General features: G+C 39.8%; 3 protein-coding genes across 4 annotated transcripts; 1 reads left to right on the top strand and 2 right to left on the bottom strand.

Annotated features, from left to right (window-relative positions):
• The first annotated feature begins 20,305 nt into the window (after nt 1–20,305).
• Nucleotides 20,306–23,638, top strand: LOC145136668 (calcium-dependent protein kinase 7-like). Of its 2 annotated transcripts, XM_079070782.1 has the most exons (9): nt 20,306–20,623; nt 20,739–21,258; nt 21,363–21,486; nt 21,615–21,758; nt 22,193–22,345; nt 22,432–22,547; nt 22,656–22,823; nt 22,914–23,144; nt 23,243–23,638. In XM_079070782.1, exons 2-9 carry the CDS (start codon nt 20,749–20,751, stop codon nt 23,396–23,398), a joined length of 1,602 nt encoding a protein of 533 aa, XP_078926908.1. In that variant the 5' UTR covers nt 20,306–20,623; nt 20,739–20,748; the 3' UTR covers nt 23,399–23,638. The 2 variants fall into 2 exon arrangements, with proteins under 2 accessions (XP_078926908.1, XP_078926907.1); XM_079070781.1 differs by having other exon boundaries at nt 20,306–21,258.
• Nucleotides 23,616–25,697, bottom strand: LOC145136666 (pentatricopeptide repeat-containing protein At1g59720, chloroplastic/mitochondrial-like). Its single transcript, XM_079070780.1, has 2 exons — nt 24,618–25,697; nt 23,616–24,544 (listed from the first exon to the last, which is right to left on the bottom strand). Exons 1-2 carry the CDS (start codon nt 25,485–25,487, stop codon nt 23,717–23,719), a joined length of 1,698 nt encoding a protein of 565 aa, XP_078926906.1. The 5' UTR covers nt 25,488–25,697; the 3' UTR covers nt 23,616–23,716.
• Nucleotides 25,698–68,263: 42,566 nt separating this feature from the next.
• LOC145140557 (uncharacterized) lies at nt 68,264–68,873 on the bottom strand. Its single transcript, XM_079074007.1, has one exon. It carries the CDS (start codon nt 68,794–68,796, stop codon nt 68,431–68,433), a length of 366 nt encoding a protein of 121 aa, XP_078930133.1. The 5' UTR covers nt 68,797–68,873; the 3' UTR covers nt 68,264–68,430.
• Between the last annotated feature and the right edge of the window lie 3,216 nt (nt 68,874–72,089).

The following is a 72,089-nucleotide window of genomic DNA, read 5'->3' as shown; positions in this document are numbered from 1 at the left end:
CTCTTCGAAATCAGCACCATTGTTCTTGAGTTTACGGTCCACCTTCAAAGACCGTAAACCCTGTTCTTGAGTTTACGGCCGTAAACTCACCAAGCCTTCAGAAACCGTAAACTGTCTTTCGACCGTAAACCCTTGTTCACGGCCGTAAACACCTTTCTAAGTGGTGCTTTTGGCTGAAAACCCACTTTCCTCGATTCGATCAAGTCCCGGTAACATTCCTCAACCGAACATAAGTGTTCTTCTAACACTTTATCTAACGAAATCGCTAATTTAGATACATATATGTATTTATTTGCTAATAGGATTCCGTTAAGTGTCACGTGCAACAACTCGAGGAATCTTCATTTCAGTCAGCGCTTTTACGCAACAACTGTGAGTTCATACCCCTACATTTTCCATATTTTTAATGTTTTCAGGGGGGGAATACAAGCTAAACTTAAATATTTTCAAAATTTATGCAAATCTCATACTTTAACCCTTTTGTACTGTGTTGAGCATAATGGGCGTTTTCACTAAAATTGCATAGTTTTCCCGACACGCTATTCACTATACATGCAAACTATAATCGGTATAGTTTGAGATTTTCTAAACACAACAAGTACAGAAACTTTCACTACTAAACATATGCACTAAGACAGAAACAGTTTACAGTTTACCTCACTACTTTATCATGATATTCATAACTGTAATTATCACTACGTACGGTATACATACGGATTTTCACTATGGTAGAACTATACTACACCACATGTAAACTAGATTTTACAATACTGTCAGGCGCTACTTCACTATTGTACCCTTAGGTGTACAAGGATAAATCCTATCATAGTATAACCAGAGTCTCCTGGAGGGAGAGCCTGAGATTTGTGAATAGATCTATTCGGGAATGACAATCCCACACCCGAACTGCTAGCTACAGTTGGGCAGGCATGCCTAGGGTGACAAATGTCATTTAACTCGACGCCTGAAGAACGTTGGAAAGGTCTCTAGTCATATCAAGCATGGTTATACGACTCACAATATGTATAAATCACCTTTAGTTTACAACTTGACACTCTTCAACAGTTTTATTTTACACTAAATAGAACTTGTACACACTACAACTGGAAAACTTTCAGAGTTTACAAACAGAACTGAATATACAATGGTTTCACGTACGAAATACTTATACTTTATGATTAGCATATTGCTAGTCACACGAAGTGTTACTTTCACGCATCACTACAGTTTTTAGTAATAAACATTCACGATTTCTTACAGAATCGAGAACACTACATTTTCACTAAAGAAAATATCGGATTTTCTTGAAATTATACAAGACACTTTTACGAACTCATCAACGATTTTCATTACCAACTACTGCTTATGAACTCACCAGCTTTGTGCTGATATTTTGAAACTGCTTGTATTCTCAGGAAATCAGTAGACAGGTACTTGCTGGATTTTTGAGGAAATTGGAGTAATAAGAGTTTTGGGTTTATACTATACAAAGCCATTGGATGTAATCCAAACAAAGTTTCAGACAAAGTTTCAAACTGATGTAAATATTTTTACTTAAGTATTCGCTGTAATGGTTGTGTTGATATGATTGCTATTATTCATTGGTTGTGATGCTACACATGACGTCCTCCACCCCAGAACGTTTCCGCCATTCTGGTTTTGGGGTGTGACATTCTAGATCTCATTTTGGTCGAGATCTGAGCTTTGGAGTTCCTGGAGTCGATGAAGGCAGCTTAATGTATTAAGTTGTTGGGTCTCGGGCGAACTCGGCGAGTTGGTTGGACAACTCGGCGAGTTGTTTTGGTTTTCCCCGTTTCTGAGTTGATATGGAACTCGGCGATTTGATTGGACAACTCGACGAGTTAGGTCAATATGGATTATGGATCTTGTCTTTCGGCTTATGCCTTTAACCAAGTTTGTCCCAAGGGGTGCTTGATGTAATCTGAATTGTATCTAAGGAAAATATGGGCTTAGGATAAGGCCCATATGGGATTGAGCCCAATTTGGAAAATTGGGCCATTAGTGGGCCTTTGTGGATCTTTTGGTTTTGGGCCTTTTTGGTTATTGGAATTGGGCACAGTTTTGGTTCATGTTGGGATCTGGGGTAAAATGGTCATTTTACCCCAAGTATGGTTGGTAGGCCTTGGAATGGAATCCAATTGCTAATTGGGTGTTATTTTGATCTGATAGTTCAGAGGTGTCGTCAGGGCAACAGCTAGGGAATTCTTTCAGTGGGTTTTTCAATTCGAGGTGAGTCTCCTCATTATTCCATGGGTCGAAGGCACCAATGTCAGCCTATTTGGTTTATGTATTGTAGGAAGACCTGGGGGTTAGCCCTTGGCATTATGTACGAAAGACAGGAGGCGACTCCTGGCACACTGTATGAAAGATCAGAGTCTGAACTCTGGCAGTTAATTAGTTAAGTAGTGTAGATTGTATGCTAGTTATCTTTGTGATGCTTGCATGGAAGACCCAGAGGTGGCTCCTGACACTTGTATGTAAGACCTAGGGTTGTGGCCCCCGGCCTGGCAAGGAAGACCACGAGACGGCTCGTGTCATAATGGCAAGACTATAGACGGCACATAGCACATTTATTGATTATGATATATGAATGATATGTATGGTTCGCGGTTATGTATGAAGTGTTTGGATAATTTGATATGTATGGTATGTGGTATTTGGGGAACTCACTAAGCTTTGTGCTTATGCTTTTCAGTGTATGTTTCAGGTACCCCAGTTTTCAAATGAAAGAGCTCGCGACGATCACAGCGAGTACACCCGTATTTTCCGCAATATGTGATCTTTAGGAATGAACTCTGATAATTGTTTGTATTTAAAATGCTTTTCAATGTTTGGAAAAAGTTACAATAGTGTTTTGATTATAATAAAAATGAAAATTTTACCCTGGATTTTTGGGATTTTACAACCCTTAATGTCAAACTTGGTCAAAGTCAAAGTCAACTGGTGAAACCAACTGAGTCAACCTAGCCAAGTCAACCCAACTGAGTCAACTCGATCGAGTCAACTCAGGGTGCGTACATGGGGTGTATTCCGGAGGTACGCTGGGCGTACACGCAGCCTCGTACGTTGACCACCATCGGGGTGGTTGACCTCGTACGTAGGGCGTACTCCGAGTACGTGGGGCGTACTCCTCGGAAGTCCAAAATCCATTAAGAGCTTAATGGCTTAAGCTCTTACGTCCATACTTCAGATCCATGGCTAAAATACTCTTAGGAGTCATAAAGTCTCCAACTTTATGACTTAGCATGACCAATAAGTGCTTAACTTAAGGTCTTATTCGATTAAGACCTTCTAAATGGTGTATGAAGCAAAACTAACCATTTGGAACCCATTTTTATGACTTAAGACCCCTCTTAGGGTCTGAAAGGACAACTTAAAGGTCAAGAACATGACATGTTCAAGATCTAACCTTTTGGGACCAAAAAGCTCCGTAAAGACATCTAAAACTAAATCTATATGCTAGAGGGATAAAGTTGCAAGCTTTATACCTTAGGAAGGTTGCAAATGATGTAGAAATCCCAGATCCAAGTGTTTCACTCCCAGATCCAAGTGTAGAGTACCCCATTGATTGTTCTGTGACTCTTTCATATGTAAGCTAGTTATTGAATGAATGTGTTAAGTCGCATATTGCATGGGTTAAATGGTCTTAGGGTAGGGGATTTGGTCCTGCTGCGCAACTCTTGTTTGAGTCCAACCGTTGTGGGATTGAGTCTTTTAGCCTAAGGTTGTTTAAGTCATGCAGTATGTGATAGTGTTCATGCAATAGCTATATGGAACCAATGGCAGTTGGTGGTAGGATGAGTTATGTGGGGTTAACCGGCCAGTTGAGATATGTCTAGCCTTCCTCTAGGAAGTGAGGATAGAGTCTATGAGTATGCTAGTATGTGGGTTTTGGTAGGGTTGTTGTGATGATCCTTTGGGATAAATACGGGTAGGTGTGGAAGGTAGTATGGACCCGTACTACTGAAAGCACAGGATCCATACGCGTAGCAAGGAAGTCACAACCCCTACGACTTGTTGGGATTTGGTTCCCCTGATATGTTATACGTATTATCTGATATCTCCCTGATGTATTTTCAGTATGGTGACTACGAGGCGAGTTGAGATCGGATCCGGGTCGGGATTAGGAGCCGGCAGGCAGATTGGGGCAGAGGAGTTGGATTTCTTTGATGACAGATACGCAGCTGTTTGGGTTTATTAAGACCGCGATGATGGAGTTCTTTGATGACAGATACGCAGCCATTGCCGAGACTGTTGTTATTGCAGCCTCCGCAGCCGTAGCCGCTGCAGGTGTTGGACCGGGTCGGGTTTTTCAGTATCAAGAATTCGATAATACGAAGCCCTCGACTTTTGATGAAGTTCAGGACCCGATCGTATCCATGAGGTGGTTATATGATGTTGAAGGATTCTTTTTCACTTGCTCTTGCCCTACTGACCAGAAGGTCAGGTGCGCTCTGAACCTTCTGAGGTCCGGAGTGAAGGATTGGTGGAGACTTGTTACAGGATCATATTCTGCTGAGCAGAGGGCTGCGGTATATTGGGATCAGTTCGTGGAGATGTTTCGTACTCGATATGTGTCACGGGTTGAGCGTGAGAGGTTGAACCAAGAGTTTTTGGACCTGAGGCAGGGATCGGAGTTGGTGACGGAGATCACCCGGATGTTTACTAAGAGGGATATGTTTTGACCTGAGTTTGCTTCAGAGCAGGCTCAGATGACCGTTTATCAGAGCATGATCAAGATGGATATCAGGAAGTTTGTCTCCACCCAACGGTTGATTCTTTGTTGGAGTTACAGGAGGCCGGCAGGCGGCATGAGCTTGAGATAAAGCTTCAGTTGAGGGAGCAGAGACCGACCCCGGCACAGTCGCAACCGGCGCCAAAGCGGCACAATGTCGTTGATTTTAGGTCTGGGGGTCAGCGAGGCCATACTTGTGGGAAGTGCGGAAAGGTTCATGACGCGACGTGTCGATCAGGAGGGGTATGCCACAAGTGTGGCAGGGAGGGGCACTATATAAGGGATTGCCGCCAGTTAGCCCCAGTTCAGAGTACGAGGATTTTCTATCATTGTGATCAGGTTGGCCATGTGAAGTTCTACTGTCCGTTGCTCGCTGCCAGGCTGGCGCAGGCCCCCACGCCAGCCGCATTAAGGATCACAAATAGGCGCCAGGGGAAGGCGGAGCCCCCGAGGGCTCGGGGTCGTGCTTTTCAGATCACTTCCGAGGAGGCTAGAGCGGCTCCAGATGTTGTGACTGGTATGTTTCTATCCCTTATCTTATTGATTATGTTGTATTATGCTTATATATGTGTACCTTTGGTAGGTACGTTCCTAGTGAACTCCTTACCTGCTTTAGTGTTGTATGACTCAGGTGCGATTTGGTCCTTTGTTTCTCGGTCCTTTAGTAGGGAGTTTGCTATGCCCTTAGGGGAGTTGGAGTGTCCGTTGCGAGTTTCTATCGCCAACGAACACAGGGTTTCTGCTTCTTCGATATATCAGGGTTGCGTTCTGGATATCTTTGGTGTATCCTTTCTGATTGATTTGATCCCTATCCCTATGGGGGATGCCTGCGTGATTGTGGGTATAGATTGGTTGAGTCGTTTCGGTGCTATGATTGATTGCGAGGTCAGCGCGTGGTAGTTCGAACCCCAAGTGGGGGAGAATTGGCTATTTATGGAGAGGGCACCAGGATGGGTTCAAGATTTTGTTCTGCAGCCAGGGCTCGACAGTATATTCAGCACGCGTGTACATGTTATTTGGCTTATGTAGTGGATACACGGGTTGGGGATTTGGCGTCGGTTGCTGATGTTCCGGTCGTCAGGGAGTTCGCTGATGTATTTCCGGAGGAGTTACCCGGTGTGCCTCATGAGAGGCAGGTCGAGTTCCGGATCAACCTTATGCCAGGTGCGGCCCTGATTGCCAAGGTGTCATAACGTTTGGCACCGTCTGAGATGCAGGAGTTGTCATCTCGGTTGCAGGAGCTGCTAGGCAAGCAGTTCATCATACCGAGTAGTTCTCCGTGGGGAGCGCCGATTTTATTCATCAAGAAGAAGGATGGTTCACACCGGATGTGTATTGATTATCGGTATTTGAACAAGTTAACAGTGAAGAACCGTTATCCCCTTCTGTGGATTGATGATCTCTTTGATCAGTTGCAGGGTGCATCTTGGTTCTCCAAGATAGATCTGAGGTCTGGGTACCATCAGGTCAGGGTGAGGGAGGATTACGTGGAGAAGACTGCATTCTGGACTCGTTATGGGCATTACGAGTTTGTGGTAATGCCATTTGGGCTCACCAATGCACCTGCATTGTTCATGGATTTTATTAATCGAGAATGCAGGTCGATGCTCGATCGTTCGGTGATTGTGTTTATTGATGATATCTTGGTATATTTCAAGACCAGAGAGTAGCATGAGGAGCATCTTCGCGAGCTCCTGGGGTTTTTGAGGCGAGAACGGCTTTATGCTAAGTTCTTGAAGTGCGAGTTTTGGTTACGAGAGGTTCAGTTCCTTGGACACCTCGTTAAACAGGATAGGATTTTGGTCGATCCGGCAAAGATCGAGGCGGTGATGCAGTGGGAGGTTCCAAAATCTCCCTCGGATATCAGGAATTTCTTGGGATTGGCAAGGTACTACCGGAGATTCATTCAGGATTTCTCCAAGATTGTAGTACCCCTCACTCATCTGACGAGGAACGGGGTGAATTTCCGGTGGGGCCTCGAGCAGCAGTTAGCATTTAAGATCCTTCGACAAAGACTATGCGAGGCCCCAATTTTGACCCTCCCGGAGGGAATTGAGGATTTTGTAGTTTTATGTGATGCATCCATCACCAGTTTGGGAGTAGTCCTAATGCAGAGAGGACGGGTGATAGCTCATGCTTTGTGGCAGCTAAAGTCGCATGAGACGAGGTATCCCACACTTGATCTAGAGTTGGGGGAGTGGTCTTTGCCCTCAAGAGTTGGAAGCATTATCTGTATGGGGTCTGTTGTACCATATACATGGATAACAAGAGTTTGAGGCACATTCTGGATCAGCCGATCATGAACATGAGGCAGCGCAGGTGGTTGGACGTGGTCAAGGATTATGACTGTGAGATCCTTTACCATCCGGGTAAAGTGAATGTGGTGGCAGATGTTTTAAGCCGCAAGTCGGCTGGACCTTCTGTTGAGGCATCATGTATGAGGATATTTGTGGATTCTCCGCTTATAGGAATGATCAGGGAGGCTCGGGCCGAGGGTGTTCGGGAAGGGAATTGGAAGATTGAGAGGATCAGGGGTGAGATCACAAGATTTTTCCCGGACAGTCGTGGTCTGTTGAACTGTTGTGGTCGGGTTTGGGTTCCTATGTCTGGTGGGGTCAGACAGATTGTGTTGGAGGAGGCTCACAAGTCTCGTTTTTCTATCCATCCGGGGGCCACCAAGATGTATCGGGATCTGATATTGAACTACTGGTGGTCGTGTATGAAGAGGGAGATCACTTGGTACGTAGAGAGGTGCTTGACTTGCAGGATGGTCAAGGCCAAGAATCAGAGGCCGCATGACAAGTTGCAGCCTCTGGAGGTTCCCATGTGGAAATTAGAACAAATTCCGATGGACTTCATCACCAAGTTGTCGAAGACGACAAAGGGTTTTGATGCAATTTGGGTCATCGTGGATCGATTGACCAAGAGTTCCCATTTTTTGGCAATTCAGGAGAGTTCTTCAGCCGAGAAGCTGGCCAATGTGTATATTCGCAAGATCGTTGCTCGCCATGGAGTTTCGGTCTCGATTGTTTCTGACCGTGATGTTCGGTTCACCTCCCGATTTTGGCAGAAGTTCCACGAGGAACTGGGAACGAGGTTGCATTTCAACACAACTTATCATCCGCAGACCGACGACCAGAGTGAACGGATGATACAGACTCTTGAGGATATGTTGTGAGCGTGTGTCATTGATTTTGGTGGGAGTTGGGACTCCTACCTACCTCTTGCAGAGTTCTCCCACAACAACAACTTCCACTCCAGCATTGGTGCTCCGCCTTTTGAGCTCTTGTATGGGTGGAGATGTCGTACCCCAGTCTGTTGGGGCGAGGTTGGTCACAGGGTTATGGGGCTGACCGAGGTGGTCCTTCAGACTACAAAGATGATCCAGCAGATCAGGCAGAGATTGCAGACTGCTCAGAATCGGCAAAAGAGTTATGCCGACTGACGCAGATTTGAGTTGGAATTCCAGGTCGGCGACATGGTGTTATTGAAAGTCTCACCTTGGAAAGGTGTGATTCGCTTCAGGAAGAGGGGGAAATTGGTTCCCCGGTATATTGGGTCATTCTGGGTCATTGCCAAGGTTGGCAAGGTTACGTATAGATTGGATCTTCCGGAGGAGCTCAACCAGATTCATAGCACTTTCCACATTTCGCAGCTGCGAAAGTGCGTGTTGGATGAGGATGCAGTGGTATCGTTGGATGATATTTAGGTTGTTGAGCGCCTGAACTATGTCGAGAGGCCGATAGCTATTTTGGAGAGGAAAGTAAATGTTTTGCGTAACAAGGAAGTACCTTTGGTAAAGGTACGGTGGCAGAACCGAAGGGCTCCAAGTGGACCTGGGAGCCGAAGGCTGAGATGCGGGAGCATTATCCAGATTTGTTTACCGCAGCAGGCTTCAAAGACGAAGCCTAGTCCAAGTGGGGGAGAGTTGTAACATCTCGATTTCCAAGTATGAGATTTATTCCTTAAAGAATGTTTTTCCTATGGAACTCGGCGTGTTGAAAGCCTCAACACGGTGTGTTGAGGGACTTTTGGGTCGCACATTTTTGATGGACCAACAGGGCGAGTTGGTGAGGGAAACTCGGCATGTTGGCGGCTGGATGAGAAACCCTAAATTTTAGGGTTTTGCACCCTATATAATCTCCTTAAGTCCCTAGGGCTGATCTTTTATCAGCCTCCAAACCCTCATATCGGCCCTTGTGAAGACTAATCATCCCTCCCTCTCATTTGTGTGTTAGTGTGGTATTTTTGGAACAAAAAGGAAGAAAGTTGGAAGAAGGAAGCAAGGATCTAGCAAGCAAAGCTCTCATCTTCACTTTGGCACTCTTCTGGACCTTTGTAAGTATCCAAGATTCGATTTTTATTCCTCTATGTAGCTAGATCTTGAGTTTTGTCCCTTTTTCTCCTTATTCTTGGATGATGCAATGGATGGATCTCATAAAGCTTGCAACTTTATGAATCCCCAGGTCAAGGTGACCTTGTAGTGGTTTGGATCTGGTCTTTAGCCAAGTTTTGATGCCATACTTGGAGTTTAGGTCATATTTCCCTATTTTGACCAATTTTAGGTTCAAGACATGCATTGGACATGGATGTCTATAAAGCACCAACCTTTGGGATGATTTTGAGGCTAGAATCTCTTCTGGGAAAGTTGGGTTTAAGATCTCAAGGATTTTGTGCTTAATGGTTAAGCCCTTGAGTCTTCAAACCTTATGGAGGGGTTTTTAAACGCTTGGAGTAGCCCCAAAGGATAAAGTTGGAAACTTTATCCCTTTAGACATCATTTGAGTGTACATCTGAGCCTTAGAGTCCGTGGAATCGAAGAAACAGTTGAATGTATTAAGCTAGGGAAAACTCGGTGAGTTTGCCAACCAACTCGGAGTGTTGGCTAGGGTTTTCCCGACCATCCGATTTCTATAGGAACTCGATATGTTCATTGGTGCACTCGACGAGTTGGGTCAACATGGACTATTGACCTTGACCGATGTAATGCCCACAGATCCGGGCTAGTCAATTTAGAGACGATGAGCATCAAAAATGAGTTTTTGATGGAAGGTCATTTAGAAGGATTAATCTTAACCAAGTCATAGTATATGTTACAGGGGTTCCGTACATATAAAGAACACCGAAATCCGAGTTATAACAAAGAAGTTATGGCTCGTCGAAGTTTTTTGGCAAAACCGGCACTGCATAAAAATAAATTTAAAAGAGATGTAGATCACTAGTGTAAATGAATGTAAGTTCTGTTTATGCTTATGTTTCTGTATTAACGATGACATCCCAAATGTCTTAAAATGAATAAAAATAAATTTCTTCAGAAATGCTTTGATAACGTATTTATCATGTTTTTCTGGGAACAAATTCCGCAAGATTTTTATTAGAAGAAGTACTCTGATTTTTATAAAGCATAAACAAAATCAGTCTTTTCTGGCCGTGAAAATGGGGATGTCACAGTTGGTATCAAAGCATTAGTTTAAGCGAACTAGGAATTTGTAGGATTTCTAGACTTAAACTTAGAATGCTAAGCAATGATTGTGAGATGTGAGCACTAGCTTATTTAGGAAAGTATGCCTAATATGCTTTATGTGCTAAATGATTTATGCCTCATATGTTGTTATTTGTTCGGATCTATGGTCTGTTGCCGACCGGATCTGGAAACCTTATGTGTTTAGGATTTTAAACGTACGACTACGATATTAGAACTAACATGTAAACGTTTCGGAGTGATAAGGACGATTTAAACGACTATCCTAAATAAAGATCTAGATTCACCTTATTCGGTGTATAGATCAAAATGGCAAGAACCCGCAGTGGAGCCGGGAATGCTAATGGGAACAGAAACCAACCCCCAGTGACTGAGCAAATACCAGTTGTGGTAGCCGCTGCTGAGCCAATAACCATGGCCGAAGTACAAGAGATGATCCAAATGATGTTGGATCGTCAAATGGAGGAAACAAGGCATTTACTTCAACAAAATCGAGAGGAACTTACGGTGCCTATTGAACAGCCCGAGCTCAGTGATGGGCAGTCAGAAGGAGGGAACTACAGTGGGACGGTTGGTCAAGCCGACCCACCGATAGTTAAACGAAACAATCAGGATGGAGGAAATGACGGACGTGGATGCAAGTACAAGGATTTCATGGCAACAAAACCCCCAAGTCTTTCTGGAAGCCCAACACCGGTGGAAGTTATGGACTGGATCTCCGAGATGGAGACAATGTTTGAGAGTTGCGAGTTTAGCAACAAACAGAAGACCGCTCTCGCGATCCCTCTGTTAAAGTCTGGAGTACTGAGCTGGTGGAAGCTACTAGCTAACACGATGCCCAAGGGAGAAGCAAGCAAGATGTCTTGGGAAGATTTCGTGGTGCAACTGAAAATGCAGTACTGCTTTGAGCAGGATCTCCTAGAGTTCAACAATGAGTTTCAAAATCTGAAGAAGGGAAGGATGAGTGTCACTGAGTATGCTGCAAGTTTTACGGAGAAGATGAAGCTTGTTCCTTACCTAGTTCCAACTGAGCTCTCCAAGGTCAACAAGTTTGCCCATGGATTACCAGCGGACTTTGGTCCAATGGTCAAGCAAGCAACCACTTTGAAAGCCGCCATCTGGGCAGCCAGGAATGTTGAGACTCAGATTAGGGAAAAGGGTCTGGAGAAAGCTGAAGTTGGCGAGAAGAGGAAGTTTGAAGGATCTTCAAGGTCCAACAAGGAGACCAAATTCCTGAAGTCTGGAGGAGGAAGAGGAAGCGAAGCAAGATGGTGCGAGAAGTGCAAAAAGAAACACTTTGGAAAATGCGGTGAGGAGGTGACTTGTTTCAAGTGTGGAAAGCATGGGCATTACGCCAACGAGTGTACATTCAACAAAAGGGTATGTTACGAATGTAACAAGGAAGGTCACTTCAAGCAAGACTGCCCAAAGAGAGAAGGGGCTACAAAGCCAAATGTGCCACCAAAGCCAAAGGCGAGAGCATTTCAAATGATCCTTGACGAAGCAGATAACAATGCAAGGATTCAGGAGTGAAGGCTTAATATCCAAAGATCGAGTTATGAAGTAACCAAAGGATAGTATCGTATAATGTAACCTGTTAGAGGCATAGTATAGGGTAAACTCGAACACCTATGTAATCGTTTCAAGGAATAATATAAAACCTTCGTTTTGTTATCTGGTGTGTTAAGTTGTTATGTGATTTTCTTGAATGACGACTTGGAAAAAAAACCACGAGACAATACTTGGGACGAGTATGAGTAGGTGTGAAAGGTAGTAGATGCATATACTACCGGAAGCACGGGACTCACGCTTGGATCAGGGAAAGTCACAAGGTTACCGAGAAGCTAGTAGTTGATTCCGTTTTGTTCATGTATGTCATTACCATTGTTTCGGTAATAACTAAGAAGATTGTTGTTATTCCGACCCTAGTGGTCATATCATATCGAGTCCGACTAAGATGAGTATGTTACGTGGTTCAGAGAACCAAGTTTGATGTAGCATCCGACTTAAGCCAGAAGATTAAAGTGAAAGATAATCAAAGCGATCAATAGAAGTATCGTGATCGTTGTTAAAGAAGCTAGTAGCTAGAAATGCTACATGTTAAAATGTGATTATATCACATTAGAACATGAAGGAAAGTATATTCCATTATGGAATTTGACTCTAAGAGACCTGAGTCTAAGCGTTGCAACATACGATGATAGGTCATTAGAATATGACACATCGTTCCATTGTAGTAATAAAAAAACCTTATCTTATGTTCGTATCCAATGAGGATCGAGATTGTGACTAGAAGGTCATAATTTGGAGTCTAACGTGAGATAGGGAGCAAGTGCAAGATCGAGCATCGCCTGCAGTCGAGAAGTCCAAGAATTAGATACTCATCCAAAGGAACATTGAAGTTACGATTATTACCTAGGATAAAGAGATAACGTACAAAGTCATTATACAGCCCCGTTTCGTTGATGATTCTGGGACGTAATCATCCTAAGGGGGAGATAATTGTAACGCCCGCAGATCCGGGCTAGTCAATTTAGAGACGATGAGCATCAAAAATGAGTTTTTGATGAAAGGTTATTTAGAAGGATTAATCTTAACCAAGTCATATTATATGTTACAGGGGTTCCGTACATATAAAGAACGCCGAAATCCGAGTTATAACGAAGAAGTTATGGATCGTCGAAGTTTTTCGGCAAAACTGGCACGGCACCGGGAGACGTAAATAGTGAATTTACGATGGAGGAATTTTTAGCCTTATAAATCTAAACAAAAGTTATAGTATACGTTAAACCGAGAACGTACAAAAAAAAGAACACCCAAATCTGACTTCGTATGAGGAAGTTATGAATTTTCTAAGATTTGGCATAACAGTGCACGACCCGAAACTCGAATTTTAGATCGACCGGTTTTTGGCCTACGCGACCTAAATGAGAATTGAATATCTCATTAATAGGAACTCAACGGTAAAAATACAGACGAAAACAGAGTCCGTATGTAGAAGTTATGAATTTTACGCGGACAATTAACAGTATAATCTCCTCGTACTGTTAAATTTAAGATTGGTCGAGAATTAGCTGACGGAGTCAAAATGAAAGTTGTAGATATTATTTTTACCTACGCGTGGATATAAATAACGTCAAAAACGGAGCTCGTATATGAAAGTTACGGATTTTAGAAGTTGGAAGTGTGCTGTGCGAAAATGGGTGATGTGGTACAATCTTGGCCATTGCTTTCTCCCCAAGTCTTGCCACTAGATGGTGACATGTGGCACCAAGTTCAGCCATTTTTCACTCTATAAATAGAACCTCTCCCACCCTCATTTTCTTCACACCTTTCCCATTCTTTCTTCTCTTTACTCTCTCTCTCTAAAACCTCTCTCTAGCCCCGAAACCCCCCGAAAAGCCTAGGGAACCTCCCTAGCACGAGGCGGAAGCCCCGGAGTGCTCGACGGCTCCGAGAAGAAGAGCTTTTCGGCTCGGGAACGCTGCTCCAAGCAAAGCCCGGTTTTCTATAAAACTCGCTGTAAGTGAGCTACGCCTACGCTATTTTTTAATATAGCTTTTATTTAATTATAGTAACGTTATTAGGAACTTATAATAAGTACTTGGGTTATTATTATGGGTTATATAAGTATTGTTTAACGCTTATATAATAGTAATAATAGCTAGACTATTAATTAGTCTCGGCGAATAATAGACTAAACTCTAGTGGTAATAATACTAGGTTTCGTCGAAGGAAATTATTTTTTTTAAGAAGCGAAGCGCTGTCTGAGTTCGGAATCACCACATTTTCAAGTGAGTGCATAGTTACTTTCATCTTACACATAGATATGAATTATTTTATATAAATTACGTGCTATGTGTGCATATTATCTGTATACTTGCTATATATGCTGGATGAACGATTTTATACATGTTTTAAATGATTTAAACTGTATATATATATATATATATATATATATATATATATCTACGAGAATATGTTGGGTAAAACATGGGTAGATGTAATAGATGGAATATGAGTTGGATGATGAGTTGAGAGGTGTTATAGACCACGAGGTGAGTGTGAGAGGTGGACGATGTGAGAAGCCTTTTCCAAATGATGGCCCCGTCATCTAGCAGAGTATGGATGACAGCCACGGACTACTCTAGACAATCCAGTGGAACACTGGCAGACTCGCAACCTGTAGGTGTTGTGAACGATGTGTTCACCGGTGTACTCTAAAAAAGCCCATTGACATGTATTGCGAGTGGACTCTCGAAAACGATACTGTCAATAAACGAGATAACCCTAGCAGCTGTGCTCGAAGGACAATACTGGTAGCTGCGCCTCACATAGAATGTCACAATTCTGCCAGCTGCACGTAAGTGATAGAACTAGCAGCTGTGCTTGACAGCTGTGTCATTGACAACGATGGACTTCGTGCCGATTCCTTAGGATGATCCTTAGGAATGAATGAACGAGGAATAATTGATTCTTAGGGTAGATCCTTAAGAGTAAAGAAGATAATGGGGATGGGTATAGTGGGTTGATTGTTTGATGTTTAAACATAATAATTATATTATTGTGGGTTGAAAACCCTATGTACTCACCAGGTTTCCCAACCTGACCCACTCAATTTATTTGTATCACAGGTGTCGATATGAAGTTACATTACACTGAGAGATTTAAAAGAGATGTAGATCACTAGTGTAAATGAATGTAAGTTCTGTTTATGCTTATGTTTCTGTATTAACGATGACATCCCAAATGTCTTAAAATGAATAAAAATAAATTTCTTCGGAAATGATTTGATAACGTATTTATCATGTTTTTCTGGGAACAAATTCCGCAAGATTTTTATTAAAAGAATTACTCTGATTTTTATAAAGCATAAACAAAATCGGTCTTTTCTGGCCGTGAAAATGGGGATGTCACAACCGATAACTTTAACCTTGACCATGGTTGACCAAGTGTGACTTTTGAGAGCATTCTGGGTATTTCGGGATTTTTATGGAATTGGTCAAGTGATGGTTGTAGGCATTTGAGCTGGGAACTGAGATTTGGAGTCAGACCTTATCAGTTATATACTACTTGTGAGGTGAGTGTTCCTCACTGTACTTGATGGGTCGAAGGCACCAAGGCCGGCCCTTTTGGATTGTTATCCTGACTATTGCATATTTGAGTATTGTTGCGATCTGTTAGATCTGTATCCTGGTAGCTAGGATGATGCTATGCTTAGTGATCTGTAGGATCTGCCTGTTGTCTGCTGTCTGGTTATATGTTTATGTGTAATGTATATGATGACATGTTATGTGTGGTTGGATTGAGGTGGTCCTGCTTTGTGCTAAAGGCCAACAGACCCAGGGCATCCCGGATAGACTGAAGGCCAGTGAGGCGTACCAGTCATGCCGAAGGCCCAGAGAACGTTCCAGATAGGCTGCAGGACCGAGGTGGCGTACCAGTCATGCTGTAGGTTCTGTGAGCGTACCAGATGGACTGTAGGCCGGTGGGGCGTTCCATTCAGACTGAAGGCTCTATATGCATGTTGTTTATTTTATTATCATGGTTTTTGTGTTGTGTTAGTACTTTGGGGGAAACTCACTAAGCTTTGGGCTTACAGTTTTGGATTATGTTTCAGGTACTTCAGAGGACCGCAGGAAGGCGAATGCGTGATTGTACACCTCCACATGTTCTATTTCACGATTTTGGAATTTCTTTGATGTTGAACTATTTTTTGAAAACAATTTGTAAACAACGATGATTTTGGGGTTTATTTAAAAGTTTAAAATTTTTCATGAGTTTTATGAGTGTTATAATATGTAACGCCCGTGTTCCTGGGCTAAACATTAGTAGATGATGTAATAGTCTATGTCAACTATTGTAACTCTTTTTAAAGTAATAAAGATGAATTATTTGAGTATTATGTGAATTATGTGAATTTATGTGATTTATACTTAATTATAAAGGTAAAATAAATAAAGGATAAAAATAAGTGTCAAAATTAAAGTGTGAGATAAACCCGATATCTTTACATAAAGTTTTAGTGGTCGAAACAAGGATTCCGAATATATAAAGAATGCCGAAATCCGAGTTATAACGAAGAAGTTATGACCCGTCGAAGTTTTATGGCAAAACCGGCACGACACCGGGAAAGGTAAATAGTGAATTTACGACATAAGACTTTTTAGCCTTAGCAATCTAAACAAAAGTTGTAGTATACATTAAACCGAGAACATACAAAAAAAAAGAACGCCCAAATCTGACTTCGTATGAGGAAGTTATGAATTTTCTAAGATTTGGCATAGCAGTGCACGGCCCGAAATTCGAATTTTAGATCGAGCGGTTTTTGGCCAACGCGATCTAAATGAGAGTTAAATATCTCATTAATAGGAACTCAACGATAAAAAGACAGACGAAAACGGAGTCCGTATGAAGAAGTTACAAATTTTACGCAGCCATTTAACAGTATAATCTCCTCCTACTGTTAAAATTTAAGATCGGTCGAGAATTAGCCGACGGAGTCAAAATGAAAGTTTTAGATATTGTTTTTATCTACGTGTGGATATAAATTACGTCAAAAAGGGATCTCGTATGAGAAAGTTACGGATTTTAGAAGTCGGAAGTGTGCAGTGCGAAAATGGGTGACGTGGCACAATCTTGGCCATTGCTTTCTCCCCAAGGCTTGCCACAGATGGTGACATGTGGCACCAAGTTCAGCCATATTTCACCCTATAAATACAACCTCTCCCGCCCTCATTTTCTTCACACCTTTCCCATTCTTTCTTCTCTCTACATTCTCTCTAAACCTCCCAAAAAAACTCCCCTAGCGCTAGAAGAAAGCCCCGGAGCGCTCGACGGCTCAAATAAGAAGAGCTTTTGGCTCGAAAGTTCTGCCCCTGTAGAGCACGGCTTCCAAACCCCCTCGTAGGTAAGATACGCCTACCTAATTTTTAATATAGTTTTTTTTAAATATAGTAACATTATTAGGACCTTATAATAATTATTTAGGCTATTATTATGGGTTATATAAGTGTCGTTATAATATCTTTTAACCACTCGCGGTACGGGGAATCTGGTTTAAAGGGCCACATAGGGTTGTTGGATTTCAGAAGTGCTATATGCCAAAATGGTCCTGCCCTCCGGTGTTTTATGTCTGGCCCCTGTCTGTACATAGTGGGTGAAGAGTATTGGTTAACGCTTATATAATAGTAATAATAACTAAACTATTAATTAGTCTCGTCAAACGTTAGACTAAAATCTAGTGGTAATGATACTAGGTTTCGTCGAAGGAAAATAAATTAGTAGAAGCGAAGCGCTGTCTGAATTCAGAATCACCCCCTTAACAGGTGAGTGCATAGTTACTTTCATCTTACACATAGATATGAAGTATTTTATATAAATTACGTGCTATGTGTGCATATTGTCTGAATACTTGCTGTCTATGCTGGATGAACGTTTTTTTATACATGTTTCAAATTATTTAAACTGTATATGTATTTTATATCTACAAATGTGTTGGGTAAAACATGGGTAGATGTAATAGAGGATGTGTGATAAAACGATGAGAGGCCTCGATGTTTTAAGATGATCCAGTCATCTAGCGGAGTATAGATGACAACCATAGACTATTCTAGACAGTCCAGTGGAACGCTAGCAGGCTTGCAACCTGTAGGTGCTTATTTGAACTTAGTGTTCACCAGCAGTACTCCATCCCCCACATGGTTGCCTTATTTGACATAAATTGCTGAGGAATCCCCAAAGCAGTGTTGTCACCCCGATGAAAGTCCTTAGACTAGGTCCCTTGTGTTAGATGTTTTAGGGACGTAAAGTAAGGATAACGGGAACGGGTAATCGGGATTGTTTGGTTTGATAAAGTTAATAAACTTATTTATTGTGGGTTGAAAACCCTATGTGCTCACCAGGCTCCCAAGCCTGACCCACTCAGTTTCTTGTATTACAGGTAGTGGCGCATGGGCATAGATGTTTGGATGAGAGATATGGGATTATAGGCCTGTAAATACGAAATAATGTAGTAAGGCTTATGTTGTACTGTTTATGCTTTTGATTTGTATCGAACACGACATCCCGAGGTTTTTAATGAAATACATTTATTCGGAAATGATTTGATAAATCTTTATCATATTTTATTTTGGGAACAAATTCTGCAACACTTTTACTTAAAATATTACTCTGATTTTTAAACAAAGCATAAACAAAATCGGTATTTTCTGGCCGTGAAAATGAGGATGTCATATAATACAAGAATGGTAAAATAACTTGATGAGTCATTGGATTGATATCTAGATTGTACAATTGGTACATAGTAGAGGAATAGAACATGCCATATTATGGAAGAGTTTTCAAATTAGTATTATGATAATCAAATAATTTAAGTTTAGGACAATGTATCGAATAATGTTAAGTATTAAAAGTTGACACATGCATATATAGATATAGAAATGGAAACTCTTTTACATACATAAATCTAGTAAATTGAATGGTTTATATGAATGGGATAATTTAATAAGTGTTGAAGGAGCAAAGGTTCAAGTGAAGGGTAATAGATATTGTGGAAGGTAGATAGACTCCATAACTACACGAGGTGAGTATATGTGGATGTTTCAAATGGGTACATAACAAACAATATTCATATTATAACTATATTTTCATAACAACTTGTTTTGATGATTGAACATTGTTTAGATCTTCTATTGAGATTGTTATTGTTCGTTACCATGAGCGTTGTTTTGAAAGTATGTAGCATACTAATTGAGTTTGATTGAGTTTAATCAATTGTTTATTAATTAAGCTTTGAGTTTTTATGTCATGAATGAATTCATAGTTTTCAATGTCTGGACTAGTTAAATTGGAAGACTCTATTATGATGGTACCTCCGTCGCAAAGTAGATTCTAGCCAAGATGCCATAAGGAGTAGGGTATGATCTAAAGACCATATTTCTATACGGAGCAAGATATAAGGAAACCGATAAGGTTTTCATTGAATATAGTTATGATCATGCTTGAATTAATTTTTTTTCATTGCAAGAAGCTTGAGTCATATTAAAGCTTATTACATGTTACTATATTGTTGAGTCTAAACCCATATATCTTAAATTACTTTATGTCTTACATATTTGTTTGTTTCAAAATTACTATGTACTCAACAATAGGAGCAAAGGAATAGAAACTTAAAGCTAAAAGTGAACTTTTGGAAGACTTAGCTTAATCGTGGACTTTTGTACATCTTTTTCCTTAACTATGGTTATGATATGTTTTTGTAACACCAATATTTGTAAACTATGATAATACTTTTGATGTTTGTGTTAAAACCAACTTATGATGCATGACTATAAGTTATGTAAGGTTTATAATCATGGTTTATAAATGATTTTAAAAAGAACGGGGTGCTACACAAACACCAAAAACACACTAATAATTCGTTTTTCAGATCTAAAAATCCTTTGTTTGTGTGCGTTTGTTTCAGATCCATATATCTTATACACACAAACACCAAGAACACAACAAAAACTAGTTTTTTTATATATCTGAAAACAGTTTGTATGTGTGTGTTTTTTTAGATTCATCCCTCTTACACACACAAACACCAAGAACACACACACAAACACTAAGAACACACCAAGAACTTGATATTTAGATCTAAAAATCGATTTGTGTGTGTTTTTTTGTTCAGATTCATCTCTCTTACACACACACACCAAGAACACAAACAACTTCATTGAAAAAATAAAACTTCACCAAAGAAGATGACCGGAGGTTTGCTGGAGCTGTCATGGACGCCGGAAGTCGGTTAAACTGACAATAATCGATTATATGATACTTTTTGAACACAAAAAACAAGTTTACTCATAAATAATATAAATATATAAATAAACATGAATAAAAATGAAAGTTCTTTGGCCTTCTAAATCATTATCCAAATTAAAAATAATAATAACAATAAAATAAAAAACAAGACTAGTGAGAGTTAACCAAAGCACCTTCTTAGTAGTTCTCAAAAAAAAAATTAGTTTCATTTGAGTTCGTTGAACAAGTTGAGTAGCAGCCCTTAAAAGTTAAAGTGACGAGTGGGAAATGTATAGGTGCAATAGGTAGGAAACTGTCGGTATTGACTCTCCTTTCTTTATCAGGAATGGGTGAAAATTGAAATGTTGATACCCTGAATTATTCACATTCATATTCACATTCACATTCACACCCTTTTCTTCAACCCCTCCAAACCCCTTTCTTTCCATAAATCACACGTCTCACATCTCCCAAGAATCTGGACATCATCCATTTCCTCTTTTTCTGATAAAAAGATTCACAAATTTGTTTTACTGGAAAAATCCAAATCAGGTCTCTAAGATCAAGTTGAAGAATCACAAGATCTGTTCGATTTAAAGGTAGGTCGTTCGGATCTTTAACTTTGAAGGCCTTGATTAAGTTTTGTGCTGTTTTAGATTAGTAAATTGCTACCCAATCGAAAAGGTTTAAAAATTAATCGGTTTGATTTTGAAGCTCTGGTGATATGGGTAATTGTTGTGCTACACCCTCCACTACAGATTTCGAGAAGAAAAAAGGGAAAAATAAACCGAACCCGTTTTCATTAGACTATGGTTCGTCTAATCCATCTGGAAATGGCGGCTATAAAACCACTGTGTTAGAAAACCCAACAGGAACTGAGATTGAGAAAACATATGTTCTTGGTAAAGAGATGGGTAGAGGCGAATTTGGGATTACTTATATGTGTACCGATAAATCCACTGGTGAAGTTTTCGCCTGTAAATCGATATCAAAAAAGAAGCTTAGAACCAGAATCGATATTGAAGATGTGAAGAGAGAAGTCGAGATTATGAAGCATATGCCACCACACCCTAATATCGTGAGCTTAAAGGGTACTTACGAAGATGATAATGCTGTTCATTTGGTTATGGAGTTATGTGAGGGTGGCGAATTGTTTGATCGGATTGTTGCCAGAGGACACTACACTGAGAGGGCAGCTGCGGGTGTGACAAAAACCATTGTTGAGGTTATTCAGGTGACACAATAATCCCTCCAAATTGATTTCTGTTTACCCAAAATCATCCATTCCACCTACAAAATGTTAGTGTACAAATTTTCAATTGCTCTATTTTATTGCAGATGTGCCACAAGCATGGTGTGATGCATCGCGATCTTAAACCAGAGAACTTCTTGTTTGCAAACAAGAAAGAAACTGCAGCCTTGAAGGCTATTGACTTTGGGTTATCTGTTTTCTTTAAACCAGGTAACAACTTTTAATAGCCATGAGATATCATCATATCAATATTAAAAGATATAAGTCATATAACCCTTGGTTTTGGTTTTAAAACTCGATCTATTTGTGCTAAATGGAGTTGTTTCTAATGTTTACAGGGGAAAGATTCAATGAAATTGTTGGTAGTCCATATTACATGGCTCCTGAAGTCTTAAAACGAAACTATGGTCCTGAGGTGGATGTGTGGAGTGCTGGTGTCATCTTATACATATTGCTTTGTGGGGTCCCACCTTTTTGGGCAGGTATGTATGAACAAAGATAAATCTTGATTTTCTTCTTCTTAAACTAGAGTGGTAATAAAGTTTTTCTATATACAAAATGCCTTAGACCAATAGTCTTTCAGTTGTGTCACATCAACAACTACTTTGGAAGCTGTGTCTACAGGGGCGGACCTAGGGGCGGTCCACGGTGGCACCGGCAACCCCTAAGTTTTCTGGCCGCAGTGGAAAATTTTTGAAAATTTTATTTTTTCTACTACTGTGCAACCCCTAACTCTCCCGTGTAACCCCTACTGTAAAATCCTGCGTCCGCCCCTGTGTGTCTAAAAGTATAGTTATGTGTATTACTGTATTATGATATGGAGGCATAATTGTTGAATGTTGGTTTTTGCAATGTCAGAATGATGATATGTGAAGATAAATTTGTTGATGAAAAGTATGGTTTGTTTTAATTGCAGAAACTGAACAAGGTGTTGCACAGGCAATCATTAAATCTGTTGTTGATTTCAAGAGGGATCCATGGCCAAAGGTATCTGATACTGCAAAGGATCTTGTCAAGAAGATGCTCAATCCTGACCCCAAGTTACGCCTTACTGCTCAAGAAGTTTTAGGTGCAATAAAATTTCTCTTTTTTGCTCTATAAATGGTTAAATGCACTAAATAGTAATGTAACTTTATTGTTTTTAAATTCCTTCAGATCATCCGTGGATACAGAATGCCAAAAAGGCACCAAATGTCTCATTAGGTGAAACTGTTAAAGCAAGACTCAAACAATTCTCAGTCATGAACAAGCTAAAGAAGAGAGCTCTAAGAGTAAGCAAAGCAAACACATTCATAATATATATATATTTTTTTTTGTTTATTATACAGTTAATCATCATATTATAAATCATTTTTTGCTTAACATAAAAAAACTTGCAGGTAATTGCGGAGCATTTATCTGCAGAGGAAGTAGCAGGCATAAAGCAAGGTTTTGATTTAATGGACACAAACAAACAAGGAAAGATAAATCTAGCTGAATTGAAAGCTGGATTGCAGAAACTTGGCCATCAAATCGCTGATGCAGATCTTCAAATACTTATGGAAGCGGTAATTCACTTAATACAGAATACAGAAAGAACGACTTAATACAGAAAGTCAGAGCTTTTTCAATTTTTTTACAAATTTTCCTTAAAACAGGGCGATGTTGACAAAGATGGATTCTTGAATTATGGTGAATTTGTGGCAATTTCGGTTCACTTAAGAAAAATGGGCAATGATGATCATCTTAAAGATGCTTTTGCATTCTTTGATAAAAACCAAAGTGGATACATAGAGGTTGAAGAGTTAAGGGAAGCCTTAGCTGATGAAGATGAAGCCAATAATGAAGAAGTCATTTCTGCCATCATTCATGATGTCGACACTGATAAGGTTTGTGTTTGCGTATTTCATAGAACATTTATATAACTTATGATTTTATTACTAATTTTTTTTAAATGTTTAATGGTGTTTTATTGTTTTTTTTGCAGGATGGAAAGATTAGTTTTGAGGAATTCACAGCGATGATGAAGGCGGGAACAGATTGGAGAAAAGCATCGCGACAGTACTCGAGAGAGAGATACAATAATTTGAGCTTGAAATTGTTCCAAGATGCATCACTGGATTTAGGCAATGAGGAAAGATGACTAGAAAATTAATAATGATTTTGTTCAAAAGAATCAAAGTTGTTGAAATACATTTATTGAGATTTTTTTGTTTTTGAGAAAGATGTGGTTGTAAATATGGATGTGTTTACTTACACATATCCCTTGAGGGCCATCATCCCTTCTTTTTCATCTTCTTTTCTTATATAGCAAATTGGAATATTGGATCTTGTAAAGCATTCTATTCTAACTAATAACAAGTCTTTATTATTATTTTTCTAACATGGTTTTGTTTTCATATATATTGTAATCGGTTAATTGCCACCATTTATGGCATTTCCTTGAACACCTTCTACGTGTTCACCAAATGTCCTTACAAGAACAAATTCCACCAACAAATCTATGAAACCGAACTCTATCCCTAACAACAATCTCTCGCTCATATATCTTACTAATAATCTTCGTCACTTCATGACAATCCCCACAAACCCTAAGATTCTTCACTACCCTAATCACCGCAGGAGCTTTAGTCTTCAAAATCCCATAAGCAATAGCCAATCTTTCACTATGCTCACAAAGAGCTTCCACTTTAACTTCATCACCCACATCATGACACACCTCTGAAACATCCACTTTATGCCCAAAAGCTGTAACTCTTCTCAAAACATCACTCAACACTTCCATTATCTCCTCTCTCTCAGGGTGAGACCAATCCCCTAACACAAACTCATGTAGGGTACCCTCAACTTCAATGGAGCTACACCCTGGTGTAGTTTTTAACCCCTTATCTCTCATTTGTTTCCTTACATTGCCCATTTTAGACCATGATGAACATGATGCATATAAGCTTGATAAAAGGGCGTAGTTTTCGGGGTTTGATGGTTCCAATTTGAGGAGTTGTTGACCTGTAGACTCTCCTTTTTCCATGTTTTTGTTTTTCTTGCATGCGACAAGAAAAGTGCGTAAGATTACTGGATCAGGGTCAATGGGCATGTTTTTGATGAAGGTGTAAGCTTCTTGAAATAGGTTTGCACGACAAAATAGATCAACCATGCAGCTATAATGCTCCATTGATGGTTGAATTCCAGACTCGAGCAAGATATCCCAATGTTTTTGTCCCTCATAAACTAGTTGACCATGGGCACATGCTAGTAACACACCAAGGAATGCTACATTATTGGGTTTCACCTAAAACAAGATTTCAAACAACATGAATGACATGGGAATGGAATGGAATGAGGAATGTTCAAATGTATAATACCTGGGATTTTTCCATACCAGCAAATACACTAAGAGCATCATCTGCATGCCCATGAACTGCATACCCGACAATCATTGAGCTCCAAGTTCTTGAATCTCTTGTGGGCATTTCATCAAACACTTCTCTAGCTTTTTCTATGCATCCACACTTTGCATACATATTAATAAGTGCAGTATTAAGCTTTATATCTATCAAGATCCTTTGTTTCTTGATGTAAGCATGCACCCACCTACCTGTATCGAGTGCCCCCAACCCAGCACAAGCGGATACCACACTAGCCATTGTCAGTTCATCGGGAACAACACCTGCTTTCTGCATCTCCCCGAATAGAGCCAATGCCTCATTGAACATGTCAAGTTTAGCATACCCGCCAATCATCGTACTCCAAGCAATCATATTTCTGTCAGGAATTTCATCGAACACCTTCCGTGCACACTTGATATCCTCGCATTTTGCATAGAAATTAACCAACGACGACTGCAAAAACGAATTTGTCGAAAATCCAGATCGTATGACACGTGCATGGACCTGCTGGCCTTCTTGTATAGCTGGTAATATCGAGCAGGTTTTTAAAACAAACACAAGTGTGTAAGTGTTGGGGTTTGGGTGTCCTCTTCTGATCAAACGTTTGAAGATGGAAACAGATTGTGTCGTTGCTGAGATATGGGATTGGGAGAAGCCTCTAATTACGGAATTCCAAGAGAAAATGTTGGGATTTGGGATTTGAAAGAGAAGCCTTTCGGCATATAGGATGTTGCCGACAGGAGAGATGGCGCAAAAGCTGAGGATTTTCGAGAGAGAGAAGCATAGGGTGGAGAAAGGTAAAGCTCGAGTAAGGATATAGGAATGAATTTGCTGAAGTACTCGCATGTTCGGACATTTTCGGACCAAAGAAGCGACTATCTCTTCTTCTTCTTCCAGTTCTTCTGCTTGTATCTAGACCAGAATAAAGATATTGGATGAACGCTTTGTTTATGCAGTAAAAACTGAACTCTATCAGTTTATACAACTATGGAGAAGTGTGATTCTCTTCGTACCCTGTTGCTACCTTCTAATGATGAGAACTAGAAAATAACGATGTTTTTTTTTTTTTTCGTACAAACTTGTTTGACGTGTTTGTTCGTGATAAGGTAATATTGATAATGTAATATGACTAGTAATTAGCGGTAACATTACCCTATTATGAACATCTCAAACAAGTTTACTAGTCTACGAAAAAAACATGGTTACCTAAATATTGACACAAATCAAAGTTCATTACCTATTTTGATAATATTGAGTTATTTATGTTAAGTGCAAGTAATCATAAGACCCATTGATGTGACATGAAATTGGGTTGTCGAGTCTTTGTGTATGAGGATATAGTCAAGTCTTGGGCCAACCGAGTTTAGGTCCAGCTAGTTAGGGTTTAGGTTGTATATGCTTAAGGGGCTACACTGTATGTGCTTTAAAGATCTAGCAACATAGCCTAGCCTATGACTAGCCGGGACTGAACTGGGTTAGACCAAACCTAACCTAATTGTTCATTGAGTGTCGGGGCCTGATTCCAGGGCACAGTCCCTGAGACAGTTCTTGTCCAGTATTAACAAAACGAGTAAAAAACTTTGGTTTTTGTCCATATTTAGGTAACCATGTTTTTTTCGTACACATTTAACCAATAAACTTGTTTGACCTGTTCATAATAATGTAATATTACCGTAATTACCAGTCATATTAACTTATTTTGAACAAGTCAAACAAGTTCAATGGTTAAATGTGAACGAAATGAACATGGTTACCTAAATGTGAACAAATACCAAAGTTGGTTACATTTCTAGGTTATTAATCCGTTTATGAATAGAGTTAGAATTTTCTAAAATGTTTATAAAAACCTTGGACTAAAAAAACTCGACATTATAAAGTAACGAAATACTATTTTTTTTTTGTATTTATTAAAATATCATCGCAACCGAGAATATCTCATTTTCCAGGTAAAAATGCCACACTTTGATCCTTTTGAACATTTTATATATTTGTATGTGCCCATATCGATGTCTAACATCCATAGACAAAAATAGAATGTTTCAAGGAAGGCAAGAAATTGATCTCCACACTTCTAAACCAGGTTCGAGGAATTGAAAATATTTGTTAAAATTAGAAGTATAATGCAACTTGAAGTACAGTGCTATTTTCGGAGTACAATGTTGTTTCTAGAACTACAATGCTCACAAAAAAGTCACGTACATAATGTCTAGTTTTGCAATTAAGGCTGTTCGATTTTGACAATTTTAATGCCCAATTCTAATGTCCATTATATTGGTTTTAACCCCAATACACAATGTCAAAATAGCATATTTTTATAGTTTAGTTGTCCAATTTTACTGTCTATTTTTGATAGTTTTAATCCGACATATAAAATATCGAAATAGCCCAATTCTAATAGTATTAATGCCGAGAATAACTAATGTTATTGCATAAAAACAATCTTTTATTCTGTAAAAAAAACTTATTTTACTGTCAAATTTTTTTTTTATCGATTTTACCCAAAGTCATATTTTAGATTCATTAACGGACCAGAAAACCAAACTTAAGGGCTTTTATGAACCAGAAAAAAAAAAAGATAAAACTTAACATTCTTCCAAAAATAAATGGTTTTAATAAACTAGAGGGTAAAATTGAAAAAAAAAAAGTTGCAAACATGAAGTTTTAATGAACCTCAAATCCACAAAAAGATAAAACCCACAAAAACTTACAAGCTTAAGGGTTTAATGTCATTATCCCTAAAAAAAATTAATTATCTTCTAAGAAAACTCATTTTGTTGTAAAAAGATACTAATAACATAGTAAAAAATATGTGTTATGGTTGTCAAAAGTTACATAATATTGTAAACAAATTTTAATTTTTGCTGTGAAGATAACATGAAACTGTAAAAAAAAATGATGTAATGGCTACAACATACTATCATACGATAACCTTTAACATGACTGGTGCGCCTCATCGGCCTACAGTCTATCTGGTACGCTCACAGAACCTTTAGCATGACTGGTACGCCTCACCGGGCCTTCAACCTATCTGGAACATTCTCCGGGCCTTCGGCCTGACTGGTACACCCTATTGGCCTTCATTCTATCTGGGACGCCCTGGGTCTCTTGTCCTTCAGCACATAGCAGGACCGCCTCAACCCAACCACACACATAAACCGTGTCGACACATACATAATGAATAAGCATACATATAACCAGTCAATGAACAGACATGCAATCTCACAGACCACTAATCATAGCATCATCCTATCTATCAGGATACAGATCTAACAGATCACTACAACATACTATCATATGATAAAACAAGATAATAATCCAAAGGGGCCGGCCTTGGTGCCTTCGACCCAAAAGTACAGTGAGAAAAACTCACCTCTCGATCAGAACCATAGCTGATGAGGTCCCGACTCCGAATCTCAGCTCCAACCAACACCTATCCATCCAAGTGACCAAATCCATCAAAATACCAAAATACCCTTGAGGTCAAACTTAGTCAAAGTCAACAGCCTATGTTGAGCCAACACGTCGTGTTCCCCTTAGTCACGCCGTGTTCTGCCAGCATCCAAACAGTTGGGAAAACCTCAGCTGTCAATAAAACTCGCAGAGCTCCCAAAGCCCAGATCTAGACCAAAATGTGATTAAGAAGGATAAAGTTTCCAACTTTATCCATTGGGACCACCAAAAAGGTCCAGAAACTTAAATCATAAGTTTGATGATACAAGGCTTAACCCCAAACGCACTTAATCCTTAAGGTCTGAAGTCCATCCTTTCCAGAAGTGATTTTGTAACGCCCCGACTCTCAGGTATAAACTTTCAGTCTTGTATTTCCAACTTTTAAGGTCGAATCGACGAGTTGGAAACCCTGACTCGTCGAGTATGCACGGTTTTGGTCGCGGGTCTTAAGTGACCGACTCGACGAGTAGGAGCTGAAGGATGAAACCCTAATTTTCGGGGTTTCAAACCCTATTTAAAGGACCATTAGCCTCCCTTGGCCTCCCCTCACCGTCCCCTTGAGCTCTGAAACCCTAATTCGTGTGTGTGCCCCATTTAGTGTGATTTTTCAAGTTTGGAAGGAAGATTTTATTGCAAGGAGCTTGAAGATCAAGAAGTGTGAGGCAAGGAACGTGTCTGCATCTGAAGTCTACCCTAGTTTAGCATCATTTGAAGGTATCAAGTCATGACCTTGATCTTCTTCTAGCTAAATCCTTCTATATTTGAGTTTTGGGGCCATTTTGGGCATTTGGTGCTACATTTCAAGTGAGGAACCAAGATCTAAAGTTGCAACTTCAGATCTAGGCTCATCTTGGCCCTTACAATCATAAAGTCTCAATCTTTGGCATGATAGTGTAATTCCCTTTCCTAGAACCTCTTCTTTAGCTTGATTTAAGTCATTAGCACCTTGCATGTACGTAAAGTTTACAACTTTACGTAAGAAGTATGCCTTAGGAGCTTAGATCTACATTATGGAGCTTTGGAATGGCTTAAAAAGCATCTGAATGGAGAAAAGACTAAAGGGACTCGAAGAGTTGCATGGTCAACTCGACGAGTCCGATGAAGATTGTCGTGCAAGGACTTCTGCATGGACTCGACGAGTCAGTAGGGTGACTCGGTGAGTCAGCTACGGTTTTCCGGACATTTGGACACACATGAACTCGGCGAGTTACAGGGAAATTCGACGAGTCAACCAAGGGTTTCACAATTTCTCGAGTTCAGGAAGGACTCGACGAGTCGGTGAACTGCACTCGACGAGTCGGGTCAACATGGACTGTTGACCGTGACTGTTGACTTTGACTTTGACCAAGGGTTGACCAGTTTGGCCTCTGGGGTATTTTGGTAATTTGGAAATTTATGGAAATGGTTTTATGATAACTATAGGTGGTGGAGTTCGTGTCGGTGATTTGAGAGTTTGAGCTTATCACTTCAGTGCGACATTTGCGAGGTGAGTTATCCTCACTATATCAACAGGGTCTTAGGCACCAATGTCGGCCCTTATCGGATTGTATCCGGGTTATTGCATGATATGCTTATTAATTTACATCCTGGTAGTTAGGATGGTGATATGCTTAGTGACCTGGTTAGGTCGGTATCCTGGTATATAGGATGATGTTATGCTAGTGACCGGTTAGGTCTGTATCCTAGTTATAGGATGTTGTTATGATTGATGATCTATTTGATCAAGTTGACTGTTATATATGCTAGCGTATGATATTATGTGCACATGTTTGTTTGTATGGGGAATGGGTTGAGGCAGGTCCTGCTTCGTGCTGTAGGCCAAGATACCCAGGGCGGTCCGGATAGACTACAGACCCAGGAGGGTATGTCAGTCAGACCGAAGGCCCGACGAGTGGTCCGGATAGGCTCTAGGCCCTGCAAGGCGGTCCAGACGTGCTGAAGGCTCAGAGAGCGGTCCGGATAGGCTGAAGGCCTGCGAGGCGGTCCAGTCAGGCTGAAGGCTCATTATGCATGCTGTTTGTTTATATGTTATTGATATGTTTATGGCGTTGGTATTTTGGGGGTAACTCACTAAGCTTTCGAGCTTACATTTATCGATTATTGTTTCAGGTACTTCTGATGATCGCGGGAAGGCGAAGGCGTAATCGTACCGCTCCTCACACTTTATGATTTTAGGTTTTGATTCTGGGATACTCTGACAATATACTATTTTGAAAACAAGTTTTGTAATAACCATGGGTTTTGAAATGTTTTAAAAAAAGTTTAAATTTTGCAAGATTTTTATGGATGTTACAGATTTAAACACCTAAACCATCCCAAAGGTTGGTGCTTTTTAGACATACATGACCAATGTATGTCTTGAACCCATATTAGATCAAAATGAGGGTTTATGACCTAACTTCTAAGCATGGCGTCATAACTCGATTATAGATCAGATCCAAGGCACTACTAGGTCACCTTGACCTGGAGATTCATAAAGTTGCAACCTTTATGAGATCTACCCATTCCAACATCCAAGAACAAGAAGAAAAAGGGACCAAGCTCAAGATATAGCAACTTTGAATGATAAAAATTAGATCTTGGACACTTACAAAGGTCCAGAAGAGTGCCAAACTGAAGGATGTGACTTGCTTGCTGGATCTTTACCTCCTTCTTCCACCTTCTTCCTCAAAAACACCAAACTAGCTTCAAAATGGGAGGGAAAAATGATTAGGGTTTCTCTCAGGGTTTGAGGGGCTGATGGGGGTTGAGGGTGAACAAACCCTAGCCTCCACTTTCCTTTAAATATGGAGCAAAACTCGGAAAAATTAGGGTTTCATTCCCATCCACCAACACGCCGTGTTTCTCGAAGTAAAACCCGCGCCTCCTCATAATTTGACACGCCGTGTTGGTGCCTCCAACACGCCGTGTCAAATCCTCAAAAGTGATTTATACCCAAAGTTGTTCCTCAAATTTTCAGGTGTTACAACTCTCCCCCACTTAAATTAGATTTCGTCCTCAAAATCATTCCTCATTATCCCCTTTACCAAAATAAACGATCCTGAAAGGACTCCCTGAATTCCAAAATGACTGTGGAATTTACCTCGCTCTGATGACCCCCCACCCTTACTGATGTTGAACCCAAAATAGAAGATATCACAAGCCCTAACTAAGAATGAACCTCAAGTTTCTTTAAGCCAATGAGTATCCAACCGCTATACCTGAAATTGAAAACCCTGAACAATGTCGGACCCCAAGACAGGCAGCACCAATCAAAACTGCTCCCGCAAAGACTCGACTTCACAACCCGAACCGATCAACCCATCCAGCCTGAATGAATTTACAGATACCCGAAAGCATATGCCCCCGACCACCTACTAGATCCCTGATAAAAGTCGACCCAACAAACGATGGTATTCCACTAATCGAACCCATCTAAGCAGAACTCACATACTGACGACAGACAATCCTTGCTCCCGGTGATGATAAATGATAAAGGACAACCATCACTACCCAATTCTGAGACCAGGAATCCAATACCTTATCTGAAGAGAACCCAAACACATCAATCACAAATTTTCTACTAACCCCAAATCTATAAGATGCACCAAAAGCCTTTAATTACCCCGTGACTCCCTGACACGCCACTCCAACCACGAATCCTATGAGCAAAGATGAGAATTCCAGGAATTCCACATGTGCCTCCAATCCTTAACAATTTAGTTGTATCCCACATCTATCAAAACATCTGATACATTAACGCAGAACTTTTGGTTGAGGCTTCATAACTGATACCCAATGTTGATAATCGAACCCCTAATAACAGCTTGCGAACAAACGGGATCTATAATTCCAACCATTCGCAGAGACTTTCCGATGCCCGACTAATACTCCCAACAACCCTTAATTGTTCCCTTTATACAAACCAAATGATTGTGAGTCCCCCGACTTCCATCAATGCGCCAACACCGAAAGTATCACAAACAAAAGAAATGAACCATCATGATCACTGGGCCCACAACCTATGACTGGAATACCCCTCCAAGGTCCTCAACATAGGTCTGGATTGCCTCCGAGCCCACATTATGAGTCTGGAATGCTCCCGATATCACATCGACCTTGTCGACATTACATTATTCGCCTAGCACTCCGCCCTAAAGATACCCACCTCATTCCATTGCCTTGTGGGTACCTAATCAACGTCCCTCACAACGCCAACCAAGCGTAACAATGTCGTAATCTTACCACGCATGATTCCCTTCACAGAACAAGATGTTACTAAAGCCAAACCCTACGAAAACATGATCGCACACGAACTGAGAATAGGATAACGGTCGAACTCTTGATCCAATTCGAAGGCTATATCCCAAAAGAACCATGCACATAATTTGAACCAAGTGCTCCAATGACATCTTACCAGCTCACATATGCCCCCCTCCCGCGACAATATATATAAATTACCACAATGCACATCCTTAGGGAACCCATAACCTCATGTACTCATCAAAAATGGAAGAAATACCAGAGTTTAACCGAAACAACACCTCAACCAATAATAAAATACATCCTCATGATCAGTCGAAACAAGATCCCATCCATGATTAAGACTGAATAGATTCCACCAATACAAAACTAGCTCGAGAAGACTTCAAAAGTGATCCTGAATGTTACTAGAACCTAAGTCTGCTATGAACCAAAATTCCATCCACCATTGAGGTTAAACATACCCAAAGACCAAAGGAACATATTGTTGGATTAGGTGTCTAAGCCCATAACTATAATTGGTATGTACTTGACCCGATAGTAGCATGCTCCTTTTGGGTTGCCTTCACCGGAGCAATTTGATAGGATAGATATTAGAGAAAGAGGTTATATGTGATTCATTAATATATTATAAGAATAATATATTAATTGAGAAATCATATTATTTAATTGGTAGTGGTCAAGAATTAATTTGGAATTAATTTAGTGATCAAAAGAGACTGATTAAATTAACGGGGACTGATTAAGTAAATCAGTAATACATATAGTTTGGGCTAATGATCCATGTTGATTAGGATGGACTAATTTTATGTGGGAGTCCATGAAGAGTTAGTCCAAAGGGCTTATCATATGGATTATTGGACTAAAAGCCCAAGGAAGTGAATTAGGGTTTACAAGTTGAAACCCTAGGAATTCCATACTATAAATGTAACCCCTAGCACCACCAAAATGGTGACTAAGAGTTCTAAGAAGAACCCTAGTCGTTTTGTGTACCTCCTAGCCTCTCTCTCATTATCCTCCATTTGTTCATGGTGTTTGTGACTCCATTAGAGGTATCACACTTGAGGTACTAAGCTTTTGTAAGGCCAAGGAACTACAAGCTACAACAAGAGGTATTCATCTAAGTAGTTTTTATATGGTATATCTCAAATTGCATGCTAGCTAGGGTATATGCTTTGGATGAAATGATGTTGCATGTATAGTTTGAGAAAACTTAGATCCAAAGCATTTAGGGTTGTATGTGCACCATAGGGATGTTATAGTGCTCAAAACCCAACAGGTGGTATCAGAGCTTAGGGTGTTTTCTGTTATATTGATGCAATAGTTTGATTTTCAAAGCTGAAAAATGTCATTTCTGGCCACTGACTGCTGGACTCGTCGATTCCCATATGGGAACTCGATGAGTTGGATCATATGTGATGAACTCGTCGAGTCCATGCCATGAACTCAACGAGTCTGCTTGCAGATTTTTGAGTTTTTTGGCCAGTTTTGGATTAGGATCATTACCACAAACTGTTTTGGCTGTTAAAATTCGATTTTTATGATATGGTTATGATTATTCTCATCCAATTGAATAATGATTGCCATATTTTGAGATAATTACTTGATTTTGTGAAAAACTAATTATTTGTAAAATTTGATTTGAATCATTTTGATATATGAAATTAGACTAGGTCAATTTTGTGATATAGTTAATTATTTGATTAATTAAATTATTTGTTTTCAAATTGATCTAAGAGGTTTTGAAAAGTTTCAAAACTTGTCCTCAAGTTTTGGGATTTGAAAAGTCTCATTTATGAAACATTAAATCCTAAACCCTAGTAATTTGAAAATGTTCAAATGTGCACGTCTTGGTTTTGTAACTTAAAATTTAATTAAATAGCCTTAATTTTGAAATCTTAAATTTAGAACCTTGATATTTTGAATAGTTCAAATTACACCCTTATAGTTTTATTAAATTAATTAAGTGTTTAATTAAAAGAGAGAATTAATAGATCCATAATTATATGGTTTAAATTTAATTAAATTAAAAGTCTAATTTATTAATAGTTTAAACCTCCTAGTATTTTAAAGGTTTAAAGTACACCCTTATACTAATATAAAATTAAAAGTCTAATATATTATATATGTATAAGTAAATAGTCAGTCTTACCGTTAGTAGACCTCATTCACGAAGCTAGTCTATAAGGGGTGTTTAAGGAAGCGGCCTGTAAAATGACCGCTAATGGGTATACACTCTTGTTGGATTAGTGTCTAAGTCCATAACTATAATTGGTATGTACTTGACCCGACTCAGCATGGTTCATTTGGGTTGCATGGCATCGGAACATTTGGATAGACCGTTTATGAGGAAAAGACATTTTGTGACATATTAATATATTATAAGTTCTAATATATTAATATGAAATCATGTTATTTAATTAGTATTGATCAAGAATTAATTTGGACTTAATTTAGTGATCAAAAAGAGACTAATTAAATATATGGGGATTGATTGTGTAAATCATTCATTCTTATATATGTGGGCTTATGATCCAAGATTCCTTTATGTTGGGTTTAACCCATGTGGTGATCCATGGATACTCCATGGAGGTTAAAACCCATGGAGCATAAGGAATGGGTAAAGTCATGAGTTACATGGTGTAACCCTAATAGCCACACTATATAAGAACCCCTTTAGTTCAAGAAATTGGCACTAGTGATACATATTTTGAGGGCTAGCCGATTTGAACATGTATGTCTTCTTCTCATGGTTATTCCAAGAGTTCATGATGTTGTGTGAACCATTTGAGGTGTCACACTTGGGGCACTAGGCTCTCAAGCTTCATGGAGTCAAGCAACAACAACAAGGTATGTATTCTATCTATTTTAGTATCCTAGTATCAATGTTTTGGTATGCTAGTTAGGATAATACCTTGGATAATCATATTTGCATGTATAATAGAGAAAACATAGATCCAAGGTATTTAGGGTTGCATGTACACTTAGGAGTGTTAGAATGCTCAAAACTCATCAGTGATATCAGAGCCTAGGCTTGTTTTCAATTATACTCGATGCAAATTGCTGAAAAATACTGAAAAAGTCGAATTTCGGGCATTCTGGGCACTGGACTCGCCGATTCCACTGATGAACTCGCCGAGTCCTTGAAGAAAATCATCCTACTCGGCGAGTAGGTTGATACACTCGACGAGTAGGAGCCCCTGACAGCATATCTTCGAGTTTTTTTGGCTAGAAATGGACTAGGAACATTACCATAAGCTGTTTTTGAACCTATAATCCTGTTTTTGATGTGGTAATGTTCATACTAATCCAATTTCAAAGATAATTGTCAATAGATTCATGTTTTGTATTAGTTTAGTGATTAGGCTAATTACATGAAAAAGTTTGATTAAATTATCTTGTTCTTATGAGTTGCTTAGATTAATAGAAAAGTTAATTGATTATGTGTTTTCAATCCATTTTAATCTAAGAGTTGATTCTAAAATGTGTTTTTGTAACTTGTCCTCAAGTTATATGAAAAGTCACATTTAAGTTTCATAAAACTCATAAAAGTTGGTAATGGTTACAAAAATGAAGAGTCTTGTCCTCAAGTTATGGAGGTTCAAGAGTCACTTCATTAAGTAATAAAATGTGTAACCTTAATTAATTCCATAAATTACAAAATAAAGAAAAGTTACATTCTTTTATTAGTTTAAAGTCTTCCATAACTTGTCCTCAAGTTATGGAACTTGAAGAGTTTTTTTTAATTAAAACTACTTTAAACACATAAGTTATGGAATTAATTAGTTTTGAATAGTTTCAAAACTTGCCCTCAAGTTTTGGAATTTGAAAAGTTTTCTCTTATGAATACTTTAATTCCAAGTTAGCCCTTAGAATTTTAAAAGTTAAAATTCAAACCCTTATACTATTATTATAATTTTAATTATATAGATATGTATAAGATAAAGTCAATCTTACCGTTAGTAGGCCTCATTCACGAAGCCGGTCTATAAGGGGGGTATAAGGTTACTGCCTATAAAATGACAGTTTAATGGGTGTCCACTCTCACCCACCGCTTCCTTGACTGGTGGAGGGTCGTTAGCCGAACGGGTAGGAAAGGACTATAATTCTCCCTTCATTAAAAGTATTAATGATAAATACTAAGTAACTAAACACTTGTACATTCCCAATCTTAGTTACTTAGGAAAATGTGAAAAGGTGCTAACCCATGAAATTACACTTTGCACTTTGCTTAAGTCGTTAGTGGAGCGTGTGTGGTTAACCGGCACACTAACCTGGACTTAACAAGGTAGGCAAAGGGTAACTTAATATTTATCATAGTATCGGTGGAGCGTGTGTGGTTAACCGGCACACTGATTAAGGGGTAAATATTAAGGGTACCAAATATATTTGCATGGTTATTCACACCTTGTTTTGTGATCCTCGGCATCCCAGTCACAAAACCTGAAGGGCACACTCGAGATTGAAACATGCCTGTGAACAGTTCAATGAATCTCAAAGATCTAGGACTTTCAAATCCAATTAAAACCTAATAAATTATTTCGTTTTTCATGGTGGAAATTGGTGAATCGTCATTCACCTACCTTCAAATATTTTATAGCTTGGATTACGGCATCCCTCTTCTAAGTTATAAAATAGTTTGTTGGGTCCTAGCCTTAATATTTCATATTGGGTGTTATATTAAGGACTTTAAATCAACTCTCTTGAATATCTCCCAAAAGATGATCTTCCCAAATCTCTTGAAACAAGCTTTCCTAAATGAAGATGATGTCCCATGGAAATCATACTTCTTTTACCTCTTCCAATTATTCTCCCTAACCCACAAGTTCCTGAAAAGTTTAAGGTCACTCAAGCAAAGGTCTATATGTGATCACATCTTGGAGATGTAGTCAGATATTGACAAGCCGGGAGAGTTGGGTGTCAAAGTCTTGAGAAAGTTGGTGACTCAACTATTTTCTAAGTCACATAGTGAGTTCCTTTGGGACTCCTATGAAACAGACTATGACAAGACCCTTAATGATCTTATCTATTTGCTAAGATCAACTTCCTAAAACTTTATGGACATTGACAATGATGACATTGGATATCTAGTAAAGCTCTCTCTTCCCAATGGAAAGGGATCGGCCATAGTCAACTCGGTTGACCAAATGGTAAAGAGAACGGCTAAGTCTGAGATAGTCCCATTATCAAGGGTCTATTGCCAAAGAAAGGGGCATTGGTTGCGAAGCTGCCAAATTTACCTAAGGATATTAAAGTCAATAAGTTTGACTCTACTTCGGGTAAAGTCCACTATCTAACTCTGCTAAGTTTCTATTCTGAGATTCTTGATACATGATGTGACTGGGTCACATGTTGATGTTTTAAGAATCAAAGAAAAAGTGAAGAAACTTAAAGAAAGAATATGCTGAATCTGATGGCATAGATGGATTTCTATCGCATAGTTTGAAGATCGGATTCTTGAGCTACTTCTTAAGAGTTATGATATATTGCTTAGGAATAAATAACAACAAAGTTTTCATGTGCTTTTGCATTGTAAGGATAGTTTTTCCGCAAAGTTTTAAAATAAAAGAATTTTTTTTTTTGATTTTATTTATTTTAAAATATCCTTACAATGGCATTTGTGAAAACTTTTGTTGCTTATAAGATTCCATTAAGAGCAAGAGTGGAAATATGAATTTGATTCTTTCATTTGTGGTAGTGTCTAAATTTACCAAATAAGGAAAGATTCTCATCACCTAAGTTTCAGTTGGATAGAAACTTGGAATCATGCAAGTTGTATAGCATGATGAATAAGAACTTTCAAGCATTGGAAAAATTAAGACTAACTACTTGTTCACATGGATGTGTGAGTCAAGTAAATGATCGAGTACACATTCTTGTGCACTGATCAAGCCCACCACAAATAATCGTTAAGACTATTCGTCATTATTTACTAAAATTCAGTAAATATGGTTATACTTACAAGCTTAAGTGTAATTCTGAGACATTGGAAAAGGTTTCAATGTATGGCAGAGCGAATAAGAAGAATCAACTTAGGCAGAAAGATAAAAGTTTCTCAAATCTGAAAAGATGGGAGAGTACTTTAGTATCATGTTATATAATCATCTTAATGATTAAGAGACCTTATCACAATTCATCCTCTAAGTGCATTCTGGTAGCTAAGAAGAGGAGCTATGAATTGTTGAAGTGGTTAAATCAAGAAGATGATTTATACTTTGTTCCAAAAACAATTCTTAGAGTTATACTCTAAGATTATAACTTGAGTGACATGTCTTAAAGAAGGTTTAAAACACTTGTCAAATGTAAGAGTAAAAGTTTTCTACTCTTGTACACTTGAAATTGGTAAGTTGTGATGTTTTGGATAAAACAAAGACCAACTAAGGCCAATTGTGTGAAGTGTTTGTCTTGATTAGAATCCACACTATCTCTTGAATATCTGACAAGAAAGTCTTATATGTCAAGAGGACAGTGGGAGTCTTAAAGGTCTTGAAAGTCTCAAGAACTAATCAAGAATAAAACCTGAAGTTCTTCACTAGCACACGACTTGAGGTTTATAACCTATCGTGTCGACATGTCTGTGCCTATTCAAGTTGGTTTTGCATAGGAGTTCTGAGAGTTCTCAATTGGTTGCACAGCTACTTGGAAGCAATGGCAGGCCCTTGAGCTGCCAAATGGCAAGAATTTAAGATTGCACAAGTTTAATCCATATAAGTGTGGATTTGTCAGTAACCTTGTCTTGTGATTATGGTTTTGACAAAATTCATATGGATAGGAACTCATACACCATAAAATCTAAGTGTCATAAGGTTTCTCTCTGATTCATGAAAATGATGGTGAGGAAACACTTTCACTAAGTAGATTTTAGCTAGATAGCAATTGTGATATTTGCATTCTCAAAGTCGTTAGTGGAGCGTGTGTGGTTAACCATCACACTAACATGGACTTGTGAGAAGTGGTAAAGGTCTAAACAATCGAGACTATGATTACGGCATCCCTTTTCATAGTTCTTAAAATTGTTTAGACACACCTGTGAGCTATCTAAGATAAGGTGTATGATATTGATAAAGTTTTATCAAAGCAATCTAGTATCAGAAATCTGAACTTTGGTAAGAAAGTCAATAAAGTATTGATTTCTAGAAGTCCAGCTGATTTCTGATTACATGTCAAAGCTAGTGGGAGCATGAGTGTTATGCTAATAATCATCATGTTAGTGGGAGCATGATAATTATGATAAAGATTGCAAGTTAGCAATGTTAATTATAGAAAACAAAAGTTTCAATTCGTGAGGCTGCAGGGGTTGGAAAAGTTGTTTTGCTATAATTAAGGGAGAGGAAATTATACTTCATTTCAATTCTAAAAGCTTAGATTGAGGTTTTAAGTCGTATTTAGTCAAGGATATATATATGAATTTCATGTTGGAATGACTCAACATAAGGAAATTCTATATATGGGTCCATTATTTGCGTTCTAAAATTCGATTATGATTACGGCATCCCTTTTCATAATCTGAATTATGAGAACTTGGCAAATAGAAATGGAAATGTTATAGCAAAAGACTGGTTTAGTCTTTATGTGAGACATCATGACTCGTGTCCCATATGCTTCGGATATAGGATCGATTACATGTGCTATATTTATCCTTTCTAAAATTTTCCAAATGCCTGGGGCATTAAGAAGGGAAAAGGTCTAGAACTGGATATGACTAAAAGGATTCAGCAATTGTCGAGGATAATCTAAGGTTTACCAAAGATTGGTTGCTCAAGGACAGTTGGAAGTATAGTGTTAATTCTGGAAGGACCATATTGACATAATCTGTAAGGAGGCAACTCTTGTTCAGAAGTGATAGTCAAAATGGAATATGGAAATGTTTCAAAGTTGGAAATTATTCAATCTGTGTAAGATTAGGAAACTTAATGCAAGAAGAATGTTTCCAAGGATTTGATCTCCTTGGAATGCTCTGTAATGGTTGTTGTCAAGTCTTTCTGACTCTGTGCATAATCATTACAGGAGGATCAATGCATATAAGTTTAGAATCTAACAGATTTCAGTAAATGGCATGAATTTGGAATTCTTGCATTTGCAGTAAGGATTTGGGACTGTGAAAGAGGATCATTGGAGTTATGTTCAATTGATCTAATTCACAAAGTGAAGATCATAGACAAACATAGTATGCATACTTGGTGTATGGCATGACTAGTGTTTAGAAAACATAGTGTACATGCTTGGAGCATGGGACAACTATTGTTTTAAATTCAAGAATAAAGTTGATAGCTGAAACAGTATACAATGAATAATGTGTAATCATATGGTGATAAATAAAAGGTGTTTTATTTATGTTCATAGGTTTTGATACCATATTGGATTCTATTATTATTGTGTTTCATTTTGCATGTTTTGACTTCCAGAATAACTAGGTCGTTCTTCCTGATTGACTAAGTTATTCAAACTATCCACAGTCGGTCATATGTTGGAAGTAGATATGAATCAAGACTGTCATGGGTTGGCTTGTAGAGGTCTAAGATGTTGGACAAGGGGCTACAACACTCATGAGTGCTCATAAGTTCTGAGTATTGGATTCAACCCGCGCTCATTGGAATCACTTCATGGATTTTATCACGAGTGATCATGAGACGATAATATCTTATATTCTTCAAACCTAGAGATATGAGTTGTTACTATGAGTTGGTTGTACATTGATTGCATGAAAACGCATTCGGTAACTCGGTGTTATAAAACGTGCCTTTGTGTATGATTCAACAAGTAGTAGAACAAGCCATATGAGTCGAAGTTTATCCATTCCTTTTACCTTCGGGATAAAAGCGATATCTGTGGGCCCCTCGATGATTTGATGATGACAAATGGAAGTGCTCGGCCGAGCCAGGACTGATTTGATTTGTTCAATTAGTCAGTCGTCATAAATCGGAAATCGGGAAACAACAAATGGACAGAGAGAATGATTATAATCCATGTCTCAGTCCATATGATATCTAGAATGGAGGAATATATGATCCCTTATCTAATGGACAAGTCATTGACAAAGGTCAGAGTTCATCTACAAGGTCAGAGTTCGACAGCGACTTTTGAGAGCTACGATTGCCAGTTGGTTCCTGAAGTCATACGCAATAATAGTTTTAGACTTATCTAAGTGGGAGACTGTTGGATTAGTGTCTAAGTCCATAACTATAATTGGTATGTACTTAACCCGACTCGGCATGGTCCATTTGGGTTGCATGGCATCGGAACATTTGGATAGACCGTTTATGAGGAAAAGACATTTTGTGACATATTAATATATTATAAGTTCTGATATATTAATATGAAATCATGTTATTTAATTAGTATTGATCAAGAATTAATTTGGACTTAATTTAGTGATCAAAAAGAGACTAATTAAATATATGGGGATTGATTGTGTAAATCATTCATTCTTATATATGTGGGCTTATGATCCAAGATTCCTTTATGTTGGGTTTAACCCATGTGGTGATCCATGGATACTCCATGGAGGTTAAAACCCATGGAGCATAAGGAATGGGTAAAGTCATGAGTTACATGGTGTAACCCTAATAGCCACACTATATAAGAACCCCTTTAGTTCAAGAAATTGGCACTAGTGATACATATTTTGAGGGCTAGCCGATTTGAACATGTATGTCTTCTTCTCATGGTTATTCCAAGAGTTCATGATGTTGTGTGAACCATTTGAGGTGTCACACTTGGGGCACTAGGCTCTCAAGCTTCATGGAGTCAAGCAACAACAACAAGGTATGTATTCTATCTATTTTAGTATCCTAGTATCAATGTTTTGGTATGCTAGTTAGGATAATACCTTGGATAATCATATTTGCATGTATAATAGAGAAAACATAGATCCAAGGTATTTAGGGTTGCATGTACACTTAGGAGTGTTAGAATGCTCAAAACCCATCAACTCTTACCCACCGTACTCTTGACTAGTGGAGGGTCGTTAGCCGAACGGGTAGGATAGGACATTCTCACTAATAAGTATAATGAAAATACAAGTAACTAAACTTTTTATAAATTCCCAATCTTAGTTACTTAAGGAAAAATGTGAATTTGATGCTAACCCATGAAATTGCACATTGCACCTTATTGGTCGTTAGTGGAGCGTGTGTGGTTAAGCGACACACTAATATAGGACTAATGAAGGATGGAAATGGGTAGCTCATAGGTTATCATAGATCAATGGAGCGTGTGTGGCTAACCGACACATTGATTAGGTGATTGATGAAATCGAGAGTACCAAGCTAATTTGCATGGTTATTCACTCCTTGTTTGTGATCATCGGTATCCCAGTCACAAACTTGAAGGGCATAATCGAGATTAAACATGTCATTGAAAATTTTCAATGAATCTCAAAGAATCTAGGAATTTCAATTCATTTAAAACCTAATGTTCATTTTCGTTTTTCATGGTGGAAATTGGTAAGTCATCATTTACCTACCGACAAATAATTTACAATTGGATTACGACATCCCTCTTCCGAATTGTGAATTATTGTGTTGGGTCCTAGCCTTAATATTTCATTTGGGTGTTATATTAAGGATTGAATCAACTAACTTGAATTTCTCCCTTGTTGATGTCTAATTCTAACAACTCTGGTCTTCCCGAATCTTTTGGAAAAAGCTTTCCTCATGAAGATGATGTTCCACGTTTCGATCGAGGAACTAGAAATCATACTTCACTTCCTCCACCTCCTCCCATAGTTCTCCCTGACCCATGTGTTCGTCGACTTGAAAAGTTCAAGGTCACTCAAGCCTCATTGGCAAGTAAACACAAAGATGGAAAGTATGTATGTGCTCACGTCTTGGAGATGAAGTTGCATATTGACAGGCTGGGAATGTTGGGTGTCATTTTCCCAAGGAAGCTGACTGTTGACTTGGTTCTTCAATCACTTCCTAAGACATATAGTGAGTTCATTAAGGATTACTATATGACAGATCACGACGTAACCCTTATCGATCAATACCTATATGCTAATTGCTGCTGAATCAGAAATGATTTGGCGCACTGGTAAAGCAAATTTGATTGGAAGATCTACTTCCTAAGCTGCCATGGATATAGGCAGTGACATAGATAGTCCAAAAACAATCCCTTCTCCTATGTGAAGGGAATATGGTCAAAAGATTTGACCATAAGGGAAAAGCCAGTTCTGAGATAGCTCCATGTGCAAATGCCAAAGAGTCCACTTGTTTCTACTGACATTTGAATGGACATTGGAAGCAAAGCTTCCCTGACTACCTGAAAGATCTAAGAAATGGTAAAATCAAATTGTATGGTTCTACTTCAGGTAAGTCCACTATCTAACTCTATTAAGTTTCTATTTACAGATTCTTAAAACATGATGTGATAAGATTGCATTTTGATGTTAACATTTAACTTCATCAGGCGGTCGACATATCTCTGCATTTTCTGCAGATGAGCAGTGACAAACTCTCCGTCTCTCATCTTGGTTGTGATCATCGAAGTGATGATCTCATATATTTCCTGCCTGGCACTCTGGTGGTACCTGTCCAGTAAATCTTGGTGCATCTCATAGGGATAGTAGTCCTCGTAGGACTTTTGGAGTTCTGCAGTCATAGTCGCGAGCATGATGCAATGGACTTTCGTAGCATCACGCTCGTGGGCCTCAAAGGCAGCAATCTCCTCTGGATTAGCAGTGTTGACATTCACCTCCTTCAGTTCCTTGTCGATGACATATTCCTTGTCCTCGTAGCGGGTAACCATTCGAATGTTGCGGATCCAATCATTGAAATTGGTCCCATCGAAAATCACCCTCCCACACAAATTTATGAGTGAGAATGAGCCTGAAGAGGTTGAGCCTGAAGCGTTGTTGTTGTTCGAGTTAGACATCTGAAAAGAAAAGAGACAAAGTTTGATTAGACAACAATCCCCAATTAAACACCCAAATGAGAAATTAGGGCTAGGATCCAACAACATTATTTGCAATTTAGAAGAGGGATGCCGTAATCTAAACAACATATAATTTGAAGGTAAGTGAATGACGATTCACTAATTTTCACCATGAAAAACGAAAAAGAAATTAAGTTTTAAATGTATTGAAAACTCATAGATCTTTGAGATTCATTGAACTTTTCAATGGCATGTTTAAATCTCGATATGCCCTTCAAGTTTGTGACTGGGATATCGAGGATCACAAACAAGGTGTGAATAACCATGCGAATGTACTTGGTGCCCTCGATGTTACAATCACCTAATCAATGTGTCGGTTAGCCACACACGCTCCATTGATCTATGACAAACAACGAGTCACCCTTTGCCACCTTTGCTTAGAGCCAAACTAGTGTGCCGGTTAACCACACACGCTCCACTAACGTCTTAGCAAATGTACAAAGTGTAATTCCATGGAATAACATCAACTTCACATTTTTCCTAAAGTAACTAAGAATGAGAATTTTATAAAAATTTAGTTACTTTGTATAATCATTATACTTTTAATGAGGAACTGGTTGCCCTATCCCACCCGTTCGGCTAACGACACTCCACTAGTCAAGGGTGCGGTGGGTAAGAGTGGATACCCAATGGCGGTCATTTTACAGGCCGCTTCCTTAAACACCCCTTATAGACCAGCTTCGTGAATGAGGCCTACTAACAGTAAGACTAGCATTTATCTTATACATATATAATAATTATTCTTATAATATTATAATAGTATAGGGTGAATTTTAAACTTCTAAAATTCTAGGGTTTAGAATTTAAATATTTCAAAATTAAACTTTTAATCCAAATATTCAAATTCAAAACTTGAGGGCAAGTTTTGAAACTTTTCAAAACTATCTAGATCAAAATTCAAATAACACAAATAAACAATTAATTTGGTGATTATCTAATTTTGACCTAATCCAATTTCATGCAAGATATTTATCAAATAATTCAAATAATTAAGATTTATCAAATAAGGTAATAATTATCTAATTAAATGACAAAATCTTTTATTTTGACAAAGATAATCATAAGGAATCAACAAAATTCGTATTTTATTAATTAGAAACAATTATGGTAATTATCCTAAGTCAAAATAAGAAAAAATCCCGAAAATCCGTCTGTCTGACAGCCCGACTCGCCGAGCCCCATACTGGACTCGTCGAGTTCATCCTACTCGTAGAGTACCTCATTGGGCTCGACGAGTCTGTCAAGCAGAAAGCACAAAATTCGATTTTAAGCAATGGAAAAACATACCAAGCATCAAATACAATAGAAACCAAGCAAGGCTCTTATACCACTGATGAGTTTTGAGTAAAAGAACATCCTATGTGCACATGCAAAACCCTGAAGCTTTGGATCTAGGTTTCTCTATTGTACATGCAAACTTATCCAAGGCTTGCAAACCCTAATCTAGCATACTATGAAAACGAAATCTAAAATAAAACAAGTTTAGATGATACCTTTCAATACTTGCAAGAATCTTCAATCTTCAAGAGCTTAGTATCACAAGTGTAGTACCTCTAATGGCTTACAAACACCAAAGCAAGAAGATGATCTAGAAGAGAGGGAGGAGGAGGCACAATTTCGGCTATAGTAAGTCTAGGGATACTTGGTGTAACCGAAACTGAAGCCCTGGGGTCCCTTAAATAGCTGAGCTGCTAGTGTTTCAGTCGAAACCCTAATTGGACGACTTAGGCCCTAAGAAGCTTAAGAACCTTCTAGAATAAGGCCCATTGGACGAAATTACAGTGGACTTCCAATCCAAATTTCGTCCCCCTTATGCCCATGAGGATTCACAGCCCAAATTCAATTATCTTATAATTGACACTTTCAGTCCCCCTTATTTAATTAATTTCTTTTAGCCACAAAATTAATTCTTAATTAATTCTTGACTAATATTAATTAAACTATATGATTTCTCCTTTAATATATTATTCATATAATATATTAATAAACCATAATAACCTCTCTCTCTCTCTCTCTCTCTCACTCTCCATAAATCATCTTGTCCAGTTGCTTCGATGAAGGCAACCCAAAAGGACCATGCACAACCGGGTCAAGTACATACCAAATATAGTTACGGGCTTAGACACTAATCCAACAGTCTCCCACTTGGATAAGTCTAGTAACTATAAATGCAAGTACGACTTTAGGACCCGATTAGCAATCGTAGCTCTCAAAGACGCTGTCGAACTCTGATCTTATTAGTAACCTGTCCTTTAGATAAGGGATCGTATAATCCTCCGTTCTAGATATCGTGCGGACAAATACATGGAACATAGTCATACTTATTGTCCATCAGTTTGTTTCTCGATCTCTGATTCGTCTGATATAGAACTTAATTGAACACATCAATTCAGTCCTGACCGGGCCCGACATATAAGTCAAACCAAATCATCGAGGGGCCCAGATATCGCTTTTACCCTCTTAGGATAAAAGGAACAGATTAACTTCGACTTATATGCATTTACTATTCACTCATCAAATCATGCACAACAATGCATTTTATAACATCAAGTTACTGATGCGTTTACGCATTATCAATGCACAGCCAACTTGCAAACAATAAACCATATATCTAGGTTTAAAGACTATATGATATTATCGTCTTGCGATCACTCGTGATAAATTCCATGAAGCGATACCAGCAAGTGTGGGTTTTATCCAATGCTCAAATCTTAGTTCATAAGTACTCATGAATGTTGTAGCAAACTTTTGCTATGTCTAATACACTTTAGACAATCTACAAGCCAATTCATGACAATCTTCTTTCATACCTACTTCCAAAGTATGAGCGACTGTGGACTGTTCGAATAATCTTATTATTCAGGAGTCAAAACATGCAAAGTGAAACAATAGGTAAATGATTAACACAAGACAATAACTTTACTTATAAATAATACCCTTTTATTTAATCATCTAATGTTAATTACAATTTATCTATTACACGTTTTGAAGCTATCTAATCTAAACTAATATCGTCCTTCAGCCTAATGCTCCTAGCGTGTTGCAAGTGCTTAACCCTACTCAGTCCCTTCGTAAGGGGATCTTCTGGGTTATCCTCTGACGATACCCTCTTCACTATGAGGAGTCCCTCTTCTACCCGATGTCTAATAAAGTGATATTTCATGTCGATATGTCGAGATCTGCCATGATCCCTTGGTTCCTTGGTCAAGGCAACCGCTCCTTCATTATCGCATAATATCTCCATAGGCTCCTTTATGGTTGGCACAACTCCAAGGTCTCCAATGAATTTCTTCAACCATATCGCCTCCTTTGACGCTTCGATCGCCGCTATATACTCTGATTCGCACGTTGAATCAGGTACGGTCTCCTGTTTGGAACTTTTACAAGTCACTGCTCCTCCATTTAGGGTAAATACCCAGCCTGACTGAGATCGATAATTATCTCGGTCTTTCTGAAAACTGACGTCACTATACCCTCGCACCCTTAAGTCATCGCTCCCATCGAGGACTAGAAACCATTCCTTGGTCCTCCGAAGGTACTTAAGAATATTATTGACTGCATTCCAATGTGCTCTGCCAGGGTTTCCCTGATATCTGCTGACCATGCTCAAAGCGAAGGCCACATCAGGACGAGTACAAGTCATAGCATACATGATTGAGCCAAATGCGGAAGCGTAAAGTATTCGGCTCATCTCTGCTATCTCGATCTCTGTACTCGGGCTCTGAGTCTTACTCAGTTTGGCGTTGCTCTGGATTGGTAACTCCCATTTCTTAGAACTCTTCATACTAAAACACTTTAGTATTTTATCCAAGTAAGTATTCTGACTAAGTCCTATTAGTCTCTTACTCCTGTTTCTCACTATCCTTATTCCCAGAATATAGGCAGCCTCTCTGAGGTCCTTCATAGCAAAACACTTCCCAAGCCAGGACTTAACTTCCTGCAGGGTCGGGATGTCGTTTCCTATGAGTAGTATGTCATCAACATACAATACGAGGAAGCTTACTATACTCCCACTGGCCTTGACATATACACATGATTCATCCTCGCTTCGCAGAAAGCCAAACTCTTTGACTTTCTCATCGAAACAAAGATTCCATCTGCGATATGCTTGTTTCAATCCATAAATGGATTTCTCAAGCTTACACACTCTATTAGGATGCTTCGCATCGACAAAACCCTCTGGCTGACTCATGTAAACATCCTCAGCCAACTTTCCATTAAGGAAAGCGGTTTTGACATCCATTTGCCATATTTCATAGTCATGAAACGCAGCAATGGCTAGCATCACCCTAATAGACTTTATCTTTGCAACTGGTGAGAAGGTCTCATCATAGTCAACTCCTGGAGTTTGAGTAAAGCCCTTTGCAACCAATCGCGCCTTATAGGTGTGTACCTTCCCATCCATGTCGGTCTTCTTCTAGAAGATCCATTTGCTCCTGACCGTCTTACGACCTGGCACATTGTCAACCAAATCCCAGACTTGGTTGTCGTACATAGACTGAATCTCGCTGTCCATAGCCTCTTTCCATTTTGCAGACTCCGGGCCTGCTATGGCTTCCTTGTAGCTGTTAGGTTCATCCAAATTTATTAGTGTACTGTCACTAATAAACGTATCACTATCACTTGTTATATGAAAACCATATAACACAGGCAAAACACTAATTCTACTAGAACGTCTAAGAGGTAAGGACTCATCAATTGGTTCAAAAGGAGTTTCCTCCTCAGGTTGAGCGCCAGTGTTAGAGGTTCCTTCATCGTTTGATTCTTGAATCTCTTCAAGATCGATTTGCCTCCCACTGTCTCCTTGGATAATGAGTTCTCACTCTCGGAAAACCCCTCTCCTTGCAACGAAGACAACATTGTCACTCGGTCTATAGGAGAGATATCCAAAAGACTTCTGCGGGTAGCCGATGAAACTACATCGCTCACTACGAGGTTCGAGCTTGTCGTAAGTCTCTCGTCTTACGAAAGCTGTTGGATTAATGTCTAAGTCCATAACTATATTTGGTATGTACTTGACCCGACCCGGCATGGTCCATTTGGGTTGCACTTCACCGGCACAATTTATATGGATAGTCTTTTGAGAATAGTATATTTATGATTTATATTAATATATTATAAGTTCTAATATATTAATATGGAATCATATTATTTAATTAGTATTGATAAAGAATTAATTTAGAATTAATTAAGTGATCAAAAAGAACTAATTAAATATGGACTCTTATATATATGGAATGGGCTAAGTTCATTTAGGTTGGGCTAAGCTTTCATGGATGGTCCATGGAGCTTTTAACCCATGGATCCTATGTAAATGAAAGGTCATAGGTATTAGGGTTTACATGGATGTAACCCTAATCCTCCATAATATATAAAGGGGACCTTGGCTCACAAAATTGACACAAGTGTGTGAAAATAAGAGTGGGCCGATTTTAGTGTGCATACATATTCTCTCAAGTTCTTCCAAGGTGTTTTGGTGATTTGTGATTCCATTTGAGGCTTCCACACTATTGGGGCTAAGCTCTTAAAGCTTGAAGACATCAAGCTACATCAAAAGGTATGTCATCTAACTAGAACTTTGTAGTATAGGTGCTTCATAATATGCTAGTTAGGATGAAACCTTGGAATAGTTAATATTTGCATGTATAATAGAGAAAACATAGATCCAAGGTTTATAGGGTTGCATGTACACCATAGGAGTGTTAGAATGCTCAAAACCCAACAAAAGCCTCACAACCCCAAACCTTGATATGTGCCAACGAGGGAGCTTTCCCTGTCCACATCTCGTGAGGTGTTTTGGCAACCTTCTTTGTAGGGACTAAGTTAAGGATATGGGCGGCAGTCTCTAAGGCATACCCCCATAATGAGATAGGTAGTGAAGCAAGACTCATCATGGAACGAACCATGTCTAGCAAGGTTCGATTATGCCTTTCAGCTACACCATTCAACTGCGGTGTCCTAAGTGGCGTCAATTACGAAATGATTCCGCATTCCTTGAAGTAGTCGTGGAATTCAAGACTAAGGTACTCTCCACCTCGATTAGATCGAAGTATCTTGATTTTCCTGACCAACTGATTCTCCACTTCCTTCTTAAACTCTTTGAACTTTTCAAAGGTTTCTGACTTGTGCTTGATTGAGTAGATATAGCCATATCTGTTATAATCATCAGTGAAGGTCATATAGAAGCGGCTTGCATCCCTTGTGGTGGATCTAAAGGGTCCACATACATCTGTATGTATGAGATCCAATAAACCCTCACCCCTTTCACAAGTACCAGTGAAGGGTGACTTGGTCATCTTTCCAAGTAAACAAGACTCGCACACGTCATCATCCCTAAGGTCGAATGACTCCAACAACTCCATCCTTTTGGAGTTGGGCTATGCGTTTCTTGTTGATATTTCCAAGACGACAATGCCACAAGCATGCTTTATCCAAATCATTAGAAGAATCGATATGCAATACATCATTTCCTAATTGTCTACAACCATCACAGTTTCATATATTCCATTACAAGGCAATGCTTCAAAATAGAAAACACCATTAAGATAAGCATTAATAGAACCCTTTTCATTATCAAATGAATATCTAAATCCTTGTCTATACAAACCATGAAAAGAAATGATGTTTCTAGCCATTTCTAACGAATAGCAACAATTATTCAACTCTAGTCCTAACCCACTACTAAGCACTAAAGAGTAGACTCCAATCTTGGTGACAGGTGATGATCTTCTATTTCCCATGATCAGGTTTATCTTCCCATGCTCCACATCCCTATTTCTTCTTATGCCCTGCAAATCAGAACAAATGTGAAAATCACATCCTGTATCAAGAACCCAAGAAATAGCATGCGGTGAGCCCTTAGATTGAATAGTATAAATACCTGCGTAGGATGGTTTTATCTTTCCATCCTTGATGTCCTGCAGATACTTCGGGCAGCTTCGTTTCCAGTGCCCTTTGTCGTGGCAGTGATAGCACTCTGCATCCTTTGGGTTTGAGGAGGGTGTAGTGGTACCAGATTTAGTTCCACTAGAAGAGGTGCCATCGTGAGACTTTCCCTTATGGTGGCTCTTTGAAGGAGCATTCCTCTTCTTACCCTTTCCTTGCCCAATAGCCAAGACTGGGGCAGCAATAGGAGTAGGAGTTGGTGCAACGGATTTATCCGTGAGGTTGCTCTCAACGGTCCCCAACAAGCCTTGAAGCTTGCTCAAGCTGACCTCCTCTTTGTTTATGTGGTAGGTCATGTGAAACTGGTTGAAGTAGGGTGGCAGTGAATGAAGAATGATGTCAATCAACAACTCTTCATCGAAGTTAACATTTAACTTCATCAGGCGGTCGACATATCTCTACATTTTCTGCAGATGAGCAGTGACAAACTCTCCGTCTCTCATCTTGGTTGTAATCATCGAAGTGATGATCTCATATATTTCCTGCCTGGCACTCTGGTGGTACCTGTCCAGTAAATCCTCGTGCATCTCATAGGGATAGTAGTCCTCGTAGGAATTTTGGAGTTCTGCAGTCATAGTCGCGAGCATGATGCAATGGACTTTCGTAGCATCACGCTTGTGGGACTCAAAGGCATCAATCTCCTCTGGATTAGCAGTGTTGACATTCACCTCCTTCAGTTCCTTGTCGAGGACATATTCCTTGTCCTCGTAGAGGGTAACCATTCGAATGTTGCGGATCCAATCATTGAAATTGGTCCCATCGAAAATCACCCTCCCACATAAATTCATGAGTGAGAATGAGCCTGAAGAGGTTAAGCCTGAAGCGTTGTTGTTGTTCGAGTTAGACATCTGAAAGAAAAGAGACAACGTTTGATTAGACAAGAATCCCCAGTTAAACACCCAAATGAGAAATTAGGGCTAGGATCCAACAACATTATTTGCAATTTAGAAAAGGGATGCCGTAATCTAAACAACATATAATTTGAAGGTAAGTGAATGACGATTCACTAATTTTCACCATGAAAAACGAAAAAGAAATTAAGTTTTAAATGTATTGAAAACTCATAGATCTTTGAGATTCATTGAACTTTTCAATGGCATGTTTAAATCTCGATATGCCCTTCAAGTTTGTGACTGGGATATCGAGGATCACAAACAAGGTGTGAATAACCATGCGAATGTACTTGGTGCCCTCGATGTTACAATCACCTAATCAATGTGTCGGTTAGCCACACACGCTCCATTGATCTATGACAAACAACGAGTCACCCTTTGCCACCTTTGCTTAGAGCCAAATTAGTGTGCCGGTTAACCACACACGCTCCACTAACATCTTAGCAAATGTACAAAGTGTAATTCCATGGAATAGCATCAACTTCACATTTTTCCTAAAGTAACTAAGAATGAGAATTTTATAAAAATTTAGTTACTTTGTATAATCATTATACTTTTAATGAGGAACTGGTTGCCCTATCCCACCCGTTCGGCTAACGACACTCCACTAGTCAAGGGTGCGGTGGGTAAGAGTGGATACCCAATGACGGTCATTTTACAGGCCGCTTCCTTAAACACCCCTTATAGACCAGCTTCGTGAATGAGGCCTACTAACAGTAAGACTAGCATTTATCTTATACATATATAATAATTATTCTTATAATATTATAATAGTATAGGGTGAATTTTAAACTTCTAAAATTCTAGGGTTTAGAATTTAAATATTTCAAAATTAAACTTTTAATCCAAATATTCAAATTCAAAACTCGAGGGCAAGTTTTGAAACTTTTCAAAACTATCTAGATCAAAATTCAAATAACACAAATAAACAATTAATTTGGTGATTATCTAATTTTGACCTAATCTAATTTCATGTAAGATATTTATCAAATAATTCAAATAATTAAGATTTATCAAATAAGGTAATAATTATCTAATTAAATGACAAAATCTTTTATTTTGACAAAGATAATCATAAGGAATCAATAAAATTCGTATTTTATTAATTAGAAACAATTATGGTAATTATCCTAAGTCAAAATAAGAAAAAATCCCGAAAATCCGTCTGTCTGACAGCCCGACTCGCCGAGTTCATCCTACTCGTAGAGTACCTCATTGGGCTCGACGAGTCTGTCAAGCAGAAAGCACAAAATTCGATTTTAAGCATTGGAAAAACATACCAAGCATCAAATACAATAGAAACCAAGCAAGGCTCTTATACCACTGATGAGTTTTGAGTAAAAGAACATCCTATGTGCACATGCAAAACCCTGAAGCTTTGGATCTAGGTTTCTCTATTGTACATGCAAACTTATCCAAGGCTTGCAAACCCTAATCTAGCATACTATGAAAACGAAATCTGAAATAAAACAAGTTTAGATGATACCTTTCAATACTTGCAAGAATCTTCAATCTTCAAGAGCTTAGTATCACAAGTGTAATACCTCTAATGGCTTACAAACACCAAAGCAAGAAGATGATCTAGAAGAGAGGGAGGAGGAGGCACAATTTCGGCTATAGTAACTCTAGGGTTTCTTGGTGTAACCGAAACTGAAGCCCTGGGGTCCCTTAAATAGCTGAGCTGCTAGGGTTTCAGTCAAAACCCTAATTGGATGACTTAGACCCTAAGCACCTTAAGAACCTTCTGGAATAAGGCCCTTTAGACGAAATTAGAGTGGAATTCCACTCCAAATTTCGTCCCCCTTACGCCCATGAGGATTCACAGCCCAAATTCAATTATCTTATAATTGACAGTTTCAGTCCCCCTTATTTAATTAATTTCTTTTAGCCACAAAATTAATTCTTAATTAATTCTTGACTAATATTAATTAAAATATATTATTTCTCCTTTAATATATTATTCATATAATATATTAATAAACCATAATAACCTCTCTCTCTCTCTCTCTCTCTCACTCTCCATAAATCATCTTGTCCAGTTGCTTCGATGAAGGCAACCCAAAAGGACCATGCACAACCGGGTCAAGTACATACCAAATATAGTTACAGGCTTAGACACTAATCCAACAGTCTCCCACTTGGATAAGTCTAGTAACTATAAATGCAAGTACGACTTTAGGACCCGATTAGCAATCGTAGCTCTCAAAGACGCTGTCGAACTCTGATCTTATTAGTAACATGTCCTTTAGATAAGGGATCGTATAATCCTCCGTTCTAGATATCGTGCGGACAAATACATGGAACATAGACATACTTATTGTCCAGCAGTTTGTTTCTCGATCTCTGATTCGTCTGACATAGAACTTAATTGAACACATCAATTCAGTCCTGACCGGGCCCGACATATAAGTCAAACCAAATCATCGAGGGGCCCAGATATCGCTTTTACCCTCTTAGGATAAAAGGAACAGATAAACTTCGACTTATATGCATTTACTATTCACTCATCAAATCATGCACAACAATGCATTTTATAACATCAAGTTACTGATGCGTTTATGCATTATCAATGCACAGCCAACTTGCAAACAATAAACCATATATCTAGGTTTAAAGACTATATGATATTATCGTCTTGTGATCACTCGTGATAAATTCCATGAAGCGATTCCAGCAAGTGTGGGTTTAATCCAATGCTCAAATCTTAGTTCATAAGTACTCATGAATGTTGTAGCAAACTTTTGCTATGTCTAATACACTTTAGACAATCTACAAGCCAATTCATGACAATCTTCTTTCATACCTACTTCCAAAGTATGAGCGACTGTGGACTGTTCGAATAATCTTATTATTCAGGAGTCAAAACATGCAAAGTGAAACAATAGGTAAATGATTAACACAAGACAGTAACTTTACTTATAAATAATACCCTTTTATTTAATCATCTAATGTTAATTATAATTTATCTATTACACGTTTTGAAGCTATCTAATCTAAACTAATATCGTCCTTCAGCCTAATGCTCCTAGCGTGTTGCAAGTGCTTAACCCTACTCAGTCCCTTCGTAAGGGGATCTTCTGGGTTATCCTCTGACGATACCCTCTTCACTACGAGGAGTCCCTCTTCTACCCGATGTCTAATAAAGTGATATCTCATGTCGATATGTCGAGATCTGCCATGATCCCTTGGTTCCTTGGTCAAGGCAACCGCTCCTTCATTATCGCATAATATCTCCATAGGCTCCTTTATGGTTGGCACAACTCCAAGGTCTCCAATGAATTTCTTCAACCATATCGCCTCCTTTGACGCTTCGATCGCCGCTATATACTCTGATTCGCACGTTGAATCAGGTACGGTCTCCTGTTTGGAACTTTTACAAGTCACTGCTTCTCCATTTAGGGTAAATACCCAGCCTGACTGAGATCGATAATTATCTCGGTCTACCCTCGCACCCTTAAGTCATCGCTCCCATCGAGGACTAGAAACCATTCCTTGGTCCTCCGAAGGTACTTAAGAATATTCTTGACTGCAGTCCAATGTGCTCTGCCAGGGTTTCCCTGATATCTGCTGACCATGCTCAAAGCGAAGGCCACATCAGGACGAGTACAAGTCATAGCATACATGATTGAGCCAAATGCGGAAGCGTAAGGTATTCGGCTCATCTCTGCTATCTCGATCTCTGTACTCGGGCTCTGAGTCTTACTCAGTTTGGCGTTGCTCTAGATTGGTAACTCCCATTTCTTAGAACTCTTCATACTAAAACACTTTAGTATTTTATCCAAGTAAGTATTCTGACTAAGTCCTATTAGTCTCTTACTCCTGTTTCTCACTATCCTTATTCCCAGAATATAGGCAGCCTCTCTGAGGTCCTTCATAGCAAAACACTTCCCAAGCCAGGACTTAACTTCCTGCAGGGTTGGGATGTCGTTTCCTATGAGTAGTATGTCATCAACATACAATACGAGGAAGCTTACTATACTCCCACTGGCCTTGACATATACACATGATTCATCCTCGCTTCGCAGAAAGCCAAACTCTTTGACTTTCTCATCGAAACAAAGATTCCATCTGCGATATGCTTGTTTCAATCCATAAATGGATTTCTCAAGCTTACATACTCTATTAGGATGCTTCGCATCGACAAAACCCTCTGGCTGACTCATGTAAACATCCTTAGCCAACTTTTCATTAAGGAAAGCGGTTTTGACATCCATTTGCCATATTTCATAGTCATGAAACGCAGCAATGGCTAGCATCACCCTAATAGAATTTATCTTCGCAACTGGTGAAAAGGTCTCATCATAGTCAACTCCTGGAGTTTGAGTAAAGCCCTTCGCAACCAATCGCGCCTTATAGGTGTGTACCTTCCCATCCATGTCGGTCTTCTTCTTGAAGATCCATTTGCTCCCGACCGTCTTACGACCTGGCACATTGTCAACCAAATCCCAGACTCGGTTGTCGTACATAGACTGAATCTCGCTGTCCATAGCCTCTTTCCATTTCGCAGACTCCGGGCCTGCCATGGCTTCCTTGTAGCTGTTAGGTTCATCCAAATTTATTAGTGTACTGTCACTAATAAATGTATCACTATCACTTGTTATATGAAAACCATATAACACAGGCAGAACACTAATTCTACTAGAACGTCTAAGAGGTAAGGACTCATCAATTGGTTCAACAGGATTTCCTCCTCAGGTTGAGCGCCAGTGTTAGAGGTTCCTTCATCGTTTGATTCTTGAATCTCTTCAAGATCGATTTGCCTCCCACTGTCTCCTTGGATAATGAGTTCTCACTCTCGAAAAACCCCTCTCCTTGCAACGAAGACAACATTGTCACTCGGTCTATAGAAGAGATATCCAAAAGACTTCTGCGGGTAGCCGATGAAAATACATCGCTCACTACGAGGTTCGAGCTTGTCGTGAATCTCTCGTCTTACGAAAGCTGTTGGATTAATGTTTAAGTCCATAACTATATTTGGTATGTACTTGACCCGACCCGGCATGGTCCATTTGGGTTGCACTTCACCGGCACAACAACTTGGAAGCAATGGTAGGCCCTTGTGCTACTAGATGGCAAGAAATTAAGATTAAACAAGTTCAGTCCATATGAGTTTGGATTTGTCACAAACCTTGTCTTATGATTATGGTTATGACAAATGCACATGGATAGGAACACATACACTATAAAATCTAAGTGGCAAAAGGTTTCTCTCTTTCATGAAAATGATTGTGAGGAAATGCTTTCACTAGTAGATTTTAAGGAGATAACAGTTGTGTTAATTGCGTTCTCAAATTCAATTATGATTACGGTATCCCTCTTCATAGTTCGAATTGTGAGAAAATGGCAAATAGTCTGAACATTCGGGACTTACTGGTGTAAGTTCTGAAATAGTTTAGACACACATATGAGCTATCTAAGGAAATGTGTATGAGTTTGAGAAGCCTAGATAAAGTCTTATCGAAGCATCTTGTATAAGAAATCTGAACTTTGGTAAGAAAGTCAATAAGTATTGATTTCTAGAAATCCAACTGATTTCTAAAATACATGTCAAAGCTAGTTGGAGCATAAGTGTTATGCTTATAAGTATGTAGTTATTAAGTTAGTGGGAGCAAAATTATTACGTTAAGTGTTGCGAATTAGCAATACTATTAATAGGAAACAAAGTTTTAATTTGCAAAGTTGCAGAGTTTGAAAAGTTGTTTCGCTATAGAAAATTTTAAAGGAGGTGTAACGCCCCATTTCTTGTATGTAATCTAAATAAAGTAAGTTTCATTTCTTAAGGGGTACTCGACGAGTCTGTAGCCCAACTCGTCGAGTAGAGACGGGATGTTCACGCATTTTAAGTTGGCTACTCGGCGAGTCCATATGAAGGGACTCAGCGAGTCTGCCTGTCTGGATGAAGCCCTAATTTCAAGGGTTTGTACCCTATATAAACGTCATTATAGCCTCCCACCCCAGCCTCCAGCACCTTTAGAGCATTTCCCCTGTAAACCCTAGCCCCCATTGTTGAGCTTGAGTGTGTTTGTGCTAGTTTGGAGGTTTTGGAAGAGAAAGAAAGAAGGAAGGATCCAAAGGAGAAGAAGAAGATCCAAAGTCTCTTGATCATCAGCCTCACATTCTGGTACTAAAGCTTGTACCTTGCTTGTTATTTCCATTTGATAGTCTTGTATGCTTAGATGTGCTTCTTTTTGGATCCAAACTCGAGATTGGGACTCCTATAAGGAAATGGATCATAGATCTGAGTATATTTGAGCTGTAGGAGCTCAAAGTAGCTGCCTTTATGCATCCAAGGTCGAGTTCCAAACCTTAAGACCCCATTCTTAGCTTATTTTGATGTTCTAGCCTCATTTCTTCATGCATGCACGTAAAGTTGGAAACTTTACGTGTAAAACCAACCCTAAGAGCCTAGATCTATGATTTGGAAGCACTGAAATCGATTAGAATCGACTGTATAGTAATAGCATGCTTGGGACTCGGCGAGTTGTTCTTCAACTCGGCGAGTTGTTCTTCAGGCTCGACGAGTTGTTCTTACGACTCGGCGAGTCGCAGACTGGACGTGTTCATATGATGAAGGAGAACTCGACGAGTTGTTCATACAACTCGACGAGTCGGATGAAGTTAGACTCGATTTATGTTTTGAAGAAGAACTCGTCGAGTCTTCGCCAAACTCGACGAGTAGAAGCGAGTAGAGGACTAGAACGGATGAAAGGGACTCGGCGAGTTGACGGCCCAACTCGGCGAGTCCGGTCAACTGGAAGTTGACTTTGACCAGGAAGTTGACTTTAACCGGGGGTAAAATAGTCATTTCACCCTCAGTTTAGTTATCAGTATTTGATTGAGTATATTTATGGGAATTGTAGCCGGGGAGATACCGGAGCAGCAGCAGACAGTTCCCGAGTAGCTTTTTCAGCATCCAGCTTACGAGGTGAGTTTCCTTCCAGTAGGAACGGGTCTACGGCCACAATGTCGGCCCGTTTAGTTAGCAATAGTTCCAGACTTCGGTCTGATGCAGTAGTTCAGTGTGCTTGATGTCTTTGTGATTCAAGTATGATTTTGTGTTATGCGTTCCGGATTTCGGTTCGATGCAGTATGTAGTATATGTGTTGATGCTAGTAGTTATGATTATGCTATGCTATGTTCAGTTAGTTCCGGACTTCGGTCCGATGCAGAGGGCAAGGCCCTGGTTAGTTCCGGACTTCGGTCCGATGCAGAGGGCAAGGCCCTGGTTAGTTCCGGACTTCGGTCCGATGCAGTTTCCGGACTTCGGTCCGATGCAGAGGGCAAGGCCCTGGTTAGTTCCGGACTTCGGTCCGATGCAGTTCCGGACTTCGGTCCGATGCAGTTCCGGACTTCGGTCCGATGCAGTGGGCACGACCCACTAGTCGCTTTATATGTTATTATGTGGTATGTGGTAGATTGGGGGAACTCACTAAGCTTTGTGCTTACAGTTTTAGTTTTTGGTTTCAGGTACTTCCGCAAGTAAAGGGAAGAGCTCGGGATGATGGCATGGCACACACCACAGTTTCAGTTTTATCCTGGGAGTTTTATTCAGATATTTTGATATGATTGATACAGTATTTGTTTTGACACAGTTACATGACTTTTGAGTTACTTATTTTATGGTTCTTAGTATGTATGACATTCGATGATGTGATTTTAGTAATATTAAAACAAAAACTTTTGGGTAGTATTTTTGGGTTGTTACAAGTTGGTATCAGAGCCTTGGTTTGAGGGATCCAGGCACACTTTCGGGTATGACTGGACTCAAACTAAGGAAACGGTAAGAGATTTTCAAAAAGAAAAAAAAAATTTCGAAAGAATTTTTGCAAAAGAAACTTAAAAAGTAAAGAGTTTTGAGAAAAGGAAAAAAGGGTGTGGTGCATGCGATCAGCCGAGCTCAAGTAAGTACTCCCAAATTACCCATACAAGTTTATGTTATAATTATCAGTTTCAGTTTCAGTAGAACAGCATGCTAGAATAGGACTAAGGATCTAGGAGGATGCCTTATGTGCCTGTTATATGTGTTTTCAGTTTATTGAGAAGTGCATGCTAGTATTGAGTAGACAGCAGTAGGATAGCCTGTTTAGGTTATGTCTGATAGTATGAGCTTAGCATTGTATGCTAGTACAGTTTCCCGTTATGAGGATAGATTTGCTTGAGTAGTTTCCTGTGTCCGAATGTTGCTTGCTTCGTGCTTTGTAGGACTCGGAGTGATGGGAGTTAGCCATTAGGTGAATACGTCACGTCACATGTGATCATGGTTGAATAATCTCAGAGTGCTGGATTTGGCCCTATTGCGCAGCTCTCGTTTGAGTCTAACCGTTGTAGGGACGAGTCTTTTACTCGAAGGATTATCTGAGCCTCGTTACATGTGATGGTATTCAGGTGATGGCTAATTGGCATTACAAGGAGGCCTTCAGCAGCTGAGGACTGGATTGGGTGGAGTCAGAGATATCCCTAGGGCAAGCCTTGGATGAGAGTAGCAGAGGTCAGTAGCAGTAGAAGTGGCTTGGTGGAGTCGAGGCAGTACTTGAGGAAAGTACGGATAGATGTGGAAGGTAGTATGGGCCCGTACTACTGAAAGCAGAGGATCCGTACTTGAACCAAGGAAAGCTGAGATGAGACCAGGAAACTGGTAGTAGTAGCGATCCCTCGAGATATATCAGTGTTTCTGACGTTTGTCATGATGTGTTTCAGAATGGTGGTTTTACGCCCTAGACCAGCAGTCGGCAGTTCAGGTGCCGGGGAGGGATCAGGACCAGGCTCGGGGACCGAGCAGTTGGACAAGCAGACTAGGGAGTTTCTCTCTTCAGAGATTACTCGCACCATACTTGAGCAGACTCCTGTGATCTTCGGTTCGATCAAGGAGGGTATCTTAGAGCTGATGGACGAGAGGTTGAGCACCTTCAGTGCTGAGGTGGCGGCCATGATGGGGTCGCGCACACTCACTTTCAAAGAGTTTCGGGCTTGTGGAGCTCCAGATTATCATGGGGCGCGGGACCCCATAGCGAGTACCAGACGGTTGGCTGATGTTGCCAACGCTTTCCGCACCAGCAGATGTCCCGAGGGGGACAAGGTCAGACTAGCATCCTGTCTTCTAAAGGACAGGGCACGATATTGGTGGGAGGAGGTCGGACATGTCATCGGGGATGAAGCAGCGCTTGATGCCATGACTTGGGTTGATTTTACTACCAGGTTCAGAGCCGAGTTTGCACCGGTTATTTAGGTGCAGCAGTTAGCCAGGGAGTTTCAGGATCTTACTCAGACTTCAGAGACAGTGGCGGAGATTACCGCCAAGTTCAGGGAGAGGGCTCTTCTCGTTCCTCAGTATGCAACTGATGAGGAAATGAAGAAGGCCCATTATTATGAGATGTTGCGGAGTGATATCCGCCAGTTTGTGAGCCGGTCCAGCTGTAAAACGCTGGATGATATGATTGCGAGGGCTCGTGAGAGAGAGATAGATTTAGAGATGGAGAAGAAGAGGAAGCCATAGACGGTATCTGGCACAGGGAGTTCGGGCAAAAAGCCCAAGGTATCGGATCACAGACCTAGAGGACAGCAGAGCCACAGTCGGTGTGACAAGTGTGGGAGATTGCACGATGGGGCGTGAAAGGCAGGTAGTGCCGGTTGCTATAAGTGCGGCCGGACCGGGCATATGAGTAGAGATTGTACAGCTACTACTACCGCCACCGCAGCAGCTGATCTGATTTGCTTCCATTGCAATCAGAGGGGACATAAAAAGTCCCAGTGCCCGAGTTTAGCAGCAGCAGGGAAGGTGGCAGCACCTGCCCCTGCTACTTTGAGGATTACAGACGGCCGTCAGGGACGGGGTGAGGCGCCGGTGGCGAAGAGTAGAGCTTTTCATATGACAGCAGAGGAGGCGCGAGCGACTCCTGATGTGGTGACGGGTATGTATATTCCTCTTAACTCTTTAGTGATATTGATTGTTTCTCATGATTATATGTTTTCGTATAGGGTCGTTCTTAGTGAACGACATTCCAGCTACAATATTGTTTGACTCGGGGGCTACCCGATCATTTGTGTCTCTTGCGCTTAGCAAGAGGTTTAGCAGAGCTCCGGGGGAGCTGGATTGCCCACTAGAGGTTGAGATAGCTGATGACAGGACCGTCAGGGTCGCGAGAGTTCATAGGGCGTGTTCGCTGCAGTTATTCGATGAGCAGTTTTCAGTGGACTTGGTTCCCATTTCCCTACGAGGGAATAAGGTTATAGTGGGTATGGATTGGTTGAGCCCCAATGGGGCAGTGATTGATTGTGAGCTGCAGTTAGTGAGGGTTCGCACTCCCAGTGGGGGAGAGTTAGTGATTCAGGGCGAGAGGCCACATCGCGTACCGATACTGTGTTCAGCAGCGAGAGCGAGGCGCTACGTTCAGCAGGGTTGCGCAGGGTACGTCGCCTATGTCATAGATGCCCGGGAGAAGGGTAAGGCGACGGTTGACGATGTGCCAGTAGTACGAGAGTACCCGGACGTATTCCTGGAGGATTTGCCTGGAATACCTCCGGAGAGACAGGTCGAGTTTCGGATTGACCTGGTTCCGGGTGCGGCTCCGATAGCCAAAGCACCGTATCGGTTGGCTCCTCCAGAGATGCAGGAGTTGTCTGCGCAGCTGCAGGAGCTGCTAGACAAGGGTTTCATCAGGCCGAGTAGTTCACCATAGTGAGCCCCGATCCTTTTCGTGAGGAAGAAGGATGGGTCGCACCGTATGTGCATAGATTACCGGGAGTTGAACAAGGTAACGGTGAAGAACCGTTACCCACTTCCGAGGATAGACGACTTGTTTGACCAGCTTCAGGGAGCATCTTGGTTCTCCAAGATTGATCTACAGTCAGGATATCACCAGATGCGGTTCAGGGATGAGGATGTGCAGAAGACCGCTTTTAGGACCCGCTATGGTCATTATGAGTTTGTGGTGATGCCGTTCGGGCTCACCAACGCTCCAGCCGCGTTCATGGATCTCATGAACCGCGTATGCAGACCGATGCTGGATCGGTCTGTGATAGTGTTCATTGATGACGTCTTGGTTTATTCCAAGACTCAGGAGCAGCATGAGGAGCACCTGAGAGGTGCTAGAGACGCTGAGGAGGGAGAGACTTTTTGCGAGTTCTGGTTGCGCGAGGTGCAGTTCCTTGGACATCTCGTCAACCAGAAGGGTATACTAGTGGATCCGGCCAAGATAGAGGCCTTGATGCAGTGGGAGGTCCCGAGATCTCCAACTGAGATTCGGATTTTCCTAGGATTAGCAGGGTACTACAGGAGATTCATTCACGATTTCTCCAAGATAGCAGTTCCGCTCACCCAACTGACCAAGAAGTCGGTGGTGTTTCGCTGGGGGCCTGAGCAGCAGGCAGCATTTGAGACCCTCAGGCAGAGATTGTGCGAGGCGCTGATTCTCACCCTGCCAGAAGGAGTAGAGGATTTTGTAGTCTACTGTGATGCTTCGATCACAGGTATGGGAGCAGTGTTGATGCAGCGAGGGCATGTGATAGCTTACGCCTCTAGACAGTTGAAGCCTCACGAGGCTAACTATCCGACGCATGACTTAGAGTTGGGGGCAGTAGTGTTTGCCCTCAAGATTTGGAGACATTACCTCTATGGGGTCCGCTGTATCATTTACACGGATCACAAGAGTTTGAGGTACCTCATGGATCAGCCGAATCTGAACATGAGGCATCGCCGATGGTTAGATGTGGTAAAGGACTACGATTGTGAGATCCTTTATCATCCGGGCAAGGCCAACGTAGTGGCCGACACCCTGAGCCGCAAGGCGGTAGCCGCCCCGATCAGGGATATTTGTCTGAGGATGACGATGATTACTCCATTGTTGGAGCAGATCAGAGAGGCACAGGTTGAGGGCCTGAAGGAGGAGAGACCGAAGTGTGAGAGGATTGTGGGCCGAGTAGCTTCCTTTGACTATGACAGTCGAGGATTGTTGACCCTTCATGGGAGAGTTTGGGTACCGTACTGGGGAGGAGTGCGGCAGGTACTGATGGATGAGGCCCACAAGTCTCGGTTTTCCATCCATCCAGGGGCGACGAAGATGTACAGAGATCTTCGACCTGACTATTGGTGGCCCTGCATGAAGCGGGACGTAGCTTGGTACGTGGAGAGATGCCTGACCTGCAGGAAGGTCAAGGCGGAGCATCAGAGACCCCACGGAAAGATGCAGCCGTTAGACATTCTCGTGTGGAAATGGGAGGATATCACCATGGATTTCATCACTAAGCTTCCCAGGACCGCACGTGGAGTTGATTCGATTTGGGTCATAGTGGATCGGCTGACCAAGAGCGCGCATTTCATACCGATTAAGGAGAATATATCGGCCGAGAACCTAGCTGATATTTATGTGCGCGAGGTAGTGGCACGACATGGAGTGCCTGTCTCGGTGGTGTCAGACCGAGATGTCCGGTTTACCTCCAGATTTTGGAAGCGGTTTCATGACGAGATGGGTACTCGTCTCCATTTCAGCACCGCTTTCCACCCTCAGACGGATGGACAAAGCGAGAGGACGATTCAGACCCCCGAGGACATGCTTCGGGCATGTGTACTAGATTTCGGCGGCAGTTGATCCAGCAGTCATGGGGAGTACAGATGTGGTACTCAAGACCATAAAGTTGATCCAGCAGGTCCGTATTTGGAGTTTCAGGTGGGCGATATGGTCCTCCTGAAGGTATCACCCTAGAAGGGTGTTATCAGGTTCCGAAAGAGGGGCAAGCTGGGCCCCAGGTTCATTGGTCCTTTTAGGGTTTTGGCCCGAGTAGGTCGGGTCGCCTATCGGTTGGATCTTCCAGCAGAGCTTAGCCAGATCCACAACACTTTCCATGTTTCTCAGTTGAGGAAGTGTTTGGTGGACGAGTCAGCGGTTGTACCCTTGGAGGATATTCAGGTTGATAACAGCCTGAATTATATCGAGAGACCAGTTGCGATCTTGGATCGGAAGACGAAGACCTTGAGGAACAAGGTGGTTCAGTTAGTGAAGGTGCAGTGGTAGCACCGAAAGGGTTCGGAGTGGACGTGGGAGAACGAGGAGGAAATGAAGGAGTATTATCCAGAGCTGTTTACAGATTCAACAGCAGCAGACTTCGAGGACGAAGTCTAAGATAAGTGGGGGAGAGTTGTAACGCCCCATTTCTGGTATGTAATCTAAATCAAGTAAGTTTCATTTCTTAAGGGGTACTCGACGAGTCTGTAGCCCAACTCGTCGAGTAGAGACGGGATGTTCACGCATTTTAAGTTGGCTACTCGGCGAGTCCATATGAAGGGACTCGGCGAGTCTGCCTGTCTGGATGAAGCCATAATTTCAAGGGTTTGTACCCTATATAAACGTCATTATAGCCTCCCACCCCAGCCTCCAGCACCTTTAGAGCATTTCCCCTGTAAACCCTAGCCCCCATTGTTGAGCTTGAGTGTGTTTATGCTAGTTTGGAGGTTTTGGAAGAGAAAGAAAGAAGGAAGGATCCAAAGGAGAAGAAGAAGATCCAGAGTCTCTTGATCATCAGCCTCACATTCTGGTACTAAAGCTTGTACCTTGCTTGTTATTTCCATTTGATAGTCTTGTATGCTTAGATGTGCTTCTTTTTGGATCCAAACTCGAGATTGGGACTCCTATAAGGAAATGGATCATAGATCTGAGTATATTTGAGCTGTAGGAGCTCAAAGTAGCTGCCTTTATGCACCCAAGGTCGAGTTCCAAACCTTAAGACCCCATTCTTAGCTTATTTTGATGTTCTAGCCTCATTTCTTCATGCATGCACGTAAAGTTGGAAACTTTACGTGTAAAACCAACCCTAAGAGCCTAGATTTATGATTTGGAAGCACTGAAATCGATTAGAATCGACTGTATAGTAATAGCATGCTTGGGACTCGGCGAGTTGTTCTTCAGGCTCGACGAGTTGTTCTTACGACTCGGCGAGTCGCAGACTGGACGTGTTCATATGATGAAGGAGAACTCGACGAGTTGTTCATACAACTCGGCGAGTCGGATGAAGTTAGACTCGATTTATGTTTCGAAGAAGAACTCGTTGAGTCTTCGCCAAACTCGACGAGTAGAAAGCGAGTAGAGGACTAGAACGGATGAAAGGGACTCGGCGAGTTGACGGCCCAACTCGGCGAGTCCGGTCAACTGGAAGTTGACTTTGACCAGGAAGTTGACTTTGACCGGGGGTAAAATAGTCATTTCACCCTCAGTTTAGTTATCAATATTTGATTGAGTATATTTATGGGAATTATAGCCGGGGAGATACCGGAGCAGCAGCAGACAGTTCCCGAGTAGCTTTTTCAGCATCCAGCTTACGAGGTGAGTTTCCTTCCAGTAGGAACGGGTCTACGGCCACAATGCCGGCACGTTTAGTTAGCAATAGTTCCAGACTTCGGTCTGATGCAGTAGTTCAGTGTGCTTGATGTCTTTGTGATTCAAGTATGATTTTGTGTTATGTGTTCCGGATTTCGGTCCGATGCAGTATGTAGTATATGTGTTGATGCTAGTAGTTATGATTATGCTATGCTATGTTCAGTTAGTTCCGGACTTCGGTCCGATGCAGAGGGCAAGGCCCTGGTTAGTTCCGGACTTCGGTCCGATGCAGTTTCCGGACTTCGGTCTGATGCAGTGGGCACGACCCAGTAGTCGCTTTATATGTTACTATGTGGTATGTGGTAGATTGGGGGAACTCACTAAGCTTTGTGCTTACAGTTTCAGTTTTTGGTTTCAGGTACTTCCGCAAGTAAAGGGAAGAGCTCGGGATGATGGCATGGCACACACCACAGTTTCAGTTTTATCCTGGGAGTTTTATTCAGATATTTTGATATGATTGATACAGTATTTGTTTTGACACAGTTACATGACTTTTGAGTTACTCATTTTATGGTTCTTAGTATGTATGACATTCGATGATGTGATTTTAGTAATATTAAAACAAAAACTTTTGGGTAGTATTTTTGGGTTGTTACAGGAGGGGAGCTCATATTTCATTTCGAATCTAAAAGATTAGATTGAAATTATTAATGGGGCTTAGTCATGGATATATGTATGAATGTAATGTTGAATTGTTTTCAACATTAGAAATTCTATATATATAAAGAAATGTTATAGCAAAAGACTGGTCTAGTATCATGTCTTTATGTAAGACATTATCGTATCTCATGTGCTTCGGATATATAATCGATTACATATGCTATAATATTCGATTGTTCTAATTTCCAAATACCTAAGGTATTAAGAGTAAAAAAGGACTAGAACAAGATATGACTGAAAGTTTCTGAAGTTCGTTGAAGATTGGTTGCTTATGGACAGTTGAAAATACAGTAATGGATGGACCATATTGACGTGATTCTTAATAGATAGGATTCTGTTAAGATTGGATGCCGCTGCATCGCAATAATATAGTATACTTTTACTTTCAACCCAAAAAAAGAAATGTATTTTAATTTTAACACAAAATAATCGGGTGAAAGCAAATTCATGATCACCTTTCCAATAGTTAGATAGATGGGTGTGTGTGTGTGGGAGGGGGGGGGGGTGGAGAAGTGAGAACTATCTATATATATATATATATATATATATATATATATATATATATATATATATATAATAGATGGGTGTGTGTGTGTGTGTCGGGGGTGGAGAAGTGAGAACTATATATATATATATATATATATATATATATATATATATATATATATATATATATATATATATATCCAAATTGTTCCTTTTGATCAAATTTTACTGATATTTGAGTGGTAAACAGTTCAAATATTTCAAAAGAAAATCAAGATGGCCTTATATAAAAGAGTGTTCGTATGAATAATATATGTGATACAGTGATAGAATTTAAATTTATCTATTTAATCCTTAAACAACGTCTACATTTTAAAGTAAGTCCTTTTTAAAGTAAGTGCCATAATGTTTCTTTGTCAAATACTATTACTCTTTAATCATTAACGATTATTGAAAGTAATATAAGATATATATATATATATATATATATATATATATATATATATATATATTCTATTATAATATATAATATATTTTACTACACAAAATTCAAAATTTGCTATACATTTTCAAGACTTTGATTGTGAACCATACTAAAGTTTTTTTTATCTGGATCAAGTGTATATAACAGGAATCAAATTCATCATTTTGTTAGAAAACATATTTAATTATGTAAGGGACCGAAATCTTCATCTACACCAATAAATTGATTAAACCAATAATGAATAACCATATAAGATTTTAAATATGTAAAAATAAAAATAAAAAAGACATACTATTACTGCTCCTAAATTTACCCTCTCCGTACATTCTTCACTTTTTTGCTTCTTCTTTTGCTGGGTTTGGCTCCTCTTTTGGCGGTGCTGCTGCTGCTGCCGGCGGCGGTGCTGCAGTTGAAATGCCGGCATCAATACAGCTTCTGCATCTACTCTCAATACATCCTTCAACTTCATGGTCTCCTCCATTCCCACCATAATGCGTTCCTCCACATAGCCGTGCTATGAACCCTGCAATCACGGCGACGATGGTTATCACTGCCAGCACCACCACCAGCGTCTCGATTGACCGGTTTGCTGAATGGCTCTGCCCCACAGCCACCGGTGGTGGCTCCACCAGAGGCGGTAGCTGATCATCATCCCCACTATCCATCCTCATCAGTCTAAACGTTACCATCACCATGACCAAGCAAAATGTTCGTGTGTGTGTGAAAGAGAGAGAGAGGAAGAGAGAGCTAACGACAATGTTTTAACTTTAAGGTTAGTGGGTGGGTGGGTGATAAAAGGTGTTGACTGCCTTACTATTGAATTACAATCTGAACCCTGTACTATCATTAAAAATATCTTTTTTAAAAATTTAACAATAAGAATTTTAACAGCAAAATCATCAAGGTTGAGATGGAGCTTGTCTGGCGTGGCAAACACTATCGCTTTCCCTTCGTATTGTGGCATCAAGCCTCTACACTCCCTTGTCATTTTCTTTATCTTTTCATTTCTTCAGTTTCTTGCTACTCTTTTTCTCTTTTTCTTTATGGATGCATGATTCGTGACATTCATTAAATTCGTGAAGTTCTTTTATGACATATTCTCGCAGTTTAGCATTACTCTTCCATGCATAACTAAACGAACTACCCAAGGTATTTGCAAAGTCATTTCCTTTGTGAAGTGTCCTATATTTTAAAACACTCATCATACGACTTGTTTGAAATGGTAAAATAAACATCTCAGATATAATTTTTAAAATTATCTAAGTAAAACCGGAAGTCCAAATTCATAAAACATTTTTTAATTCGTGAAGAATTACAAAACTTAGTCCTAAATATTTCAAAATCAAGTCTTCTAAAAAACTACTTCTTACTCTAATATTCAATATTGGAAACACTAACTTGAGCACATGTCAAAGAAATACATTATGTGTATATAAGTGTCATAGAGTTAGACATCATATTAAAAATGGGTTTACGACTGCATACTACAACTCCTCGCTTTTGCAAGGATATGGGAGAGGGCTAGTCCTTCGGGCAGTATGCTAAGACATATAAATACATCATATATTTTTCCTGACCAACTCTTAATTGAAACCTTTAGAGCTCGAACAAACTTGGACACTAAACCTACCATGCATATGGAAAGACAATGCCTTTAATTACCTGGTAGGCCACCATGTAGTTTGTTAGAGTTAGACATTATATTAATATATATGTAAAGCATGGAATACAAGCTCGAACACTAAAATATTTAAGTAAATAAGACAATGTAAATAAAAAAAATGCAATGTAAAACATGGAACCCATGTTTCACCTAAGTTTTCTACTCTTATAGTTCAATTCCTATGTCTCATTGTCACATAAATTTTCTTTTAGCTCTCCACCGGAATTATGGTTAATAACATACTCTATTTTCCCCATCTCTCAAAGAAACTCCTTGACTTCTTTAAGGAATAATGGTTGTTATTATACTTTATCTCATTTCCACATCTCTCAAGGAATTCATATGACATCTCCAAGGATATATTGTTAACACCGTAACTTATCTTATTTTTTCTATCTCTCGAGGATTTCCTTGATCTCTGTGACATTTAAGTCACATGTAATATAATTATAAGACAACTTGGTAAAGTCTTTTAAACAGCCATTTATTGTAACTTTAACATGCCTCCTTCATTAGAATAATATGTAATTAAATACTTGTCAATTAAATTTAGATTCTGCATTAACATCATTTATAGTTAAAAGTATAATGACATAAGAGAATAAATGTTAAAATTACTAAGTACTCACATTAAGTGTATAGCAAATTAATCCAAAAGCTCTACTAGGTGAATGGAAGATTAAGAAATACATACACATATTTAATAAACCATAAATCCTCACTAATTGATCTCAAATTTACTAATTATGATCACCAGTCTCAAGTATATCCTTAATAATCTTAGATTGCCAGCATAAAACCAAAGGGAGCAACCAAATGACCACCAAACTTAAACATAAGAAGTGATACATTTTATGTGACAATTGTCAAAAATTGATCAACGATCGTCAATGCAAACACACCGAACATCAATGAAACGACCTAATGTATAATGTTTGATCATTTTTAAATGAAAGTACAATATTATATATTAAATATATAAGAAAAATCAACCAAATCGTCCGGAAATTATAAATATAGACCTACAAAAAGTTGTGTTATTATATATAAAGTACACGTCGTCACGATCTCGAGTATGTAAAGAACGCAAAAATTTGACTTCGTATGAGAAAGTTATGATTTTTCTAAATTTTAAAATCAACGCTGTGCAGAATCGTAGTACTCCTCAATACAAAACCGATGAGACAATGAATGTTGAAAACGGAGTCCGTATGAGAGGCTTATGATTTTTGCAAAACTATTTTGGGTACACCCCTTATAAAAATATGAGCTAAAAATAAAGTTTGAAGTAGCTAAAACAATCTAAAGGGAAGTTGTAGTACACGTCGATAGGAACGCGTGAATGTAAAGAACGTTGAAAATGAAGCTCGTATGCAAAAGTTATGAATTTTTGAAAATCTGAGATTTTACCCGGTAGATGATGACGTGGCGGCTCGAGAGTAAGAGATACAAAAGATCGGGTAGCCCCTGAATCGACCAGAACACAAGCACTCATACCATTGACTAAGAAAGTCACTATACATGATCAGATAAAACGTAAGCATAAACAAAAAAAAGCAGTAAAAGATATGGTAGAGATACATACCGATAACTACATCAGGTGTTGCCGTGAATCCTCGGCCGTCAGTTGTAAAACCCTACTCTTCACCACAGGAGTTGCCGCCTTGCCCTGGCGGCCATCACTAATCCTCAAAGTGGTTGGTGCATGCGCCGCCACTATTCCTCCGGTCAGTCTCGAGCAATCAGCCTTTTTATGGCTTGTCTGATTGCAGTGGAAATATATCAGTTCTCTACGAGCGAAATCCTTGATGAAGTGACACGATTGTCCGCAATTAAATCAGCCCCCTCCCTTCTCGCGACAACTCCCCTCGTGAGACCTCCTACATTTGGCACAACGACCCCGGCCCTGATGACCTCTCGATCGCGAGTCAGCAGTCTTTGGCCTCTTTTCCTGGCCCTCCGATGTTTGTATCCATACTAGTCTCCGTGACCTTAGAAGCTCCAAATCAATCTTCCATTTCCGGGCTCTAGCAATCATATCCTCAAGGGTCTTGCACCCCGACAAGCTAACAAACTCTCTAATATCATCTCTCAGCATATCATGGTACCTTGTCTTCTTCATCTCCTCATCCACATTGTACTACAGGACCAATAGAGCTCTCTCCCGGAACTTGGCGGTGAACTCCGCCACAGTCTTCGTAGTCTAGCGAAGGTCCTGAAACTCTATCGCCAACGGCTACACTTTGTGATGGGTTTTGAGCATAACATCAATCCTATGGTGTTCATGCAACCATAATTGCTTTGATCTAGGTTTTTCTAATTTGA

Source organism: Lactuca virosa, chromosome 9, assembly GCF_052849685.1.
Source record: "Lactuca virosa cultivar CGN04683 chromosome 9, Lactuca_virosa_CGN04683_v6, whole genome shotgun sequence".
Lineage (NCBI taxonomy): Eukaryota > Viridiplantae > Streptophyta > Magnoliopsida > Asterales > Asteraceae > Lactuca > Lactuca virosa.
This window is presented reverse-complemented; position numbering and strand designations above follow the sequence as displayed.

Bases quoted from the DNA above. Each gene is read 5' to 3' on its own strand.
- LOC145136668 (XM_079070782.1), top strand. From the start codon at position 20,749: ATGGGTAATTGTTGTGCTACACCCTCCACTACAGATTTCGAGAAGAAA. The intron at 21,487-21,614 runs GTAACAACTTTT...TAATGTTTACAG, and splicing joins ATCTGTTTTCTTTAAACCAG to GGGAAAGATTCAATGAAATT. The intron at 22,346-22,431 runs GTGCAATAAAAT...AAATTCCTTCAG, and splicing joins TACTGCTCAAGAAGTTTTAG to ATCATCCGTGGATACAGAAT.
- LOC145136666 (XM_079070780.1), bottom strand. From the start codon at position 25,487: ATGCGAGTACTTCAGCAAATTCATTCCTATATCCTTACTCGAGCTTTA. The intron at 24,545-24,617 runs GTATTATACATT...ATCTTGTTTTAG, and splicing joins CTGGTATGGAAAAATCCCAG to GTGAAACCCAATAATGTAGC.
- LOC145140557 (XM_079074007.1), bottom strand. From the start codon at position 68,796: ATGGTGATGGTAACGTTTAGACTGATGAGGATGGATAGTGGGGATGAT.